At 37.1% G+C, this 70,971-nt stretch overlaps 8 protein-coding genes across 12 annotated transcripts in view; 2 read left to right on the top strand and 6 right to left on the bottom strand.

Moving 5' to 3' along the window:
• LOC147859933 (deoxyhypusine synthase-like) overlaps window positions 1-1,700 on the top strand; it is a 3,661-nt gene extending 1,961 nt beyond the window's left edge. The window contains exons 5-8 of one of the 3 annotated variants that reach the window (XM_087324914.1): window positions 152-257; window positions 525-724; window positions 1,085-1,156; window positions 1,285-1,700. In XM_087324914.1, coding sequence (XP_087181040.1) covers window positions 152-257; window positions 525-724; window positions 1,085-1,156; window positions 1,285-1,290 — 384 coding nt within the window. In that variant the 3' untranslated portion in view covers window positions 1,291-1,700. Of the gene's footprint in view, window positions 1-151; window positions 258-488; window positions 725-1,084; window positions 1,157-1,246 lie in introns of all 3 variants that reach the window. The other 2 variants (XM_087324912.1, XM_087324913.1) reach the window with 2 other exon arrangements.
• Window positions 1,701-14,503: 12,803 nt separating this feature from the next.
• Window positions 14,504-23,939, top strand: LOC147859932 (subtilisin-like serine-protease S). Of its 2 annotated transcripts, XM_087324358.1 has the most exons (12): window positions 14,505-14,663; window positions 14,818-14,912; window positions 15,778-15,875; window positions 16,566-16,721; window positions 17,109-17,220; window positions 17,565-17,711; window positions 18,464-18,863; window positions 18,977-19,074; window positions 19,227-19,469; window positions 20,078-20,192; window positions 21,376-21,568; window positions 23,076-23,939. In XM_087324358.1, the coding sequence occupies exons 1-12, from the start codon at window positions 14,574-14,576 to the stop codon at window positions 23,624-23,626; spliced, it is 2,298 nt and encodes a 765-aa protein (XP_087180484.1). In that variant the 5' UTR covers window positions 14,505-14,573; the 3' UTR covers window positions 23,627-23,939. The 2 variants fall into 2 exon arrangements, with proteins under 2 accessions (XP_087180485.1, XP_087180484.1); XM_087324359.1 differs by lacking the exon at window positions 23,076-23,939 and having other exon boundaries at window positions 14,504-14,663; window positions 21,380-21,523.
• Window positions 23,940-27,102: 3,163 nt separating this feature from the next.
• LOC147859931 (putative glycerol-3-phosphate dehydrogenase [NAD(+)] 1, cytosolic) lies at window positions 27,103-30,560 on the bottom strand. Its single transcript, XM_087324380.1, has 6 exons — window positions 30,466-30,560; window positions 29,498-30,152; window positions 28,847-29,068; window positions 28,415-28,662; window positions 28,075-28,214; window positions 27,103-27,443 (listed from the first exon to the last, which is right to left on the bottom strand). The coding sequence occupies exons 2-6, from the start codon at window positions 30,135-30,137 to the stop codon at window positions 27,281-27,283; spliced, it is 1,413 nt and encodes a 470-aa protein (XP_087180506.1). The 5' UTR covers window positions 30,138-30,152; window positions 30,466-30,560; the 3' UTR covers window positions 27,103-27,280.
• Window positions 30,561-32,843: 2,283 nt separating this feature from the next.
• LOC147859930 (uncharacterized) lies at window positions 32,844-35,275 on the bottom strand. The gene has a single exon (XM_087324379.1). The coding sequence runs from the start codon at window positions 35,083-35,085 to the stop codon at window positions 33,277-33,279; it is 1,809 nt and encodes a 602-aa protein (XP_087180505.1). The 5' UTR covers window positions 35,086-35,275; the 3' UTR covers window positions 32,844-33,276.
• Window positions 35,276-37,122: 1,847 nt separating this feature from the next.
• LOC147859929 (putative magnesium transporter NIPA4) lies at window positions 37,123-44,195 on the bottom strand. The gene is made up of 9 exons (XM_087324381.1): window positions 43,751-44,195; window positions 41,181-41,237; window positions 41,003-41,093; window positions 40,754-40,914; window positions 40,520-40,647; window positions 38,820-38,957; window positions 38,639-38,731; window positions 38,275-38,398; window positions 37,123-37,698 (listed from the first exon to the last, which is right to left on the bottom strand). The coding sequence occupies exons 1-9, from the start codon at window positions 43,914-43,916 to the stop codon at window positions 37,580-37,582; spliced, it is 1,077 nt and encodes a 358-aa protein (XP_087180507.1). The 5' UTR covers window positions 43,917-44,195; the 3' UTR covers window positions 37,123-37,579.
• Window positions 44,196-48,968: 4,773 nt separating this feature from the next.
• LOC147859928 (uncharacterized) lies at window positions 48,969-52,471 on the bottom strand. Of its 2 annotated transcripts, none has more exons than XM_087324490.1 (2): window positions 52,399-52,471; window positions 48,969-51,541 (listed from the first exon to the last, which is right to left on the bottom strand). In XM_087324490.1, exon 2 carries the CDS (start codon window positions 51,475-51,477, stop codon window positions 49,888-49,890), a length of 1,590 nt encoding a protein of 529 aa, XP_087180616.1. In that variant the 5' UTR covers window positions 51,478-51,541; window positions 52,399-52,471; the 3' UTR covers window positions 48,969-49,887. The 2 variants fall into 2 exon arrangements, with proteins under 2 accessions (XP_087180616.1, XP_087180615.1); XM_087324489.1 differs by having other exon boundaries at window positions 48,969-51,595; window positions 52,399-52,468.
• Window positions 52,472-55,066: 2,595 nt separating this feature from the next.
• Window positions 55,067-60,821, bottom strand: LOC147859927 (polyadenylation and cleavage factor homolog 4-like). Its single transcript, XM_087324427.1, has 6 exons — window positions 60,159-60,821; window positions 59,299-59,400; window positions 58,577-58,834; window positions 57,519-58,100; window positions 55,809-57,428; window positions 55,067-55,480 (listed from the first exon to the last, which is right to left on the bottom strand). The coding sequence occupies exons 1-6, from the start codon at window positions 60,753-60,755 to the stop codon at window positions 55,433-55,435; spliced, it is 3,207 nt and encodes a 1,068-aa protein (XP_087180553.1). The 5' UTR covers window positions 60,756-60,821; the 3' UTR covers window positions 55,067-55,432.
• Window positions 60,822-62,503: 1,682 nt separating this feature from the next.
• Window positions 62,504-69,743, bottom strand: LOC147859926 (hexosyltransferase GAUT11-like). Its single transcript, XM_087324428.1, has 3 exons — window positions 69,570-69,743; window positions 69,162-69,456; window positions 62,504-64,467 (listed from the first exon to the last, which is right to left on the bottom strand). Exons 2-3 carry the CDS (start codon window positions 69,315-69,317, stop codon window positions 63,031-63,033), a joined length of 1,593 nt encoding a protein of 530 aa, XP_087180554.1. The 5' UTR covers window positions 69,318-69,456; window positions 69,570-69,743; the 3' UTR covers window positions 62,504-63,030.
• Window positions 69,744-70,971: the final 1,228 nt, after the last annotated feature.

Genomic DNA, 70,971 nt, shown 5'->3' with positions numbered 1-70,971 from the left:
TTCTTTGATTCTTTTTGTTCGACATAATTCTGAATGGTCATCTTCTCATTAGAATTGTGTCGACATAAATAGTCATATTCTCATTTTCATGAAAAGATGATAGAGGTAGATCTAGAAGGTAATAATACCAATAATTTGTCCTTTTTTACAGCATGGCATACCTGTATTTTGCCCTGCTTTGACAGATGGTTCCCTTGGAGACATGCTTTATTTCCACTCTTTCAAGAATCCAGGACTTGTACTCGACATCATTCAAGGTGTGTTTGATTGATAATAAATATTGCTTTGCTACTAATGAAATCATCTAAACGTTACTGATCAAATAATCAAAATGTTTACTCAGAGCATAAAACTGTTGTGCTATCAACTTATCAAAATGCTTCCTCATCATACTATTATAATGCTTGGTCATCAACTTATAAAAATGTTTACTGTTAAAACACCAAAATGCTTGCTTATTTTCTTCATTTTGTTTTGTGCATTCCAAGATATAAGAGCCATAAATGGAGAGGCTGTTCATGCAGCTCCTCGGAAAACTGGTATGATTGTTTTAGGAGGGGGTCTTCCAAAGCACCATATTTGTAATGCTAATATGATGAGAAATGGTGCCGATTATGCTGTGTTCATCAATACTGGTCAAGAGTTTGACGGTAGTGATTCAGGAGCTCAGCCAGATGAAGCTATTTCATGGGGCAAAATCCATGGTAGTGCAAGTCCTGTGAAGGTATGTGTTTGGTTTATTATTTTGGGGAGGGAGGGATATAAAAAATTCCATTAAAATATTTTTGACATTTAACAGAGTACAAGATTTCTCTCAATGTAATGCAAAGTTTACTGCTCTATGGGGTTTTATGTGGGCTAATTTTGAGTTTGTCTTCTGGTAAAGGCTCAGAAATTAATTATTGTAAGCTATCAGGATACTCCTATTTATTACACAACCATGACTGCTGCAGATGGCAAAATTTTGAAAATTTACGTGTAATTTAAGTATCCCCAAAAAACATTTGATGTATTTTGCCTTTATAATTATTTACCTAAAGTATGCAACATGATTCATTGCTGACTGCCCCTATCATGATTTTAGGTTCATTGTGATGCAACTATTGCATTTCCATTGTTAGTAGCTCAAACATTTGCTCAGCGAATTCATAAAGAGGTATGGTGTTCTGAAGTAATTTTATTGTTGTTTTTTGTTGATGTTCTAAAACAAACTAATTTATCTCTTTCTCGATGTTGGGAATAAAAGGGATGACTACATCTGGATGTTGAATGTTCCTATGCCAGATTTGATTATGCCATAACTGGCGCATTTGAAAACTATTACCAAAGATTTGGAAGGTTCATGATGGTTTAGGGTTTAAAAGCAATTGAACTGTTTCCAAGTATAGGATAGATATGAACTAATGAATGACTTACAGTCGGGGGCCGACGAAGTTTGTTGCATACAATCACCTGAGGATTGCCTACTAATATATTTTTACATTTGGACGTGAGCTATGTTGTGAGCATCTCTTCAAACTCACTGTTGGTTTTATTTTAACAGAGTTAAATTCTTCATTGATTGGTGTTGAGAGATGAAATGTGTTCATGATGACAGAGCCAATTAATGTTGCCTCATTTTTGTACAATTGCTCCATCTTTGGTGCTGACACTGGGTAGTTTCCGATGGTGAAGATTGAGCTAATGTTTTATTTCCATTATATTTGTCTTTGTTGCACTAGATGAATTGAAGCTAAAAAAAGACACTTCCACAACATATCAAATGCATATTTTTTTAACTCAAAAGAATAAACTCATCATCGAGTAATTTTACGATTGGATGTCTGTCAATGCAGCACTGCTGTACCATTTTGGGGTATCTTTTGGAATATTGCAGTATAGTTCAAAATGTGATATGAACTACACATTATACACATGTAGGTCATCTGTAGGTTGGCTAGCGCTATCATTCTGTAATAAACTGTCTATGTAATGATTTTATCTTTGTCCAATTTAAAACACATAATGTACACATGGGTTTGAGATGATTGAAAGCATAATGTACTCATGGGTTTCTACAAGTTATATATGCCCTTATGATTTCATTAAAGTGCAGTGCATGCTCGTTAATTTAGGAAGAAAAAAGAGACAAGAAAAGCTCACTACTTGTCAATCATCAGGGCTGAGTACACTCTCTTGAAGGTGTCTTTATAGATTGAATGGAAACGGTGAACCCATTAATCTAAGCCTTTTCACAATCTGATCTCACTTAATCATTGATTGTACTTTCAGCCTTGTGGTTTTCTTTCATGATATCTTTTGGTTCTCTTTCTCATTGAAATCAAGTACACCCCCTTGAAGGTGACCTTACAAACTAATGAGCCATTTTCATACACTTATGCCTTGTGGCCCTCAATTGTACTTTCATGACATTTAATCCAATCTTTCAACGTGATATCTCATCAGCAGAATCTGGTCAGTGATAGACTATCTTTGTCCAAACGACTAGTTGTTCTTGGAACTTTGAATCCTAGAGTAGTGGACATTGATTCTTGCTGTAGTCCTTCTCTTGTAATTGAATATATTCTTGGATTTCCTAAGTCTCCCAAAGAGAATAAATAACTTTCAAATTGCAAAGTCAACAACGGGGGAAAGTAGGAAAAAATATTTCACGAGGTTGGTTGCAATCATATTGATTTGATATTTTTCATTGAAAGTGATGAGAAGCCAGGGTTTTTGCCACAGATGCCCTCATATATTATATCATACTTGGCCATACTTCCCCATGAGGCCATTAACGTAATTAATTATGATAAACTATGGGTACCCATACAATAGTTTTCAGAGCAAAAATTAAAAACCCTCCAAAACTACCCCTAACTTCTTTTTTAATTTCCCGAAATGGTCACTTAAAGTTTTGGTTATCATGCATCTTTGATTACATCCTGAATGATTTTGGTCAAGCTTTTGGTTATTTTCCCGGTTCTCCTTCTCCAAAGAGCACATATAATTGATATTTTACCATGGAATGACTCAATTAATACATAAATTGCGTACTTATCAGGATTAGGGAAGGCATTTCCAAAATACGAAGTTTTGGCTAGGGCTTTGGGGAATTAATAATAACCTTCAGGAATATTATTATTTACAGATTGAATTGGGTCAATTTTGATCAATTATGCACTTATTGGGGTTGGGCATTTCAAGAAATAAAGAGTTTTAGCAAGGGTAATTGGGGAAATAAAGAAACCCACAAGGCTAAGTTGGGTTAGATTTGATTATTTTTTTCCCCCAAAAAAACTCCTTCCATTAGTTATAAAATTTTACATATGAGATTGTTATATACTAATCCCTATAGGGATGCGATAGTTCTATCTTATGTGGATGCCCACTGACTCAAGAAAGGGAGAGGACGACGGCCATTGTTGGATGAAGGTTAGAACAGTCTTTCAACTCCATCAGATCCGCCCGTGAGGCCATCGTATTGGCTCTTTAGAGTAGCTATAACCTCACTCCATGTCTCTTGCATTAACATTGTTGGATGCACGGTTTGGTTGGAAAAGACATGTCTACATCGTTGTTTCCATAGAATCCAAAAGATTTGATCGAATTTTGATAACTCAATTCTACATAATCTCAAAATACCCACTAGTGGCTAAGGTTGTCAATTTAGGATAGGAATTGAGTAAAAACACAAATGAAAATCACATGATAGAAAAGCAAAGACAAAAGGAAACGAAAAGACGTGTTGCTTGTAAAGATGTTATTTCATACTATCTACTTGCTTCCACAATTTCTTATAATTCCCAACTCTTTTTGCTACAACATATCTACGCTATATATATTAAGCTACAATTTCTTTACGCAAAAGGAGGCTATGCCCGTTCAAATTGTGCATTACTTAAATGACCCATTCACGTCCCTATTTAGTTAAATAGCTCAATGAGATTTGTTGATCTTCAACCATGCACTAGAGAATACCAAAAGAAAATGGTGTTACCCTTGTCTTGTCGAACAATGATGCTTTGCTAGTTGAAATCTTGATCAGACAAAATAATGGCTACAATTGACACCTAATGTAATGAAGGCATTGAAAAGGAAGCTAGCATGGGTTTCATTAGGAATATGATTCCCCTTATAGGGAGAGGGAGTGTCATGCCCAATAACCATGCACTATATAGCTCTTAGCCATATGTATTTATTTTAGCCTACTAGCCACAACCCTCAAAATTATTGTATATGTCATTGACCTCTTTATTGGTTGGCCAAATCTCCAATCGATATTGGTAGGCCAACTCGAGTCACGTGATATTCATTGATTTCATTGTCAAAATTACAAAAATATATTTATTGCAACACATTGGAAATCAAACATTAAAACACAAATATAGCTCCACAATATTAATGATTAGAGAACTATCCAAAGTAGGGTGTAAACCTTTAAGATATGCCTAGGGTTGCGAAGGTAATGGAATCACTAGATTAGCAAAATCTAGATAAGTGGGTCAAGATTTACAACAAATTAAAGGTTCATATAACCAACGCAACCTTAAACATAAATTATATGTTAGACGAGAGTTTGGAGATAAATCAAGCAAGATAGTGGGGTTTTGTAATATACACAATTAGCAATATTACATATGGAAGATATTATTGATACCAACACTTACACATGTGTAGTGTTAAGAATGAATAGATAAATATTGGTTTCTCTCTCAAAATTATTGAGTGCTCCATTTCATATCATAACATTTTGCTCACTTCCATCTATTATGTAGTTTCACAACATTATGGTGTTGTTGCTACTTGATTTTGCGATCAATCACAACAAGTCTACTTGAATTCAAATAATAATAATGTTTACGCGCGCGCACACACACACACATTGATTGATCACTATTGTTTCTTAAGCCAGACCATATTCTTCATCACATTGTACAATGTAGCACTTTGTTTTTTACCTTCTCCCCATTATTACAATCATTTTTACTCTCTTTTTTCATTTGTGTATCGGGGTTATACCTAAGGCGCAAGCCATACTTTAAATAAACTCGTACACATGAATTAAAAACTCGCCAAATTGTGACTTTGACAAAATAGGGTTTGAACACATAATCTTTTAATCTTCGTGTGTATACCTTTAGTTTTCCTCATGCATATATTCCTCCAATTTATAAACAAATTTCCTTGTCACACTAATGACTTTGTTGCCCACTATGGACTTGCCACTTTTAACAATCATCGTTAGTGGCACACAGTTCTTCTATCACATTCATGTACACTTGTCGCTCCCTTGTATGATACTTGTGTAAATATTGGTTTTCTATGTGTTAGAAATTATACATTTGCTAAGAAGACAACTATATTGCATGGGATATTCACCATCACGAACCACTAAGATGAAAGTTAGAGTTGTGATAGCATTTTTCTACTTATAAAGTAGAAAGTTATTCATTTATTCTCATTTCATGGAAATATGCTCAAGCATATTCCTAGTATCAACTTACTTTATGAGTATCCATGATACATAATATACTTCAAAGGCTAATCATGAATGCAAAGGTAATGACAATATGATAATTTTCTTAAAGATATAGGCAATAATGATTTGGTGGATGCTCTTTTGATAAGCCAAACTTATGAGATTTAGGAAAAGTTTTGAGTTCTTTTGGATGTGTATGCTATGTATATGGTTAACACCATTGGTTTTGTATCTCTCCTAACTAATGGGAAAGTAGCTTCGTTTTGGGGAAAAAAATCACCATTGGTTTTGTCTAGGCCTCACTTTTCTACTCCATAATTTCTAGTGAATTCCCAAAGTTGAGAACCCAAGAGAAATGCATGATTGTTGCATCGTGTAGGATGGAGGTTCCACAACATGTAGGAAGCTTTTGAGGACTCTGAAATCGAAGAAATACCTCTTACACTATTTTTGTGGACATTTCAATCACTTCAAAACATGCAATGTTTCAAGATCATGGTAATTATGTATGTTGTTGGGCATGAAAAATCCATACATACACACACCTATAATAAAATACAATTTGGGTATAAGGGGTATATAACTACAATTATTCAAGGACCCAATGTTAGTCAACTATTCAAGTTGTATGTAATATTGATGTATTGTAGCATTGAATATGGAAAAGAAAGCACAAAATAATTCTCAAGTTGGTTCTTGAATACATGGATAAAAGATGCGACAAAATTCAAGGGACATATGTGTACTCCAGGAACATACTACAAATTGCGAAATCTCATGGTTTTGTTAGTTAAACTTAGTTTTTGTATTTTCAATATTGCAATGAATGTTATGATGATGATAGAGGGAAGCCTTGTGTGGCACTATTAGGATTCAAACCATGTACCTCTAGTTCAACATCACCATCAAGTAAGAAAATGTCATTGAGCAAGTTCTATGGTTGTCCATGCTTAACAAGCAAAGCAAAGCAGATTGCCTCCAATTCTCACACTCTTTGTCCCATAAAACAATATCTATCTATATAAAACTTTGTGACTAGAGATATGGTTAATGCTCTTACACACTTTAAGAGGTCAATATGATGCAATAGCTGGTGAGCCTGAGGTTGTGATTCGTAAACAACAACAATTTCCCCTCTTCACCTCTTTTGGAGAAAGAAGAAAGTGGAGATATGCTCCACCAATATGGCTTCCCCCCCTATCTTGAAACAACCCTACGTGAGGGCTTTTGATACTTGACATATTGGTTGATGTGGATATGAGGGTTGTAATATATTGTATGAATTCGTTGTAGCCCTTCGGCATCTTTCCATTAATACCAAGGTGAGCCTTCTTTAAAATTAAAATAAATAAAAATAAAAATAAAAAACTTTGTGACTAGAGGCTCCTTAGAGTGAAATACCCGTCTCACACATTTGCACTCACACAAATGGCCAGACACACATCATCTCTTATGCACGGTGCAACAATCAACCTCCTATATATCTTGGTTCCAAAGTCCCATACACCATTCTCTCCGGCAACACTCTTTCCACACTTGATTTTGGACAATCCCAAAGGGTTATCTACTCCGCCGACCTAGCCCTAAACTTCTAGGCTTATGCTAAAAATTTTTATTGTCATGGGTTGTATGATATTCGCTGGCTCTAGATATGCATGATATATTGTCATAATATTGGGGTTTGCCTCTTTTCGTACAAGTCAACCTTCACTTATCATGGAATATTCTAGAGCCACTCAAGTGGAGCACATGCATGTCGATTTAATACTTGGCTCCATTTATGTAACGACTTACTTATAACATATACTTGGTCATTTAGGGAACTTGTTGTATTGAACATTAACTAAGATCTAGACAATTTTATCTACTAAATGGTCTTTTTTATAACATTATACTATTAGTGGTCACGTGTATTGAACCCCAAGAGTTAACATCACCAAGGTCTCATCAGTCAACATCAAGTCATGATGAGCGTAAGATAGATCTAACAATAGTCAAGGCTATAAATAAATAATGTCTCCTCAGAACAAAGATGTTGATTAGAGTCCACAAACCTTATTGGAAATTTGACTCTTCACAGTGGACATGTACACACATTTGCACCATTTGTTTTCATCGTACGTCTAAAGACCTAAACTACTTATTGTACTGTTATGTAATATTCAATTGCTAACCAACATTAGACACAATGTATGTATTATGCATTCACTTGTATTATGGGCGAATTCATATAATTTAATTATGTTATCATAATTTGTATGATAGGCAAATTTTATGACCATTGTAATCAATGGATTTAAATGCCAAGTTCAAGACTAAGAGTATATCATATACAAAAAGAGAATAGAATAGCAAATCCAATCCAATATATAATTACAAATGTGTTTCATCATCGTATTTGTGACCATCAATTCAATTCATTAGCAAACAAGTTACGTGGGTTTAACATAGCCAACTTGGTTGTAGTTAGCATGTAGTTTGTAACAAATTTGAAAGATGCTAGGCTTTTTAGGTAGGAGTAATACTTATTAAGCAATAATAATGGCGCCAAACGTCTAGGACATTTTAGGTGACAACTTTGTTGAATAGAAAGTAACGAGATTAATTACCTTCAAAGAGTGTAAAGAGTTAAACGAGCGAGAGTTGAAACACATACAAGATAAGAATAAGGTTTTAACTTTTTAAGATATTGTTGGTAATGAATCGTGATACATAGCCACTTTAGGATGCCATTCCTTCTTTTATGACAACTTTCACAAATATACATAAATACCCAAATAACTAGGACACGATTACCTATATGATCATAGATCAATTGAAAATTTTGATGGCAATCCACGTTTGATTGTATAATCTACATAAATTAATACCCCATGCCTATTTTGAAAGGGAAAAAAAACAATCAATTTTTGCAACTTTGCTCTTTTTGCAAATCTATTGGAATACATTAAAGATACATGTGACTTGTTTAATTGGTACGTCGTTTAGCTTTAAATAGTACAATTTAACAAAATTTAACTCGGAAAGGTGGAATACGGTTGTTACGACATCCCCTTATCACTCAACAACTATTAGTGTATCGGAAGGACAAAAATATATGAGAGCGAGAGAGGGTTACAGTCTCGATATAAAATATGTGAGCATATACAAAAAGATCAAGTTGGCTAGCAAATCTAGGTGCACATTGTGCATTGAGTAAACCATAGAATACATTCACATGAAGATAATTGTTTTATTAGATACATAAATTGTCTTGAATGTGCTGAAGTCTGAAAATGTTGTGTAGATTTTCTCTCTTTGATATTGCTTCGGTTTAATGAAGTGTTTTTGGGTTAGGGTTTGTGGTCTTATTAAAATATGCACAAATGTGTATATGAATGCATTGGTTCTTGTAAGATTTTGAATGTATGAATACAAACCATTTATCTCCGTTCAACAAATGTTGAACCAAAACTACTATAGGTTCTAGAGTAGATGTAAAGCTAGATTGCTTCGCGCACTTTGAAATATATAGTTGCAATCTCTACAGGCTTTTTGTGCCCTCTAAAGCCATATGCATGAGATAAGGCCTTGATTGGTTTTGCAATGAGAGTATACAATTTACTTTGCTTTCTTGACTTCACAAAGATAGGATTATTACTAGAACACAACATTAGATTGTCACCAAAATGCTAAAAGTTTGTATTCATGTAGAGAAAAATAAGCAAAACTAGTGTACCACACAAACATTGATTGGTCCAATGAAGAGTTTTTTGTCCCATTTACATATTTCACACGTAGGTCATGTTGCCTTCATACTCATGTGTGCCATAAGTGATTCCCTATATGGACTTGTTTTGTAATCAATAATGAGTGGCCAAGCGAGAGCCTCATTTGCAATGAAGTTTTCTTGTTATACCACAATCATTAATAACTTTTATCTTATAAACAATCCATTGATCTGATGTGTTTAGCCTTTAGGATTTGGACTAGAACCACGGATTTCATAGAGCTGTACATACATGTAGCAAATTCAAATACTACTCCATATAAATTTTACCAATCATACAATAACAAGTTGAATGAAAATGGAGCTTTAACATCCATCATATTTTCCACTTCCATTTATGTGTGCGCTATCATATTATTGATGACATTGATGTGGTTTAATGTTTTAGATTGTAATAATATACATATAGAGTTCTAGTTTGCAACAATTGAGAAACGAGTTATAATTATTTGGACAACTATGTATACATTTATAATATCATTTCAAATGGACAGTCTATTGCCATTCATTTAGTCAATGCAAAAGTGTGCAACTCAACTCAATAGTATATAAACGTTGTATACATCTAACCTTGATATAATCTCAACTTTACACAACACTTCTTTGATTGTATTATCAATGGAAAATAATATTGATGCTAGTAAAAAATGCCCTTTAAATGCTCTAATTTCTTGTTCCCTAACGAAAACATTTATTCTCCTTCCAGATCGATGAGCTTTGATCATCTCCCTACATGCAAATAATGACATTTATGGCGTTGCGGTTTTTGTACATGCTATCCTTTCAAAATGTTATCCTTGGACCAGATTATGCAATTAAAAGAAACCTAAAATATAAAATGACATTCAATGTTTAGTGATGAACGAATATGTTATGTTTGAAATCGTATGCCACTATTGAGGAGTGAAGACATTACATTTTAGTGTGTTACAATATGTTTTTAGCATGAATGTGATGTTACATTGACTAAAATGCTCTGCATGGATAGGAGTCCAAGGGCTAATAATACCAATGTGTAAGGTTTCATGTAGAAAATGTTATCGTCATATTTCTAGTAGTTTGACATTAAACACCCAATAATACATCAACATTGTGAGTGAAATCTGAATGGTGACACTTTCAGACAATTGTGTCAATATTTTCGTAAATGCAAAGCACAAATGTGATCTAGGAGAAAATTTCCAAGATCAAGAAATGCATGAGAGCAAAAAGTATACCACGTACTCATGGATAGAGTACAACTCAAACAACGTTAGTGAGAGCACTCATATTCCCCATCCTTCAAAGGTTTGGGAAATAATTTGACTTCACTTCTAACATTCATTGTTAAGTAAACGAATTCGAAACTTCTACTTGCCTAGCTTTTCATTGAAGACCTTGCGGGTCCAAAGGCTACTTCTTTGTTCACATTCCTCGGAGTCCACATTCTTTATACCCCTTGTCCAATTGAGAATGTCATGTAGACAGTTAGTTGTCTCCTAAAGACGTCGTGCTCCATAACGTTGGACTCTCTTTAGCTTTTTCTATGATGTACTTCAACTTCAAGAAAAGAAGTTATTCTTGTGATCCAAGATAAATAGAAAATGTTGCACTTTGAGTGCTTTTTATCCTTAGTTACTTCAGCATATTTATATTTGAATTGTTGTCCAAACCTTGTGTAAAATGTTTACCAACCAATGAGACAATTTGTTGATTCTTACAAAACATTAATATTTTTGAGAGTACAAATAAGATGCTTTGCACGAAGGAGATATTGGGTTGAAGTTCTATTATATCATGTCTTTATAGAGCTAACTAAACTTGTTAGTTGTTGGGATTAACACAATTGATCATGCAAACTTTTCCAATAAAGAGTATACATTAATCTTTCTTGAGCTAAAGCAATGTGCCTATGTGGAACACTAGTAGCCATTGTGCTCAGTACTATTAGTGGCCTAAATAATTGCACTATGCACTATGCTCACACCATCATTATTATAATGGGTTTCCTCATTCATAAGCAATGTTGCTCTCACCCATGTTTTTTTTGTGATCAACAAGATCCTCTAGGTTGGCTTTGCATTATCAAATCTATGTTGCCTTGCATAGTCACCCAACCAATTTTTTCTCTTCAAAAATTGAAGGAAATAGTCAATAAGGCATATGCCTGGTTTACTATAAGCTCATAGAGCAATAATGAATGCGTAATATCATGTCATTTTTCACATGTCACTAAAGCCGTAAGGAACCTTATGAGATGTTATGGTTGCAAAGTCGAATCAAGACCTCAAATTCCATTGTTGAAGCAAGAATTACATGCTCATTAATGTGTACATTTGTGGCACAATTGAGTAAGTATTTATAATTACTCAAACTTAATGTTTTGCAATGGTAAGTGCAATTGATTACACATAATAAACCCTTAATGAAATGATACACTTTGAAACATGGCTGCTAGAAAGAATATTGGAAGAAAGTACCTTTCAATGTATGCATTGGAGGGACCTAACCAAGCAACATAGGAACACACATTAACATTAGCTCATTCGTAAATGAGGGTGACTTCTCCGGGCTAAACAATTGTCTGTGTAAGAAAGGCCATAGTGCACACCTTCAATATTGCAACCAACAAGTGTTGAATAGTGTGTAATATGCAAAGTTCATGATGCACAATAACAGAGAACTGTTTACACTAATCTAGAGTCCAAGCATAATAAACTACGTTGGTGATTTGATCATGAGTGCATGAGAACTAAATAAATGGTCAAATTAGTGGCATGCACGGGCGCGTGCGCACACACACACACACACACACACACACACACACACTCTCTCTCTCTCTCTCTCTCTCTCTCTCTCTCTCTCTCTCTCTTCAAATAATGGAATACAATTTTGCAAAAGATATCATGTTAGTCTTGGAAAGGCAATAACGTTGCGGCTATCCATCTGGTACAGGTACATGAGTATGCAATAGGTACCCAAATTGGCTTCTTGAATTGTGTTAAATCTACTGTCCTCCAATTTGTTCTTTAAAGACTACTATTGACGATGTTATTGCCCTTGCAAACTAGCAACACCTCTACGAATCCTTTAAGTGAAATGAACCCATATTAACCCCAAATTGTTTTGTAAAGTCTTGTAGTCATGGCAAGGAACTTGGTGCCATAGACAACTTCATATTTTTTTATGGGTATATCTCACCTCTAAAATAAAAATTCTAGTACATAAGATGGTGAATGTTTTGGTCATTGTAATTTACTTCTCATGCTTGCAATGTTGAGTGTTGTCCTAGACAACTTTTATGGGGCAAGGTATTGCTATAATGAGATTGTTACCCATCACCTTCTTGATTCCACCAATTTGATAATGTATTCTATATGTGATGGATATTGACATGGTGAATGAACTTTGGTGTTGTGTTTATGTTGGAAGGGTGATGTTGTGCATTTTCATATGCACCTTAACACAAACATATTTGACATTACCTTTAAAACCCTTAGAAGACCATAGTTGCCATTTTAAGATATACACCATTGCACCACATGTTGATAGGTATCACCGCTAATCGTTAAGATAAAGTGATGGGGCTAGACGTGAAGATTGTCGTTAGCTAAAAGTGTCAATTTGTAATTAACTATATGAATTTATGACAACCAAGAAAATTCCAAAAGGTTGGCCACGAATGATAGATTGACTGTTGACCATTGTGACAACTTCACCCCCGATAACGTGTTTGGGCAAGCTTTGTCAGTATCGGTTAATGCACTATTTTTGGGTGGTTGCCATCAAGAAATAGTGCCACTACTCAACGATGAGTTAGTGGAAGGGTGGATGAAATTGTTTGATGCTTCTACTTATACTCATGGTACTCTTTTACCACTTTAGGACAATTTGAGAAATCCTGTTTGAGAACCTTCCATGCATGTTGGTGTGGCTTCCCTTTATATTTCAAATTCTCTCATGTTATGAATGTGTACATTTAAGTGGGGTTGTGGCTTCCCTTTATATTTCAAATTCTCTCATGTTATGAATGTGTACATTTATGTGGGTTCTCTTTATAAATTATGCTTTCAAGGTCTAGAGCCTAATGTCTAAGAAAACTAGACTTGAGACATAGTTGAACAATGAAGTAAATGTGAATGTTGGGGTATAAACACCTCGGGTGTGCGTGCATTGAAAGACTAGGTACTAACCACAAGGAGGCCTAATGTGTCGATGAATGTCTAATATCAGAAGCCATTGACTCAAGAGAGAGAGAGAGAGAGTGTGTGTGTACATGTTTGAGAATCCAAACCCGAGGGGTTTGCAATAGAGACCAATGACCTCAACTATACAAAGAAGTGTTTTTTTTTCCTGTTAATGTCATAAGGAAGATCCTTACATCAAGCAAAAGCTCGACATAGTGGGGTTTTCGTTTTTGTGGAACAAAGAGAGCGATTGGTCGTGTTTCCCATCGTGGTGTGAGCAGGCAGGAAGGAGGATCTCGAAGTAGCACACTCTCCACTATTTGATGCGGGGAGGAATGACACCCGGAGTCGCTCTTTCATAGTATGGAAAGAAAGGTTTTCGCCTATAGAAGGGAGGGCACGATAAGGGGTTGGTGTCGGGGTTGTCAAGTCCCATCTCTCCCCAGGAAACCTGGGATGGGGGGGGGGATCCTATCTATCATACATACATACATATATATATATATATATAGGTACATATACATATACTATGTACATAGTACATATATATATGTCTATAAATGTGTGTGTGTGCATGTGCGTGTGTGTAAAGACCCTTGAGATGCCAAGCAATTGGTTTCCGTTAGTGCCAAAGCTCCCACTTTGAAGAATTTCACTCCCACTTCACTCACTTATTCCTCTTTTTTTTTGGTTATTGTATACACATATACACTATCTGTCTCTGCAATATACATACATACATAGCATACATACATACATACATACATACATACATACATACATACATACATACATACATACATACATACATACATACATAAACACATAGAGACACACACACATATACATACATAGATACATAAATACATAAATACATACATACATACATACATACATACATACATAAACACATAGAGACACACACACATATACATACATAGATACATAGATACATACATATGCATATAGATACGTATATATATTATATACATTTATGTATATATATGTATGTATATGCACATATATTATTATACATATGTATATGTTACATATATACATATATATATATCTACTATACTACTATGTATATATTTAGAGAGAGAGAGAGAGGAGAGAGGGATAGAGCATTCTTGATTACTCTGTTCCTCTGTCTCTCTCTGTTTCCTCTGAAGCTTCCATGGAAGCTATCTCCACCATTACCACCTTGTTGGTCTACATTTCCCTCTTCTTTTTGGGTTATTCAAGCTCCACTAGTTTAACCAGAGATGTGAGTTGAACTACTCCCCACCCCCAAATCTCTCTCCCCCATTTTGTATAGTCTTCATTAATTGTTTGTTCATAATCAGTCAAGACCTTTGAGGTTGATCACCTCTCATGATTAAAGAAAATCATATCAGTTTCTACCATTTTTCTTTTTGTAGGTTTACATTGTCTACTTGGGAAGCACGAAGCATAGTGACAGAGACATTATTTCATCTCAGAATCATGCCATCTTGGCCAGTGTTCATGATGGCAGGTAAATTCTGATTAAGGTTACACATAGCGTTTTAAATGAAGTGGAACTTAATGCCATTAAGGGACGGTATTTACGGTGGTTTATTTTTCAAGGGAATGCTAATTCAGGTGATTAATCTGCTTAAAACATTGTCCATGAAGGTCATTAATCTGGTCAATAGAGTGGTCATTAAAGTGGTTAGTCTGGTACAGAGAGTGTTCATTAAGGTGATTAATCTGGTATAGAGAGTGTTCATTAATGCAGTGAATCTGGTAAGCAGAGTGGTAATGAAGGTAAGGTAAATCACCTAGTTATTGTCACTTAAAAGAAGGCATTAACATGATTCATATCAGTAATTAAGTGGCAATTGAGCTAATTAATCCGTGGATTTCTGTCACTTAACAGGAGGTATTTTAAAAAGGATTTAATGCTCTAAGAAAGCAACGAATTATATAATACATTTAGTGGGTTGTCAGTTGAGCAAGGTAAGTGTGGTGACAGAGAGCACTAATCAAGGTGATTAAGTAGTGGGTTCTCCACTTAACGAAGTATTAATGGGCCCTAATCAGGGTATTGAGGTGGTTAATCAGTCAAGCAAGTGCCATTTAAGCTGCTTAATGTTGTAATTATGCTCATTAAGAAGGTGTTTAATGCTCTAAGCAAGTGACTTGAAGTGTTTAATTAGCTGGCAATGAGTTGGGTAGACAAGATTGGCCGTGAACGCTAATTGGAGGTATTAATTTACTGTAATGGATAGGGGATTAATGCTAATGAAAATTGATTAGTATCGAGTTTGACTAATGCTAATGGACGCTGATTAATACTACTTCAGGGTGATTAGGGTTAATTAATGATTTAATTTGAGATCATTGTAATTTTTAAACAGTGAAGAATTAGGCAGACAATCAATGATATACAACTATGTGAACGGATTCAGAGGATTCTCAGCTAAAATGACAGCAGATCAAGCCGCGTTATTAGCAAGTAAAGTTACTCTGTTTTCCCTATACTGTTGTTTTTTCTAGGATTTACGTTTTTCTTTAGTTAAATGAAAAAATGTTTAGAAAGTAATTTTGTATTTCGGACGAAACAGAAAGAAACAACACAAAAATCTGTTTTGTTTTTCTTTATGTTTTTGGCTTTTTGTGTTTAATGCTTGGCCAAGTGGGTCAAATCAGTAAAGATTTTTGAGTTAGTTATTAAAACTCCATAGTAAAACTTCATGGATTAATGAGAAATTTGAAGGAATTAATTTAAATATCGTGGGTTAATTAGTAAGATTCAACGGTTAACTGGTAAATTTTACTTGGATTAATTAGACTTTAGGAATTAATTTCAATACATGGATTAATGTACGGAAATTCACGGATAATTTAAAATTTCACGGGTACTACATCATGGATTAATTAGCAAAATTCTTGATAGTGAATAAAACATCGTGGATTAATTAGTAAAATTCTTGAGCTAAAAATCAGTCAACATTCCTTGGGTTAACCTGAAACCTTCTTGGGTTAGTGAAAAGAAATCACACGAATTATTTAAAGAACTACTTAGAATTCCTCGATTGATTAAGCTTTTAATTAATACAAGGACCAAACGAAGAGAGAAAAAACTGATTTGGAGGATTGATTAATTAATTCATTGCGTTTTTTCTATGATTTGTTGGACTTGCAGAGAGATCAGATGTGGTGAAAGTGTTCAAGAGTGAGATGAGGCGTGTTCACACCACGCGGACATGGGAATTCCTTGGTCTCCCACAAGATTCTGAGATGGGCGGTATCCCACACAGTGCCGCCCATCACAACTTAGTGCTGGGCATTCTCGACACAGGTAATTAATTAATTAATTAACCAACTGATATACATATGGACTTCTATAATCAGCTAATGAATTAAGTTTTGGGCGATTAAAGAATTGAAGCTAATTTGCAGCCTGAGGGAAGGATGATTGATTATTGTTCCTTTGGAGAAAAAATAAAGAAGAATTGAATAGATTTTTGGAAGCAGAGAATTTGTAGTAAATTAATCATAATTGAAGTGGAATGAATGGATTGATAAGAAATATGAATTAAGGTCACTGGAATGGTGTGCCAGGAGAGCAGTTAAGTTAAAGAGCATTCAATTCATGTGTATGTGATTACTTGTTTTTTTTTTGTTTTCCTGCTTTTTGTGCGTAAATTTGAAGGTCTATACATATCTCTGTGTGTGTAATGTGCAGGAATCTGGCCAGAATCAGAGAGTTTTAGTGATCACAACATGCCACCGATTCCTGCACGATGGAAAGGACGGTGTGTTAATGGAGAGAATTTCACCGCCCAAATGTGTAACAGGTTATTTCTGTCTGTCTGTCTGTCTGTCTGTCTTCGTTGCCGCAATAAACGTAAAAAAGGACAAAAAAGCTTTCATAATCATAGTAATAATGGCGATGGCGATGATGGCGATGGTAATGATGCCTCCATTCTCTGCGAAAACAGAAATCCCCTTCCCCCAAACAAAAAAGAAAAAGAAAACAGACTCTTTCCTAACGGTCAGATTATATGGTGCTACCACATCATGTCTCTCCACCATAGCTCAAAAACACTCAGAAAAACACTACCAGAAATGCAGTAAAAACAAATGGAATGATGTCCGAGATGCAGTAAAAAAACAAAATTTCGAATGTATGTCCCTGCAGGAAAGTAATCGGTGCCAAATATTACCTGAAAGGCATGGAGGAGCAGATCGGGCCTCTAGTACCTTACAAGAATGGCGGTAGCGATGTCCTGTCGGCACGTGATTCTGTTGGCCATGGCAGCCATACGGCATCGACTGCAGCAGGAAGGTGAATCACACTCAGTCTCTCTCTCTCTCTCTCCTTTCTGCCAATTTAGGTCAGACTCTCTCTCTCTTTCTGTCAATTTAGGTCAGACTCTCTATCCTTTCTGTCAATTTAGGTCAGTCTCTCTTTCTATCAATTTAGGTCAGTCTCTCTTTCTACCAATTTAGGTCAGTCTCCTTTTCTGTCAATTTAGGTCAGTCCCTCTTTCTACCAATTTAGGTCAGTCTCCTTTTCTGTCAATTTAGGTCAGTCTGTCTCTCTCTCTTTGTGAAGAATGTTGCGAATGTATGTGTGCATTTCCCTGTCACAATGTGGCCAATGCAGGTGCTATCTCCATTTCTTCGAGAGAGAGAGAGAGCCAATTTGCTCGTGAATGTGTGTGTATCTATGTGTGTTTTGTCTGCAATATCTCCATCTCCATCTGTATCTCCATCTCCATCATCACCATAACCATCATCTGTGTGTTGTGAGCATATATATATGCACATATATATATATATATATATATCCAATCGTTCTGCTTTATTTTGCCATTGGATGAGACATTAAGTCATGGACTGTCCATGGCCTGAAGCTGAGTGAGTCCCTTTGGGGGATCAAATCTGTGGCCTATTGTCTCCAAATATACGGAATCTGCCACACGATTTCTTTGGCTAGTGTGTCTCTACATTCCGATCAATCCGAGTGAAATCGAAGCGTTATATCGAGAGAACAAGATCAAACTGATCCTTCTTGTATATATATATGCCACTCAGATTGGTGAAGAATGTTACATTCCAAGGCTTAGCCAATGGAGTGGCGAGGGGGGGAGCTCCGCGAGCGAGAATCGCGGCATACAAAGTCTGCTGGAGCCCGGGATGCTTCGATGCCGACATTCTCGCAGCATTCGATGAAGCCATAGAGGATGGAGTGGATGTCCTTACATTGTCTCTTGGCCCCGACACCCCACAGAATGACTACTTCATGGATGCCATCTCCATTGGCTCTTTCCATGCGGTCCGGGCCGGTATCACTGTCATCGGATCGGTCGGCAACAATGGGCCTTCTTCGTCTGCCGCTACCAATGTCGCCCCGTGGCTTCTCACTGTAGGCTCTACTTCGATCGATCGCGACTTCTCGTCCTCGATTGTCCTCGGAAATAATGTGACATTGAAGGTATAACCAGGATTCCCCACTAGCCCACACATGCCTGCCCTAGGGTTTTGTTTGTTTGTTTGTTTGTTTGTTTGCTTGTTGTGTTTTTTAAGATTCATGTGCATGCATTTCAGGGAGAGTCATTGTCTGTAAAGAGATTGGGAAGGGGCGGCGCGGACCTTATATATGCCGCGGATGCAAGAGCCAGCATCTTCAATCCTGAACAAGCAAGGTAGCAAAAATTGGAGTGATAATTATTAGCATGAATGAAGAGCATCATCCATCACATTGGAGACAAAAGATAAAAAAAAGTTAATGAAGGGAAGGAAGGTTAATGGAGGGTTTTGGTTCCTTTTCCATGTGTTGTTGCTTGTATGATTGTAGATACTGTCTCAACAACTCGCTAGATCCTAGCAAAGTGGGCGGCCGAATCGTGGTGTGCCGACACCCGCAAGATGTCTCGGAGTCGAAGCTCGCGAAGAGCCGGGTGGTAAAGGCCGCGGGTGGAGTCGGGATGGTACTCATCTCAGAACTAGACAAAGCCATGGGTGTCAACTTTGTCATTCCAGGAGCCATTGTGGGGAACAAAGTTGGAAGCAGAATACTTTCCTACATGAACTCCACAAGGTATTCTTTGCCTCATCATGCCATTGCTACTTAACCATCCAGACAGTAGGAGTCTGGGTGGCTCAAGCCTAAACCGAGCCGTTAAACGGTTTGACGGGTTTGGTTAGGTTCAGGCTTGACCTTCCCAAATCGGTTGGAGCTCAGTTTAGTAAGGCTCAAGCCCTACCCAACCGTTTTGGGCCAAACCGATTAAGGCTAAAAAATGGTTTGGCGGTCTGGCGGTTTGAGCTTCCCAAACCGGTTTGAGCTCAGTTTGGCAAGGCTCAAGCCCTACCCAACCGTCTTGGGCCAAACCGATTAAGGCTAAAACGGCTTGGCCGTTTGCTTCGGTTCAGGCTTGAGCTTCCCAAACCGGTTTGAGCTCAGTTTGGCAAGGCTCAAGCCCATCCGAACCGTTTTGGGCCAAACCTGTTTAGGAACCAGCGAGGTTCCAAAGTTTGAAAACTTCCAAACTGGTTAAGGCTTAACAGGTTTGGTTTGGACAAGACCAAACCGGTTAAGCCAAAACCAAACCGTTGCCGAACGAGTGTGTGAGGCTGGACACTCTCGTGTGTGAGCACTGCTTGTCGGTGTGAAATCTAACTCTTGTTACATAATATATTTGACAGGAAAGCTAGGGCCACCATTACGCCTGCGGTGACCCGGTTACACATCCGGCCATCACCTCAAGTTTCCGTCTTCTCATCTCGTGGTCCCAATTCCATCAGTCCCAACATTCTCAAGGTACCCTCTTGCTCTAATGTAGAGAGAAGCAAATGATTGAACGAAAAACAAATATAGAATATACAATAACCTTGGGTGTGGAGTGTGAGAAATGATTGAACTTATGTCTCTATATCACAAGGGGGGTGGGGGAAGAGCTCTTAAGCTTTTGGAGGTTGGTTTTAGTGTCAGAGAAATGATTGACCTTTACTCTTTAATGGACAGCAAATTTTTTGTAGAAACTTATAGAGCTTGGTTTCACATTACTTTGATGGAAGTGCCTTTTTTCGGGTGTCCGCAAGCTACCGTACCCATCATGCACATTCATGTATGAAGTGGGGCGCGTGCAAGCACATGCGCACACACACACACATTCTCTCTCTCTCTCTCTCTCTCATATTCCCATTTGCTTTGTTACCCATGTCTTTCTTCTGTCTCGCTTTATTTCTACGTAAATGAGCAATCAAACTCGGAAAGCGATGCCTCTTCCACCTAGGAGGTCTTTTACACTATATGCACACAAACTTTTTCGGTGCTCGATGCAAAGAAAGAAAATCTTGTCTCTTCCGTCTCGCGGTCCTTTGGGAACAACTTTGTTATCTCCTTCCTCAGACGCGTAAAAGTTTCAATTGTCCCTTTACACATACAAACACTTGTCATGTTAGTTTATGGTCCATGGACTGGTTCCTGACTCGTTCCCTAGTCAGATTAGAACCCACCATTACAGCATTTTCTCTATGACATTGATTTTGATTATTATATATTATATACCAATATTCTAACTCATCATTTATGAAGATAGTATTGGGATAGCTTTGGAGCTCATTGAGGATACCAGATGTAACTTTCTATTTGTTCACACCTTTACTTTCTTTCCTAGTAGATATTAAACACTATACTTTGTGTGCCATTTTTAATAAGCAAGAAGGAACCTCGAGAATCGAGAACCTTTATATAAGTTTAAAGTTTATGTTGAGTTGGCATTCTCGAATAGACCGACCGATGGGGAAAAGTTCAGTTCATGGAGATGTTTTGGGTGTTTAAAATTTATATATTGGGTTGGCATTCTTGAGAGAAAACCATATGTGGAGATTATTCACATCTTCTCATTGAAATTTTTGGGATAAGTTGGCAATAGATCTAATTATGTCTTTGAGGCTTTTCCTCTTATTTTGATTGCTTTGTGCATGTGTCGTGTGGACAGCCAGATGTGGTAGCACCAGGTTTGAACATACTAGCAGCATGGTCTCCAATGGGCGGAGGTATGGGTCTTAATTACAATATCGTGTCTGGAACTTCAATGTCTTGTCCACATGTGGCCGGCATCGCCCTTCTATTGAAGGCGTCCCATCCTTCGTGGACACCTGCGGCCATAAAGTCAGCACTTGTCACCACTGGTATGAACACGCTTGTATATTCTTATTATCGTTAATTAAAATGTCGAAGATTACGAAATTATCAAAATTATGAGAGAAGAATTAATAAACATACCCATAGGTCTTTTGTGAGCAAGGGCGCCCTCTACACAATCACACTCTCTTTTAAAAAGTGGTTGTCATTATCAACTTTCACTATATTCAAGACGGGCCACGCAACTTCATGTTATATTTGACATAATGGTTGAGTGCATATAACAAATCTCTAGCTACCTCCCATCTCCCATACAAACATATCTCTAGGTAGACATTGACGTGTAACGTTAACTCTGCTACACTTCATGAATCGATCTAAAACCTAAAAAACCAAGTTTTGAGTTTCCCTAAACTTTGTGTGCAATTTCAAATGTGTTTAGTTGCTAGATCAAACAAACAAACAAGCCTTTCTTAACAATGTTATATTGTAAAGCTAATAGTGGTCTTGGATGCACACCAACTGACACGTATGCTTATTTTGTTTTAATCTTTCTTTGACTCTGTGCATGGAAGAAGCATAAAAAGAAAAAACGTGTCGTTGCTTACCTTCCCATACTAAAGTGTAATACGCACCCATTGGAAGGGACAAGGGACACATTATATTTGTTCTTGTTGGAATGTCAAGGTGGCTCAATTTGAAAACACAAGTGCCTCGGTAAAAAGAAAAGAAATGAATGATTGACATAATGGCGGTATGATAGCTCATAGTGCAGAAAACAATTAAATATTTAAGAAAAATTGTAGATCTTAGAATTGGGTAGTACTATTGGGGTATATCTTAAACACCCCACATGTAAAAAATATCAAATGTCACGTGTAACTAGGATTTACGAGGTTGACAAGGTGAGTGCTTGAAAGAAAAAACACAAGCCAGCTTGGAATGGAGAAGCGTGTAGCTTGATTCCACAAAGATTGTCCGTAATTTGACATTGTGGGAAACACTAGTGTCTAGTCAGTGTTTTGTCCAAGATTTTGCCATGCCTTGATGCAACTTTTTATCCTTTTGCAATAAAATCAGTAGACGTTGATATTGGCTGTCTTAGGTACATATTGTGAAATGCACATAGAGAGAATCAAAACCAGCATGCTTAGCTTCTTACTACCAAAGGGGACACCACAATATATATATATATGTATATATTTTCTTCGATGAGCTTAATATCCCTTTTAAAATGATGTCACTTTCTCCATGTTGTATCAAAGGAACCACTTTGTCTTGCAATTCGTCCTATTTGGACTACAAGCGGACACAAAGTTGTCAAACATACTTTTATTGAAGAAGTGTTGTGTGCATGTCAAGTGACGGATTTTTGCAAATATATAGCCACAAATGCATGTTTTGTTCCCTTCTTGGCCAATATTTTTTAGATGGCCAGAATTATTATGTTTAATATTGATATAACCTTTTGCTACATTTGAATATTAAATTTTCATTATTGGAATGGGTGATGTTCTTAAAATGCCACTAACAATTTTTGCTTCTTCTTTGTAGCATCAATGAGAAGTAATGAAGGTAAGGCTATCATAGCAACACCGAGTGGGAACAATGCGAATGCGTTTGATTTGGGTGGAGGACAAGTGCAACCTCGTAAGGCCCAAAACCCAGGCCTTATCTACAATTCTGGCATAGATGATGTGGTGGCATTTTTGTGCAATAGTGGCTATGATACATCTATGTTACGGTTAGTGACCGGAGATAATAGTTCGAGTTGCCCAATGGATGATGCCTCCCACTTAACTTCGAAAGAGCTCAACTACCCTGCCATTACACTTCCTACCATTCTTACTAATCAAACAGTTCGTCGAACACTCACCAATGTGGGGCCATCTGTCAGTGTATATAAATCCATTCTTAGGGCACCCATCGGAGTCAATGCGTATGTAGTGCCTAACACGCTAACGTTCTCATCATATGGTGAATCTTTATCCTACACCATCCACTTAGTGGTTTATAAGCCCATGAATGGTTATGTCTTTGGTTCACTCACGTGGACAGATGGTCATCACAAGGTTCGCACTCCCTTGGTTGTCAACACGGTGTAAAGCTACAAAGATTGGGGAATCATCGGAAAGTTTTTGAAGAGTATTTAGCAACACCTACCTATAATTCCCCTTGTTCTTATAGAGTTAATTTTTTGACGATATAAAACGTTTGACAAGCCCATACTACAAAATATTACTATTCCTTTCAAACATTGAAAGCCAAATGCACATTGAGTGCAACATAGCAAGTTTGAAACACTTTCAAAATTCAACAAATTGGAATTGTACAATCACATACGTAATGACCTTTTTTTCAAGGGATATTAAAATCATGTTTGTGGGTGGAAGGGATAAAAATGTGTTTCTGCTTTTTTGTTTTAAATATTAGTGATTGTGAATAGAGTGAAAATAAATGGTTTGCTTTTGCTAGTAGACAAACATTTACTCAACAAACTTGTCAGTGTGTCATCCTTTAATGTTGTAGTGAAGTTCAAACTTATGTTTTCAATGTAATGGCACTTAACTACCTTACTCCAATTCACTTTCATAACCACCATCAATTTCATCTCTGAAGTTTATAGCCAATCACTTAGTAGCATTTTTTCCCATGCATTCTCGCTTGTGTACTTACTCAAAGGCAATGCATGTTCATTTGCATTTTTATTGGGTATACGTCTATATACGTTTTGTTTTCACGTACTTACATATAAAAAGAGCTTTGAATCTATTTACATCCTTGGTTATTGATAAGTGAGAAGTTGTTGTCTTTACTCGTTTCCCACAACATGGATATTGTTAGAGAAGAAAAATTGCAAGACGTTCTCTTTGTGCATAAGTTCTATCTTTATATATTGTTGTCCTATCTTTTTGTGACTATGTATTTAAAGACCATAAATATTGTAATATAAAACTAATACGTATTTCTTTTCTCATTTCAAAAGTTCAAGCACTAAAGTTTAGAAAATCCTAACACACTTGGCATTGATGAATTATGTACAATTGTGGCATCGTGAGTTTTTATAAGAAATTGTATGATTTGAACTTCTAAGGCACGTGTTATCTACAAGATTTGAACCTTGATCTCCATTTCGCATTCCTTACAAGCTAATATGCACACCATACAAACTCCAACCACCTTAGAAAACTCACTCCAACAATCTATTCACAATTTGCTTTCACCAGTTGATGACACATTTATGCATTGTAATGGTTATGATGATGAATCGATTGATCGTATGATCTTGATGAAAATATATTGATAAGAATGGGCAAAGTGGACACAACACTTCTTTTCTCTTTACTCTCTCTTTTTTATTTTTGGTGAAAAAACCCAATTATATTAATAAATGTGCGTGAAAAACACTCCTTACAATAGGTGCAAATTGGAGTATGGTCACCCACTAAATACATGGGTAGTGGAACATGTTGAATTGCTAATAGGGAAGAGAAACACTCCACCAAGAAAAGAATTCCCAATTGCTCCAATCAAGAAATTGCCACATTAGTACTCCCTTCAACTTTTGTAGATATGCTTTCACTCCATGCCTACAGGCTACCATCAAATACAAAAGCATTGCGCACATCCCAATTATGACGTAATCCCCAATAGCTTAAAAATAGGAAAACAATCCCCATCTCTAACTTTGGGTCAACCTGTGTGAATTGTACAAACACCCATTGTCTATACGTCAAATAACATTGTGATAAAACTTGCCAATTTGAGAAATGTAACTCGAAATCTGACAAGCAATCGAACATTGTATGAAATGATGAATATTATCTTCCATTTGAATAGTGGAAAAGAAGCAATTGCCCATTCCTAGTCCACATCGTTTTAGAGCTAATCCCAAAGGCAAACCCCCCAATCAGAACTCTCCAAATGTGGACCTTTGTTACAAGTGGCAATTTAGAATGCCAACTACGTTTTAAGATCTGCTAGCATCCATGATCTAAGTTACGTATTTTCCATTCTTCTTCAGCCTTACATGATAGCCATCAAAGAGACTCAACGGAACAATGATACAAAAGATTAGTAGTCACTTGTAAAAACAACATCTAACCCCATAAACACCAATTAAACTACGGTTGCTCTTTTATTTGTAAATCTCTCTACTCTCTCTCTCTCTCTCACACACACACACACACACACACACACACACACATAAAGGTCCCAATTTTTTTAACGTAATAGTAAATGCATTAGAATCGATATCTAGCTTTTGGTTTTTACTTTTCTTTTAATGTGTATCATGGGTAACATGTCATATATCTTTATGGCGTGTCATTTGTGACTTTTTTTCTTATGTGTTTTTTTTGTTGGGTTTCATTTAGAAACTAATAATATGTTTTTATAAAGTTTCATTGTAGACTTTGTATAGAACACAATTTGTTTCTCCTAAGAGGTATGGGGACACGTTGAACATGTATAGACACATCCAATAGTAAATGCATAAGAAAATGTTGAACTTAAATTGCATTTTCTAAATCTTTTGAATCGAAGTGTTATTTTGAATCCATGAACATCATCTAAGACCGGTCAACAATGTGCCTTCAATCGAAGTCAACTGTATGAAAATATAACTAGAGCAGATTGAGTACACTTTTTGTTGACAATTGATTTTATTATAGTGTATATACCCTATGAAAGGTTATGGAAATTAATAAGATGCTCTCAATGGATTTAATTGAATGTAGAAAGATCGGATCATTCACTTTGTCACAATAAAACAGATTTGTTAGATTTGGATGCAAATTGGGTACATTACAAGGACTAATAACTGTAGCATTATAGTTTTTGTTTTATTTTTTCCTTTGTTGAGATCTTCATTTATTTCTTGAAGCAACAAGGAAGGAAAACACTTCTCTTACCATCTTTTAAAGAGTAAAATGAAAATTTAAAGAGTACACCATGTCAAAGCGGTTTACAATCGGCTTATTTATGCTAATCATAGTCCCATTCGAAACTCTCAAACCAGACTAATGGAAAATTACAATGCAGGCAGATAAAATTTGAGAAAAACCCCATTTTCTCAAATCTAATTAAATGTATCAATATAGGATATTTGATACAAGCCTTTTATGCTCAACATTCTAATGTTGATAAGAAAACGATTCTAATATTCTAATGTTGATCATTTTCCCTAAATATCACACGGAAATCTGCATTTTAACACCTGTCTATTGTTTTCCTATGGCTCATTTTAATTTATCATGCTATTTAGTTCAGTAAGCTAGAAGAAAATTCACATATCATAGAAACACTAGGGATATTTATGAAGGGTTTATCCTTTGTAGTATTAAGGCGCTTGATTTGTTTAGATATCAGGGTGCAAGGTATAAGAAATAAGCTCCCTGTTTGCCAGTCCCCACATACCCACAAACCTTGACGGAAATTGGTTTGACGATTCTTGCTGCAGAGCTCTTTAATAAACCATACCCCCTATGGACACAAGCACTATCCATTGCTTACCCTCTTTAGCACATAAATCAATAGTATCTCTCACATAACAAGGTACACAAACATTTACAATTAGCTTCAATTCTTTTAATCCGATATTATGCCAATATGGGAAGGAATAAATTTGAATAGCCTCATGTTTCAAAATCCATTACAGATTATTTAGTAATTGCTATTTGACACTTGCTTCTTGAAATGAGATTAAAATTTTAAATATGATATCTACACCTAGAAAGGAATCTAGTTCTTTTAGCTCATTAATTAGGGTCGGAAACATCTTCAGTTTTGGATCCAAGTTTTGAGGTTCCCAATAATGATGGTTTATATATGGAGACATTCCGTGTTACTTCGATTCTTTCACGAGGATCATACAAAGTTTCATCTCTCAATGCTTGCAAGATAACTTCCGGTCCCAACTCCCTGCCACACAATTCACATGAATTCAATTATTAGTGACATTTTTAACTAAAAACATCATATATAGAACAGGTTATTCATCAAGAATTCATAAGGAATGAAATGGTACATACTGATACATGAGAGTCTCAAGAAGACTGCTTTTGATTACACTAAACCTTGACCTTGGGAATGATAAGATGGGAGCACTAAAGGTGTCAAGATACGGAGATACATGTGACAATCGGTAAGAAAAGCATGTAGAAGAAAAACTATCTGCAGGAAAAAAATATGGAGAAGAAATGGGAAAACTCGATTGAGAAATTCTGTCGTAAGAAAATACCTATATTGAGGAGAGAGATTTGATCCTTATATTAACCATCTTAAAAAATTACATGGATATCTAACAATGCCTCCACGTTTGAACTGAACTGAACGATAATCTTCAGTATATGCAACTATCTAGATCATTAAATTCTAAACTACATAGGCTTCAAATATAGCGGAATATCAAAATATATTCCAAACCACCAAAACCAAAACAGCATGATTGCAATTAGCATACAGGCCATGCATGATTGTTTGGCTTTAAACCTTGTAAAAAAAAGTTTGATTTATTTAAAATAAGATGAGAGAGCGTCAAGAGGGACAATACTGTTGAATAAGGAATTTGTGAAGTGCTTGCAAAATAGGGCACAGCTCCACAGGAAGCACAAGCTTCTCTTCATCAGGGTGCATTACACTTAAGCTGGGTTGACTTAACAGCTCGAAAAAAGCTTCAACGGCAGAAACACCCTGGAGAAACAACATAGGGATGCATTATAACCATAACCATTAACTTCTATTTATCGGATATTTACATACGATCTGACAAGTCGGATATCCATACCAAATATTAGAATCTTATTTCTCCTTAATTCCTAAGGATAACACGAACACACCACCTCCTACATGATAAAGCATACAAGTAAAACTTGTGGTTATATGTTCTTCACCTGTATCATTCCCTTTCCTTGTATATTCACTCCCATATCTGGTCTTAGTTCGCCCTTAGCCAACATCTGACCATACCATGAATTACGCCCCTTCAATAACGTGACATATGTATCAGCCAGCAGAGGCCCCGCTAATTTCTCAGGCTCTTCAGATAACAAATTCGTGATGAATATCATCTCTGAGGTGCAATGAGCAAAATACACTGCTTTACTTGTCGCGCTTTCATTGGTCAAGGCTGCAACCATCCCTGTAGAAACACAAAACAAAAATTCTCGAATTTTAAAAAAAATACACATAGAGTAAAATAGCTTAATATCACAACATTTTCTGATTCAAGCCACCAGCATTAGATCTCCTAATGAAGCTTTGCGATGCAACGAAAATATGTATCTTCTATTTATTTTGTGTTATTTTTGTTATTACGATCTTACCTGCACCAATAGCATAGACATTTTTCAGCCCACCCATAACTTCATGAGTAACGAGATCACTGTTATCCCAGACAATGAAATGAGATTGGCGAAGAAACTTAGCAAGGGGCTTTCTCCACTTATCTGACCCACAAATGCGTGCATTAGCATATTCCCGATTATAGATTTCTGAAGCAATGTTTGGCCCCCCTAGGTAGAGGATGTTCTCCAGTGGGACGTTAGCTGTAGCACACCTCTAGCAATCATCAGTACAAAATTATACATCTCTAGGAAATACACTTTTACATAGAAGAAGCAGAATGTATACAAATGATATATTTTCACATAAAGAAAAGCAGAATGTGTACAACTGATGCATTCCTAGAAAAGAAAAATGTGCCCAAATAAAAGATTATTATACAAAACCAGACTGCCTATGAGATGACATGGTTTAAAAAAGCAGATTGCATACAAATGAGACTAACTTTTAGGAAAACAGAATGTGTGCAACTGAAACATCTTTTTAGAAAAGCAAAATGAGTAGTAAACATGATGCATTACTAAAAAAAATTATACATTGCAAGGAAAAAAAAGCAGAATGTGTGCAGGTGATACATTTTTGGGAGAGCAGAAATGAGAACGGAGAATCGGACAAAAAAAGAAGTGACTTACTGGCCTCGTGAATCATTTGTGTGGGGGTAGTGATGTGCGGAACCGGGATCAACGATGTCTCCACACCTTTGGCGAGGGATATGATGACTGGCACCGAACGCCTCTCTTTCCAGTAGCGACCGATTTCCTCGAAAACTGGGCGCGTCTCTGTGGATGGCAACCCATTGATAACAATGTCTGCATCCCAAACTGCCTCTTGCAGGTTCGTGACAACCTTGAGAGGGCAGAGAGGGGTATCGAGCATATTTATACAAAACCCATCTCTGAGAATTTCGTCGGCGTAAAGGGTTCTATCACCGAGGCGAGCTTCGACGTACTTCAGGTAAGCACATTTCCGTATTAAGCGACGCAACACGTCTTCGCGGCTATTGATAACCTCGAACAGATTCTCAGCAGAGGCTCGGTCAAGGGTTTTACCTGGCCTTCTCCAGATTCGGACATGGAAACTCTCTCTTAGGGAGCCAAATGCATCATGCAAGAGAGCGATGAATACACTACCCCATGCACCCGCCCCAATCCCAACTATTCGCAGCGGGTCACCCTCCGATTTGTGGAAAAGTTTCCGGATTTCTTCTAGCCTTTCTTCTGCTGAAGGACTGATATAACCATTGTTACTCTTCACAAATTCAGGAGAGACCATACTATGTTTGGTACCCTCGAACCTACACAAACTGGTCATGATTATGATGGAATAAATCAAGAAATACTGTGCATACCTACACACTAAACACGCAGATGAAAACAACAGTCAAAAAAATCTCAGATCTGATGTTGCATGTTCTCTCTTCCTCTGGCCACTATAGCATCAAAAGTCATAAAATTGAGAGAATCCGAGAAGCTCAATCCTCACCATGGCCTCAGACCCATCATCCCATGTATCATATTTGGTCGTTAAGTGGAAGTCAACAATCTACCTATATAGATCTCTCTCTCTCTCTCTCTCTGTGGTTTTAGAAGAATCGACATACCTGAGATCAATGCAAGTATTCTGAGAGGGAACAAAAGCAGGGAGAGAAGTGGGCGATGCTCTCTGTCTCTGTCTCTCTGTTTTCTGTCTGTGTCTCACATATGTATATGATTATTGAGACGAGAGAGATGTATGTATATGTATATCATACATATATGTATTGAGATGAGATTTGAAAACAGGGCAGCTAAACTCATGAAGAGCTCTAATGCATTTATTTGTATACACACACACACACACACAAGAGAGAGAGAGAGAGAGAGAGAGAGATTCTAGTACATATATATGTATGTATATACATATATATTTCCCAGCTTACCATTATGCATACACATATGTATGTATGTACATACGTATACGTATACGCAACCTTATACGTATACGTAATGCCTACTATGTTTCTATAAAGGGAAAAGTACCAGGATACCCTGGAAGTTCGTCTATTTACCAGAATGCCCCTGGAAGTTCCAAATTTATCAAACTACCCCTATGTCCAAAAAATTACACTTTATAAAATAATTATACACTTAAATCTACAAGCCCTATTTACTAAAGATCGAAGAAATGGACCCGAACTATAGCCCTATTTACCAATTATTTTGAGTGTTTAATTACTTTATAAAGTGTAATTTTTGGGACATAGGGGTAGTTTGGTAAATTTGGAACTTCCAGGGGCATTCTGGTAAATAGACGAACTTCCAGGGGTATCCTGGTACTTTTCCCTTCTATAAACCTGTTGTGATGATAAGATAAGTGTGGGACAGACATGTTGTCCCTCCCCCCCCCTTCCCCTTTCTTTCTTTTCCGGACTGAATAGACTACCATCGCTTTCACTTTTACAACCATACCGCTCATTAATTTCGTCGACCAACTACCCCTACCAGCTTGTATAATCATCATGTGTTCTCTTACTTGTCTTCTTTGGGTGTATCCATACTATGTATACGTAGTATGCAATAGCATAAACGAAATATCGTCGTCTTCTTCTTCTTCTTAAGAATCGGTGCCCCCGATTTCCCTAGCCTTCATCAATGATTGTGCTTGTCCTACGATCGTAGTCTAGTCATCCTTGTTCTTATCGTGTCTAGATATCCACATTTTCTTCTTGCATACATATCTCTTCCAAGCATGGTGATTGTGAGCTTTTAAAAGCGAAGACTTTAATATTATTGGGGTGATTGCATGTGTAGGGTATTATTGCATATAAACTATTGAATCGGGGATCTATCAAAGATTGTATATCACAAACCCACATTTCCGAAAATGTTTCTTGGTGTTTTTATCTTAAAACATAATGATCTCAGATATTATCAAACATTTTATGATTAAAGATCACATCACTAATTAGGTGCACAAAGTGCAAATGTGAAAAGCATTTCCATAAGATGGTCCATTGATGATGTACATACAATCAGGAACACTTTCACAAAAGTATATCATTACACGCTTTTTCTCCTCAAGGTTAGAGCCAAGAAAACAAATTGGCTTGACCATATCTTCTATTTCCATTTTCCTTCTCAATTTTATAAAGAGTTGAGGATGAAACCTTTTTTGGAGTTTTCATTTATGAGAAAGGGTCAGGGCATATGGGCCCTTTCTAGATATAAAAACAACATGTTAATGTACCGTATTAAGGTTCAACATGCATGTATAAGTTGTTTTTGTATGTACAGGTTTAGGTGTACATACATTGTCTTTTATTCTACGTTGTAAGCCTACGGGCAGATAACTTTTACTTGTACTTTTTCGATGTTTTTAATACTATTGAAGAAAATCTTACAAGGAAAAAGAAAGAAAGAAAAAAGAAGTAGGGTCAGGGCATATGGGCTTAGGGAGGAGAGTCATGGATGGAATTGGAAGGTCAAGTCTTTTGGTCAAGTGGCATGAAGAAGTCAAGCTGATCGCAACTGTCTATGGCCGACATATGAGAGAGGCTGTACTATCAAGAAGACATTGATGCTGAACGGAGTAACAGCATGTGTGTCTGGAGAATGCTAAGCTGATTAATGTTGATGGTAATGCTGCTTAATGTTAATCTTAATGTTAATGTTAATCCGCAATGTCAAAAGTGTTCCTTGATTGGTATAACTAGGGAATTGGTGGATCCGTTGCGGCAAATGTCACAATGCAGGCACATTGATTTCCTGATTCTAGAGACAGAGACATTGTTAGTTCAGACAATCCATTTGGATTTGCAGCTTCAATGGACATAACAGGCGTGTAATGTAGAGGTCTACTATATAATAGGGTTATGGGAAAACAGAGTTCTCTTTTGGTGGAATCCATGGACTAGTACAAACCACAACAGGCAGGCACTCAGGTAGAACAGAAAGATTCATACACAGAGAAAGACAGAGAGAGTCCGAACAAATTCTAGGAAAAAAATCGACTGATTACTCACAAAGATCTGGATTACATTATTTGAATGCTTATATACTTATGTATGTCCGTCGTAAATTACATTCGGGAGAGGTGTTTACTAAAAGGATTTTACATGAGCAATGGATATGGGTATTACGCATAAGAGACATTTGATCAGGAAAAACTAGCTGTCTTTTTTTGCTTTTGCTTCTTTCAAAAGCTATGTATATGTGGATCAGGAGCAGAGAATGAATGGAATGGAATGGGTGATGAAGGAAGGCCCTCCTCCAACTGAGCAATCATGATTATGTAAACAGATTTCAAAAACTCTGTGTGGGATCAAATAACCACCATGAATCATGTTCTTAGATTGGATAAGAGCATTGGAATCATAAGCTTTGAATCATAATAGCCAAATCAATCAATCCACCAATCAATCTCAAGCTTGCCTTTAATCATTCAGATCTTGGCCACCATTATCAGAACTACTCGATCCATACTGAGAAAAGCTGAGATGTGGACAAATCCAAGACAAGAAATTCCTGCTATGGGATCTGGATAAGCCATGGTTAGGTCTTCCGTTATTGTTATGAATCATCATCCCATTGCTATGATTGGTAATTCTTCCACTGCTATAATTAGCAATCCTTCCATTATTGTCAGCGAGTACCCCATCACTAGAAGAGCATTCTAATGAAGATTCCTGAGGTAATGTATTTCCATTAGCATTAACTCCTTTGCTGCTCTCAAAATGCCCATTGCTGAGATTGATCAGATTCATTTCTTCTCCTGCCTTCTCATCAGATTCATTTTTCTGCACAGACGACATGTTGTTGCCATATTTACTCCTTTCGGATCTCATAATTTCCTCTTGGGTTGATCCCACTACTATTAAGGGCTGATCCATCACTACTTCTTGGCCATGTGAAACTTCTGCTAAATCTGTAGCAGAATTATGACCGCTACCACTACTACTCTCTTCAAGAATTTGCATGGAATCTTCTGAATCATTATTGATTATATGGTTTAAACCATTATTCAGAAATAGAAAAGAAACTTGCACTCTAAAGCCATCGCCAGATAGCAATTCAAAGATAGCTTGCATACCCTGACCATGAGGTTCATGAGTATCCATATCCATACCTCGATCTTCCCTTTCAGTATTCTGCAGAGGTTCACTCGAGTCTTCTTCTTGCGAAGAAGAAGACAGATCGACTGTTTCAAAATCTGTGACAGATGGAATCTCTTTACGACATAAGGGACAAGAACTGTGTAGTTTTAGCCATGGAAGTATGCAATTCGAATGGAAGAAATGCTTGCAAGGCATCTCTTTTACTTCATTCCCATAGTCAAATTCATCTTTACATATTGCACAACATACAACTTCATCATCTTCCTGGTCTGTGTTTTCATCATTATTACAGACTAAGCCTGAGTTATACATTGATCCTTTTCCTTTAGTGCTGAATTTATAAGTCTGCAAAGCAGCAATGGAAGCTTTGGAAGCAGGTGGAGATCCATTATACATGAAACTTTCATTATCTCCTGGATTAGAATTGGTTTGTTGTAATATAATCAATTCAAGAGCTGAGCCAAGAATGGCAAGATGGCGAACTACATCGCCATAGCTATACTGTTCTCCTTCACCATCAACTATTTGATCATCTAAAGTAACAGGATTATTGCTATCAAAGTTCATTGAATTTCCTTCCGCAATTGTGGCAAACTCATTAGATTCTTCTGCAGAGTTCTCATATAATCCAAGGCTAAAATAGGTTTCAAGGAAATCCTCAAGAATGGCATGGATTCTGTTATCAAAAGCGATCAGATCATCAATACTGATCTGATCATGTATAGGATCTTCCTCCTCCTCCTCCTCCTCTTCAGATTCTTCATCTAATTGCAGAAATGAATTGTTCCGTCCCAAAAATAAGGGCAAGTCATGATTCCCAGAAGAACTAGTGATTTCCCGGGAATTCACATCATTGGTAGGTATGCCAGTCTGGTGATCCTCTGAATTAATTAGCCTAGAAATGAAAGAAACTAACCGATTGAAGGGGTTAAGCGATGTGGATGTACTCATAGAAGAATTCGGCAGGATATCTTCTTCCAAATCGTGACTGGGGGCGTTCTGCGAGGGGACGCCATTCAAGCTGAGAGGGTAATGAAGGGAGGAGGGGAAGGTATTATCATCCATGGCGAGGTCATAATCAGTGGAGGGAAGACGAGAGGGGAGGGCGGAGTCATTATCATCCGACATGTGGAGGTTATTATTATGCTTAGCGATGGCGGTAGCAGTAGCAGTAGCAGTAGTAGTATGAGGGAGAATCGAGGAGCTGAGGAGGAGGGGATTACTTAAGCGATGGGATTTATGCAGAGGTGGAGGAGTGGATGGACGGGGAGTAAAAGCGTCAACAGATCACAGAGACAGAGACAGAGACAGGGGGGGGGGAGGGCACGGGAGACACAGACAGACAGACAGACAGACAGACAGACAGACAGACAGACAGACAGAGAGATTGATTGATTGAAGCTATATATATGTATGGTTATGGCGATGAAAGCTTACACAGACAGACGGAGAGATTGATTGATTGAAGCTATATATATGTATGGTTATGGCGATGAAAGCGTACACAGACAGACAGAAAGAGAGATTGATTGAAGCTATATATATGTATGTATGTATGTATGTATGGCTATGGCGATGAAAGCTTAGAGACAGACAGAGCAGAGAGAGAGAGAGAGCAGAAAGGAGGAGAGGAAGAATATGTATATAAAAGAAGAAGAAGAAAGAAAGAAAGAAAGAAAGAAAGAAAGAAGAGGAGGAAGACGCGCTTTCTCTTTCAGAAATTTCTCGGCAGAAGAGAGAGAGAGAGAGAGAGAGAGAGAGAGAGAGAGAGAGAGAGAGAGAGAGAGAGAAAGAGAGAGAGAGACTCAAAATATTCTGTTTGTGTGTGTGTGTGGGGGGGGGGGGGGGGGGGGGGGGGTCACACGCACACACATTAAGTGAGAGAGACTCAAAATATTCCGTGTGTGTGTGTGTGTGTGTGAGTGTGTGTGTTTGTAAATGTCATGGGTGAGGATCGAACTTGGGTTCTCTCAATTTCATGACTTTTTTTATGCCACCATGTTTTAAACCACACAAACCAACCAAAAGAGTATAGACACAAAACAAGCGGGGTCATTTCCGGACTTTTCGGAGAGAGAGAGAGAGAGAGAGCTCTCCAGGTTGGGCAAGGCTACGCCATTTGATCCAATGTGTAAGCTATTCCAGAATCTAAGAGGGGGGGGGGGGGGGCACATTAGCTCACACAACTTCTTGATTGTAAGTGTCCGCATTCCTCATGGCTTGGGGGCTGTTCTTTTCAAGCTAGTGTGGAGTGTGTCTTCTATGTGTAGGATCCCCGACTCCAGTAATCACTTGTTCAATAGTGTGCCTCCAAGGAGCATGAACGGCTATTTCAACTCTCCTAGGAGGCTCTCACCCATAAACACCAAAAGTTTGTGCTTGACTGATACAGCTCATCACCATCTAGCAATCGCAAATTATATTTATCATTGTTGGTCACATGCACAAAACTAATTTTCATATTGGACATAGCATGAAAGAGATTCTGGAAGCCCATACCCTTCAAGGAGGCAAGTTGGGTCATGGGCACAAGGGTTTTCACAATACAATCAATAATTTTCTTCATTTCCAATTAGGATTAACCATAACAACATTAGGCGTTGTCACCTCCCTAGTTGCACAACACATGTATTCCTTACCAACTTATGCATTTATAACACAAGATTCCATGACTCAAGCTGCATCATATACCCATCACCAACATGTTTATTGTTGGGTTTATTATAACAAGAGACTATCTAGCAATGTTAGTGCCAAGAAGTGTGGGCAATGTTGAAGTTGATCAATAATAATCAAGCAAGTGAGTGTACAACGGCCAACAAAGCAAACACCATCAAGGACGAGGACAAGTCAGCTTTAGCTCCTTAGAGCCGCTATCAAAGATCGAAGTGGGGGTTCAATTTTCATAGCTTAAACATTTTATGTATCAAAATTGACAATAAAACCATTCGTAGTTTGAAAACTTGTTAAGAAAATTATCTTCTTCACAACACGAGAAGCCATGTTGAGTGTGACTTTAGACTACAGATATCCATGGAAAGATATATCAATTGGCTATGAACAAAAAATTAGCAATGCTGATTATAGATAGACAAGCACGAGAGAAATAAAGAAACAACTATGACAATCAAGATCGATAAAGCATAAAATAATGCACAAGCCCAATAGAAGAAAGCCAATGAAATTTCGAAGAGAAAATGTTGCAAGTAATCGTTACAGCTATGTTGCCATGCCAAAACAAAGACCCCTTACGAGGTAATAACATTGGCTCATATGATATGATGCCATGTCTTGCCAATGCCCCCTTTATATTGAGCAAGTTCTGCTGTCTTTTTGCATCTTTTCTCAATAGGCTGGAATAAATTACAATAGGCTGCAAAAAACAAAATGTTACATGTATGATGAAGTAAGCTGCAACCCGATGCTGCATCATGGGTGTGGAGATACAGAACCAACATAAATACATACATACATGCAATGAAACCTCAATTGTGGCAATGCCCAGTATGGAAGTGCATTATAGCCTCAAATGCAAGACAATTAGATGCCTCTGGTCGTTGAGGAACTAACGTGGCTTCCATATAAGATTTTAGTAGAAGGATAGTGTAACAAGAGCTCAAGGCTAAGATGCACGAAGTGATTCAACTCGTCGAAGAGCAATTCCTTCTTCTGGGTCGCTTTCTGGTCGTTTGATTGAATTCAAACGAGTGGAGTGAGGTGAGGATAAACCCGCATAGCCATCTGAGAGAAAAGAGTAAAAAACTATATTGTAGGTAAAACTTCACATCAAATTTATAATGGCATATATTGCTAATTTTCCCTTGTGTACGAAATAAACACAAGCCAAAAAACATGTGCAAGAAGAACCCAGAATTAAAGAACAGGATAGATACCTATTAACTTTTTCACAATTGCAAGAAACCCAAACATTGAAATTAACTCGATAATGTTATTATAAGTGGTATTGAGATTATTATGAGGGTTAACTAGAGCACATAATATCCACTTATAAACAGATTATGGGAAGATTATGTGTGATATTATGGGCTCTAACCAACCCTCATAATAATCTGATTCTGAGAGTAATTAGGCCCCATGATACCACTTCTAAACTAGGGTTAACTTGATTAGATTAGTATTTCTCGTTAAATAGAAACTAGGGGTATTCTCATAACAAATGTAAATACTAAGGGGTAATCTGGTAGTTTTAGGGGAAAACAAAGGGCATCCACATCACGTGTGAAAATGTTTAGGGGTATTTTTGCGTTGTTTGAGACAAAACAATTGAACAAGAAAAAGAATAGCGCTGACACTGACTTAATCCTGATGTCATGTTATCGCCCATATCCTTTGTTGTATGCAACAAAAAGGTGCCCGACAATATTGTTATAAATCCACAAAGCTCTGTTATTATTTGTGATGGATTTTGTCTGTCCCAATCCTGCATCAAAATCTCATTCCATAATTAGTGCATTCAATAGTCAAGAGAAACAGCAGCAAAAACAAGTATTAATATGTAGAGAAAAAAATTGAGATACCCTTTGTATTTTTCCTTTATTTCTTTAAATGCCTCTTTCTCAACTATATGGTCAATTCATCGCCTTAGTTCTCTTTCAGAGGTCGACTAATCGTGTTTTGGGAATTAATGGAAGAACTCAAAGAGTTATTTCAGAATACACACCTTGAACATAATCACACTCGCCAGTATAGTCAATGATGTGAACATCACATAATAAATTGGCGAGACTACAGCTGTATTGAAGGTGTCCAGAGCCTGTAAACAAACAAACTAGGATAAGTAACTTTTGCCCCAATCTGCTTTTAAAAATAAAGCATTTATGCATTTCCTTGAAAACCTTTACCTTGTTCAAGTAATTCATTTGCATCAGGATGCATGATATCACTACTACAGCAAAGACCCATGTTTGCGAATAAACAAGCTGATTTGTTCCCTCAACCGTAAGCTTAAGAGCAATTCCCAGAGCCTTGACACTCATCACCTATTATTGGCACAAAAAAAGCAAATTGTTGGTTACAGTCCTCCAATTACCATAAAGGCAATTAACTCAAGATTTTACAAGCTCATAGAAACAGAAAAAGAAATTCCTCTGTTGTACATTTCGTGCTCAATGTGTCAAACAGCCAGGTTATGGATTCAAGGCTCACAAATGTCGCTTGATATAATATTTGAGTTTGTTTTTATATCGTGAAGCAATTGCTTCACGACGCCATGGCATCTTTAACCCGAAAAATTAAAAATGAAATTCTCTCTCATGCTGTATTAAATAGAAAAATAAAGGGGCAAAGACTGCTCCAGCCATTGGATCAGAAACATTTCAAGTGGTATTATGTCTCTTATGCTGTATTAGACAGAAAAAGAAAGGGGCAAGGACTGCATCAACCATCGGATCGTAGAATGGAGTCTAACAACAATAGCTACTTATTGCAGATGCTTAAATTATCACAAACCATCACCATAGATCACTTCAGAAAATGCCTCCATTCTGACCACAAGTTTATGAAGGTTGCTAAAAGATCTCATGTTAATATTGAGAAGAATCAAAGGAGATAATAGGTCCAATTAACAAGAATGGATGCACATTTCCTCTAAAAGTTAGTCAAATCAACTCAGTTAATTCATGTCCTCGTGTTAATCAAATCAGTCAATGATTGATTAGCTACCTAGTCAAATTGAATCAGCTAACCAAATGTCCAAATGATCTATTCTTGTGAAATGGGGAATATATAATACCTAAATATACAAATAACCAATTAAAAGTTAATAAAAGCTCTGAAATTCTAACGTGCAATGGAAAATAATATTTCTAGAACTCGCAGGGCAACTATTCTTTCAGATCGATATTTTAAGCCACTTTGGAAATATACAAGGTGAGATGAAAGGCTGGGAAAAAACCTGGCTCTTCAATATAATGAGTTAAAAGAATTTGAATCTGGACATAATAATTCTAGAAGTTACCTAAAACAATTCTAGAAGTGATTTTCCCAGGCGTATTAGCCAGTCTTAGAATACTCACACAGGACAGTTGTCAATTTTTGGGACAGACAGAACTAAACGGTCAGTTCCCACCGTGACCAGAAACTGTTGAAATGGCCCACAATCCTATACAACACAAACGAAATAGGAAAGATTTTTCGATGAGATTGCCACTAATGCTCTCTTCAATGTGACAAATACTAGTGCAAGGATGCATAAAAGAGCCCTTACGTAATTGAGTCTCATAGAAAATAGAGAAACAAGAACGCATTTCTATACTGGAAAATGTGCAAATTCTAGAGGTTGGTGAGGCTAACATATTTTAGGCCAGAGGAATTATTTTGGGGAGGATTCTGCAGAAATTTTTCCAGCACAATTTAGGTCATATTGGCTATCATGATCCCTACTATCTTGACAAAAAGAAAGAACTTTAAACTATGATCAACAATGACAAGAAAGCTGTTCAGAAATACATTTCAAATAGACTTCTCAAACAGAGTCCATTGGTAAATAGCATGCATCCTTGAAAAAATACTTGAACTAGAGTAAAAAGATATAGCATCGTACCGAGAGAGAACCCATCAGGGAGCAAATACCAATATATACCATCACGTGTGTGTTGCCATAGAGAGGTACAAAATGGAAAATCAAGAATAATGCCAATACCACCACAGCAATCGAATATATCAGAAATGCTGTGAATATTGTCGGAAGGTGTAAGAATATAATCAATAGTTCAAAAGACAAAAAGGTTGGCATTTAAATAACTCACAAAGAGGTTCTATGATTAGAGATGCGTACCAGGTTCAGTAGCAAGTGTCCACACTTCCTTTACAGATTCAATCTGACGCTCTGGAGGTGCATGTAAGACAATTGTGGTTGACCCAACCACACAAAGAATACAACCTAGGATTCCTAGAATATGTAATCTCTCCTTCAACATTATATGTGCAAGCACTGCACTGCATAAAATGACTCTCACGTGGATTAGTTAAGCCAATAGAATAATTATACATTAGAATTTCGAAATGACCAAAACCTACATCTTACCTCACAATTATGCTTAATGCGCCAAGCGGAGTAACAAGGATTGCAGGCGCAAATGCATATGCAACAAAGTTTGCTACTTCTCCAACAACCACTGTCACATTAGACTACTCCAGTGAATAATGTAAGTTAATAAAAGACATATACACAAAATAAAACCTGAAAGGATGCAAATACGTACTTGTTGTCATGCCAACCCACCAAAGTGGTTCATACAAATAAGAATACCCTCCAAGTCCTGCCAAAAATACAAGTTGCCTTAATAAGTCCACAAGACATGGGGCTTATGAGAAAAAGTATTAAGAACAGAATGATCAACCTTCAAAGTTCAACACATACTTTTTCCTAAGAATTTCCCTAGGACATTATAAAAGCTCTGTACAATGGGCAGGCAAAAAAACAATACTTCTTTCATGTCCCTCTGTGCAGGAAATAAAGTTAGATTAGATCTTAGAAAGGACAAATTTTGCTTATCCTCCGCACAACAGTAAAGAGAGTTCCTAATCCAAGCTTTAACTGAAATGGTAATAACTGATTGAAAACTCACCAAACATAGAAAGTGACCATGATAACACAAGTATGATGAGCATAAATCAGACAACCAATACTGTGGTACATCCATATAAAGCAAGAGAACAATAGAAAAAGGAAGAAACAAGAGATATTTTACTCTTATAAAAGCCACTAAAATCTCTAGGTCTTTTCTTAATTAATTAATTAATCTCCAAAATATGAAACAATACTAATAAAAGTAACAACTGGGGAGCCAAGGCAGTTCCCGGATTGACTAAAAAGTAGCCTTGAATCAAGAAGGCGGTGGTAAAGTTTGAGTATGTTGCACAAATAATGCATCTTTTAATTCAATTAAAAGTATGGATTATGTCAATTACTAAAATGATAAATAGAGCTATTACTGAGTTACTCAACCACTGAATTTTTTTGTCACTGGCACAAAAGTTACATAGGTCTTGCATCAAAAAACTACTATACTGTTACCATAGTGGAGCTAATCAACATATCACGTGTTCTAGGAGTTTATTTCAAAACCTGAAAGTATCAGGAGCATCTAGACCATCATGGGAACTGATCAGCAAGGTCTTGACAGATTGCATATATCTAACCAAAGGTAGGGGAGGAAATGTTTCTTGTGGAACTGCTACTCCCGAAAAAGCAGATAGCATGTGTCACAGAACGATATCATGAAAAGTCCATCAAAGAACATTGGAACAATTTTCATCTAAAAAGGAGGGCATAAACCAGAAGTCACAGTGGCCCAAACAAAATGGAGGGATATCCTATTTGCAAAAAAGCAAGAGCCATCTGTGTCTCGAATAGAATGAACAAAAAATGACATTGTGGAACAATTTCCATCCAAACCAATGGACAGGATGAAAAACCTATTACACCGTATTGGCCCCAAAAACCAAGTCGAAGTGCCAGTTTAAAGCCAACAAAATCTTGTTAAGAACAATTTTCACTGAAGAAAGAGTGCACAATTCAAGAATGACCTACCCCCGTCTACAAGAATGTAGACATGGTGAGTTTATAGGTTATAGTGTTTATGAGACATCGTCATGCTGTTGCTGGACAAAGTTCATCATAGCAGTGCAACATTTGTATGCATTTTGTCTTGCTTTTCCTGTATTATCAGTATTCCTCCTCCAACAGAAACTATAGCTGCTTCATCTTCTCCAATGTTTCAGCACCTTGATTACATATCCTCTATTTTTACATCTATGAATCATCCCCTTTGCCCTGCACTCTATGGTGGTCAGTCTCCATCTACTATCCCATATGCTTCTTTGTTCTCCTCGTACTTCAGCCCTCCTTGGTATCATGCTATCTACTACATGTATCAAATCAAACTAGACTAGTTTGTCTTGATGGAAAGCCACAAACAGTTCAAGAATATATATGAGTACCAAGAGCAAAGTGAAGGTTTGTCAATCTAGAATAACACCAGAATCCTGAGATGTGGTATTGTAGGTAGGAAAACCTTTGGATTAAGTTCATACACAATCTACAAAATGAGATTCTTTCAGAATGAGTCGTCTTCTTAAACTTTGAGCAAATGTCCGTAAATTCTATTTGTCTCTAAAATGTCCAAAAAGTACAAAAAGCCATGGAAATGCTGATGTATAGTGAAGTTACATCATGGAAATGTTATATCGATGATTTGGACATCAGAATTTCACACATAGTGTGATTTAATTTGTTTGAAAGAAATTTCTTCTATAATATAAAGTCATTGCCACTGGCAACATTGCATAGAACATCTATCATCTTGCCATTTGTTGTGACAACTGTAATAGCAGGATGCACGTGTTAAATTTTACTTTTTAGGACTGTAATTCAGCACAAGAATTTTGAAACAAGTTGAACCAATTGCTATAATTACAATGCTCTTCCTCTTTGCAATCTTCCACGCACTTTTGTGATCAAAGAGGGTGGGCAAAACATGATTAATCTCTTGCACTGAGCAATTTACACAGTGATCCTTTTCGGGAAGTTAGAACTAGCCGGAAGCTTAACAGCTACTCACCATGTGTAATTAACGAAGTGATCCTTTTTACAAGTTAAGAACTTTCAATGAATCCTAAGCTTAATACCTATTTCTCAATATTAATGCCAAAAAAAAAATTTAAAATATATATCGTTTCAATTCAAGAATAATAATAAGAAGAAGAAGAAGAAGAAGAAAAGCAGAAAGAACATCAATTAAGAAATTGAAAAAAAGGAGAAAATGTGTACCCGCTCTGAGGTTGGAAGAACCAGCTTTCTTGAGACCCTTTTTCTTCACAATGAAGCTAGCCCCGATAAAGAGGCTAGATGAGATGGCAAGGATGAGGCCTTTGACATTGTCTGATGAGATATATTCAAATGAAGAAGAAGGATATCCTTGTGAAGATTCAGCCATATTTCAACAAGTACAAAAATCCGATCCTTACTAATATAACTCGAAATCCAAACTTAGCTCTAACCCTAACCCCGATGAGGCAGAAACTGCATCAAAGTTTCAAATCTGGCATCGCCCATTCGCAAGAGAGAAACGAATTCATAGGTTCTCTGATCGCTACAGTCGATTGAAGCATGTGGGCGATTTGGTTCCAGATCTTTACCTTCCAATTTCCTCTGCTTTCAGAACAACATCTCACACACACACACACACACACACACAGCCTGCCTACAAAACAAACACAAACCTTGCAAAATAATAATTGCGTTTTAATTTATATTTTATCAATACCTTTTTAAATTTTTATTTATTTATTTTTAAATTGATTTATTTTGTCGCTTTTATTTATTTTATTGGTTGCTTTTATTTATTTTATTGGTTGCTTTTATTTATTTATTTGCTTTTTTCTTTATTTCTTTATTTATTTGCTTTTTTCTTTATTTCTTTATTTATTTGCTTTTTTCTTTATTTCTTTATTTATCTGCTTTTCTTTTCTTTTCTTTGTTTATTTTTGTTGCTTTTTTTCTCTTTTAATTGCCAATAAAATAAATGGGAATTGTTGTAACCATATCTATAGACTACACCTAAATGAATGGCATTCTTCTTATGTAACCAATGTCTCATATCTTTTTTCTTCTCTTCTCTCTCTCTCTCTCTCTCTCTCTCTCTCTAACTTTCTCTAACTCTCTCTCACTCACACATGGAACAACTCGGGATGACTCGACATCACGAGAGCACACCGAACAACTAAACCTCAAATTTCTCTAGAGAGACATATCGAGACCTCTCACTTCATGAACATTACCACGGTGCTCATATTGCGACTTGTATCAATCACTCTGTTCTAATAAGTGATCAGAGTGACGCGGACAAAATGTCAGCCCAGACTGACTGAGCCTCTTCCCCATCACAATGTAGGTGGTTTTTTTGTTTTGCATGTGTGTGTGTGTGTGTGTGTGTTGTGCATTCTTGACTTTCTCGTGGGTTATGATCAATTGAAAAGAGACAACTCTGATGTGCGCATAGAATAACAATTTTGTTGACCATTTTCCGAAGCTTCGGTAATCATGTCAAGATACGTAGTTCCATTCGAGAATACCAAAGAGAAACATAGTTTTAACCATTGGACCAAGTGGCTCTAGGTGAATAAGTTGAGTATAGTGCTACTATAACCTAGCTTCATCATGGTACAAATTGAGGTTGTTCATCATTGCGTTCTCTCTCTCTCTCTCTCTCTCTCTCTCTCTCTCTCTCTATATATATATATATATATATATATACACACACACACACACACACACACATATGTATGTGTACATGTATATACCTATACATATATTACTCTAGTCACATATTTTAATATTCGTCAATTGAGTCGTTAATAGTCTTTCATTCACTTTGTGGATTATGATGTTCTAGCAATAGTTCTTATATACATGTGGATATCATTACATTAATGAAACTACATTTTTAGTAAGCTTTCTTTTGGAAATAGATATTACCCCCCCCCCCCCCCCCCCCCCCATTTATGAATATTTGAAAGTTTGGTGGTTTAGACTTCACTTTAAGTTAAGAAACCAAAATTGGGTGATGGGTGACAATTTCTTAAGGTATAGAAGGTAGTTCTTGTATGGTGTTGATATGGTTTGCAAAATAAGTTGGAGTTTTGGCTAAGGCTTCTAAATTTTGGCATCTGAATCTAAACTTTTGCATGTGGACACATTAAGACTAGTCACAACTACGGTTGGAACTAATTCCCAATCAACCAAAAACTACAACTTCATCTACCCAACCACTTTGCTTATCATCTATTGTTTCTTTCGCAATTGAATTGTTCTTAATTGCTTAAATTCTATTGTCTTTAAGTTTTAACCATGAAAAGGTGTTCAACCATGGACATTGAAGACAATACAAAATGTCTTGAGAATGATCAATTGGCTTTCCATCTTGATCTTTACTTCTGTATTTGTCGTTCATATATACATATATATACATACATACATACATACATAGCAAGCCATTCTCAAATAAGAGCTCTTTCAATTTTCATTTAAATTACATATTCGAAAGAAGATTCAACTAGACTATATGATTGAGCACATTTTAAAAAGAAAGAAAGCGAATGCATGTAAAGGAAGTATATCCTTATGATCATTTTTATACAACATGCATCCAATACCAATAGATCTCTTTTTTATATTTTTGGAGCCACAACATATTCATTGTGATAAAGTCTAAGGTGCACATAAATAAAGGATAGAAGTCCTTTTGCCTAGCGGTATTGACATGGAATGCTCACATTTTTTTAGCAAATTCAAATGTAAAATCCTACAATTGTTGCTCCTCACAAATTTGAGTCATATCAATGATATTTCTTGTTCAACGTCGTGTAAAGGTTGCATCACATTAAACTCAAAACACAAACTTTGTTCAAGTAGAAAGAGAAGTTTGATATAAAATTCCCCCACACTTAACCCTCAATCCCCTCATCTATAAAATTATAGAGCAAAGTTCAATCAGATTGCATGTCATTTTCAACTTTGTTATGGCCCCTTACATATTCTCTAATTAAGTAGTATATGAGTATTGCTCGCATACCTTTTGTTTCTTGTGCATGGGCTATCGATAAAGAATGGCCTAGAAATCTCTCATTAGAATGTCAAACTTTTATAAAATATATCGCAAGGTATAAGCCGCATACTTAATACTGAGTCACTAAAGAATGCCATATGACTATTACTCTCATACCTTCGTTTCTTGTGCATGGGCCATCGATAAAGAATGGCCTAGAAATCTCTCATTAAATTGTCAAACTTTTATAAAATATAGGGAAAAGTACTAGGATACCCCTGGAAGTTCCAAATTTACCAAACTACCCCTATGTCCAAAACATTACGCTTTATAAAGTAATTATACACTCAAATCTACAAGCCCTATTTACCAAAGATGGAAGAAATGGACCCGAACTAGCCCTATTTACCAAAGATTTGAGTGTATAATTACTTTATAAGTGTAATTTTTTGGACATAGGGGTAGTTTGGTAAATTTGGAACTTCCAAGGGCATTTTGGTAAATAGACGAACTTCTAGGGGTATCTTGGTACTTTTCCCTAAAATATATCGTAAGGTATAAGCCTCTTAGAGTCACTAATACATTTTCCAATATTGATCACATAGCAAGTCCGTTAATATTTTTTATCTAGTTCATCCTTCGTGTAATGTTCTCGATGTTTTAATTCATTTAATACACATATTTAATCACCCTTGTTTCACGATTTTGTTTCCCATTTGATTTGTGATGTCTTCTTTTCTTCTTACCTTCTATTCATCCACGTCAATGATAAAGTTTCATCTATTCAATGGTGCCTGTATTCTCTTCTAATATCTAAATAATAATCACTCTAAAGTTGTCATGCTTAGATGGGTAATCTAAAACAAGGATGAAAATCAAAGTCACGCTATTTGAAATCCTTATAACTTTTTCTTATTACTACCCCACACAAAATGAACGTGCACAAAGAGGATGGTGTTTGAAAAAGATAGGGTCATCAATGAATAGACATGCCAAGAGCAAGATTAATAAGTCTAGGGTAACCTTGTTGCCGTTTTGACACCCAACTTGCCGACTCCTTCCAATATAAAAAAGTGAAGTCTCACGCAATTCTCACATTCGCATTAAAAAGAATTGGAGGAATAGTGTTAGTATTATCTTTTATATCTTTTCCATATCATCACCTTCTCCAAACAAAGAAATGCATTGATACATGCTAGAGCCCATCCTTCTTCTATGCATCATTGTTCCATATGGCTTAGCCCACATACTCTTCAATGTGAGACATGAAATTGGAGCACCAATGAGGAGACTCATTGATTATGTATGCCTTCTCTTGAACAAGTTCATGACTGCAAGCATATACACACATACTAAATGATCCACCTTCAATCGTGTGCGTAATTGAAACACATTTTACTTGAGGGAAATGTTCAACATCATATTATTATGGCTGTAAGAACAACATTCTTATGAAAGTTTTATCTAAATTGTAGAATCTGCAAGTAACAATGACATATAAACTATTTTATTACATTTCCAACCACAAGGATATTTAATTGATGAATAAATTGACAATTTTTAATATCATTGAGTGCATTTCAACATCACATTTTCCTCTTCCATGATCTAAATGGAATTCACAACAAAATAAACGAACAATGAGTGGATAAAGAAACTTGAAGATTTTTAATGTCATTGAGTGCATTTCAACATCATATTTACTTTTTCCATGATCTAAATGGAATTCACAACAAAATAACTGGACAATGAGTGGATAAATAAACTTGTTACGTAACATTACATTATCCCTTCTTGTGCATGATGTCACCTCCTAAACATTTAAAGTAGAAATGAATGTGACATTTCCCAATGAAGATACATATGCTCACCATTGACCAAGTCCCTAGATCTAAGCAAATTGCTCAATTCGTAAACATGCTTATACATATATTTTTCAAGTAGAATGAATTCCTTACCATCGATAACCCGTAGAGTCGGTTACACGGAACCAAATTGACATGCCATAAATGCGGCATAATCCTATGCTTGTCATGCGGGGATTGTAAAGTCTTCTCTCCAAAGTTTATATAGCATTAAATATAAAGAACTCGAGCGTTTCACGATTCCTAATCATTTTAAAATTTGCAATCTCTCAGGACACATATACACAATTTATATAATCATGATGTATGACCACTAATCATATTGGGGAGGATTATTCTCACAATTCCATTCCCATATTGGGTTAAGATCTCAAATTAATTTACGATGCGCATAATGATCCACCTAATCTACATATTGTTTTCTGTATGTCAACATATGAAACACAATCTAAAGTTAAGTGTCTAAACCTTCAAACGAAGCATAAACAAGGATCAGATTTGTACATTACTACACCATGGAATAGTAAGCCCCAACTTTGTACATATCCCTCATCTTACATGAGAGAAAGCAAGCAAAGAAAGAATAAATATAGTGAACTAGAAATTAACTGCAACCTGTATAAGCATACTTACCATCATAAGATCTTGATCTCCTTGATATTCCTCCTGATCTCATCGTTCACAAGAAAAGACTTTACAATGTGCACAGTTTTAGAATGCTTTGCCAAAATAATTTCCCATGTAATCTTTTCCAAGAGATTTGGGAAACCAATGATAAAAGGGCAAAAGACAACGTACTATAATGGAAAATCACAACAATCCATTTTAGGGAAGGAAATGGTGGGGGGGGGGGATTAATAATGAATAGGGTTGACATGTACATTTCTCACCAATCAAGACATGTGCAATAAAAGCATATCTCATTATTACTGTTTGTGCAACGAAACAGGATCTCAAGATACATGCCATTTGGCATCAACCCACCCATTATGCCGTATTAAAATCTTAAGTTATTGAGCAGTATCACCAAAGGAATCTGATATAAAGTTACAAACATTCACATAAAGTTACAATATCAAACAAATGGAGGTAGAGTAATCCCCTGAAGAATATTCTTCGGGCCGCTGTTCACCGACATCATGATCAATCACACAAATGCATCTTCCTAAATCCATGTCATTCAAGGGCTCCCTAACTTGGGAAAGATCAGAAAACCACTCTCCCTAACTTGGGAGAGAACAAACTCATGCACGAATCCTTGCATCTTTTAGTTGTTACCTCTATTCAAGTCAAGCCCTCTCCTGCAGTACATAATTTTCTTTATTATCCAAGGGTTCCTTGTCTTGTCATTGAGGAACAAATTGCATTTATGCCATGGTTGGTTTTACTTTTACCCATCAGAGGAAGAGCTTTGGAGCTGGTTTAGTTGCACCATGGCTCATACCTACACTGCTCAATATGTCTTCCAAACTATCTCCATATCTGCCCAGATGATTCTATATTTCCACTTCATACATCGGAATATGCCCCACAAATAGACTCATGTGGCCAACAAGCTTATCTTTCCGTGAAAATGTTGTTCCGCAAGAACACTGCCACTTGTCCCTACCACAGTGCTTTTCGTGGGTTTTTAAATCTGCAACAACGGAAAATTTCTTTGTTTTGCATTTAGTGCAAGCAAGCAACTTTGGACAGTGACTTCGCTTATAGTGATTCTTCACACAGAGCATGGTCTTCAATGGGTTGAATTTCCGGTGATTCTTATTCCTTTTGCACCCGATATATGGACACGAGTATCTTCGAAATTTTATTGCCAACGAATCATAAATAGCCTTATCAGGCCTAGCAAGTGCCGCCGGAGTCTTATACTCATCACCATGACCACGCATATGCATGCGCAGATTTGCATCCCTCTTGAATCCTTTCCCACATATGTCACAGAAATGAGTGTGTTCAGCAAGGATCTCAGTCGCTGCCATCTCAATTAGTTCATAGGATTCCGGAGGCAAGCTCTCGCCTTCACCTTCCTCATCCTCTTCTTTGAACAAATTAGCCATATTACAATCTTCTCCAAGCATTGGAGCTTTATTTCTAAGTATATCCACACCATGAATATTGGTAGCTTCAACCCCATTATGAGGGCTTTGTTTGGGTGTATTATTTTGAAACAAGTTGCCATTTTGATGATCTTCTGCAGACATCAGACCTTGACTTCCAATCCTAGCCATAACACAAATGTTGTGAGATTCAATTGCATTATTAGGACTTTCCTTTGGTGAACTATTTTCAATAACAATACCCTTCTGAATGATACCATTTTGAGCAGCATTATTTATGGCATCCTCAGAATAAAGGTTGTTTTTTGTCTCAGCCAATGCACAAGCCTTTCCCTGCTCTTTTGGTTCCATGTCTACTATTCCAACACGACTTGCTTCAACAATGTCTCGGATGGGTATATCTGTTTCCAAATCAGTAGGGGCGAAGAAGCTCTCATGTGTGAAAGCTCCAAATGGTGTGAAAAGAGAAGAATTGGACATTCCATTATCGTGGAAAGTATCCACCCTTATATCAAATGCTTGGTTCGGTTGAGGTAACGATAAATGGGCATGTGGTGGCAATGTTGGGGGTGGGATTTGATGTTCTAATAAACTGGACGTGGCTGCAAATAGTTGAGACATAATTGAGGTGACGCTTCCCACCACAGATTGTAGTTGGCCATTTTGCTCTCCTTCCTCATCCGTGAGTTGCACTACATCTATTAATTTCTGAATCTTTTCTTGAACCACAAATAGTACATCCAATAAAACTTTTGCTGTACCACGTCTATCTTGAGAACCAAGTTTTGGCAAGTTTCCATAGCTCACCTGAACTTGATTGGATCCCAGACTCTGGTTTATAATAGGGGGAATAAAATCCTTGTATGTGTTCAATCCTGGCAAGTGCATGTTGACATGATGTCCTTCAGGAGATTTGGAGGGTGATATAGTTTCTTGTGCATGTGTTAATGCATGATTATGTACTCCAGAGAGACTACCACCAAGTTGATCTATAGAAAAAATATTTGTTGGTCGGACATAGAAGGGCATGTCTTCATCATTATTACTTTGGCCAAACTGATGTTGTTCAAGGACAACATGTCTAGATATACCACTGTGGATAGAATTTATCGGTCCAAACATTTTTGTTCAGCTATTGTTGTGATACCTTAACTCAACAAAATAATGAGAGTATTACACTTATTTTACATTAGCTTTAGATGCTTCAAAGTACAGTTTCATAGACCTTTCACTTTTTAGATTATATCCTCCATGATTTATCCAAAATGAGATTTTGATGCTTCATCAGTCCACTGCTCTTCAGCTATGATCCATCACGACATATAAGCTTAATAAGCTTTAGATAGGCTCCAATACATGTTGGGCTTATGCCAAAGAAAAACTATCTTTCCAAAATATATTCTACAACCCTCTGAACTTGGTTCATTTGAGTTTCAGATGTCCAAATATACTGTTTTCTTAGAACCTGTTGTTTTTGGACTGTAATCTTGATGACATACCATTAATGAAATTTAGATTACTCCAATACATTATGAGCTTACGTGAAAAAACCCTTTGTTTTAGAATTATAACCCTTTAGGCTTAGTTGATGTGAGCTTTGGATGTTCCAAACTATTATTTTAATAAATCCCAGGATCTTGGTTATGATAATCTATCCTCTATGATCAATGGCTCTGATACATGATGAATCTATGATAAAAAAAAGTTTCTTTACCTCTGAATTATATATGCTTGGTTCTCTAAAATAATATTTTCATAGATCTTTCTACTTTGAATTGTAATCACCTATCCTACATCATTAATGAGCTTTAGAAGGCTCTCACAAAATGATGCGCTTATGGCATCTGAGCTATATATGATGAAAATTTTCTCTATTTCTTAGGATTACTTGATTTAAATGATACCCAGAAGGTGGAAACATTCAGAGAGCAAGATTCAAGCTTTTCATACCTTGATTAGCAATCAGAGAGCTTCGGTAGGTCTGCTCTCTGATCTCTGATGTGTCAGTGAATGAACATCTTCCCTATTACAGGGGGAATCCTCGGATGATAGAATGATAAAGAGGAAACTTGAAGCTTGTAATGACAGGAAGCAAAAAGGAGACAATTAAAGAAGATGAGGAAGAAGAAGAAGAAAGAACCATGGCAGATCAATCCAAGACCAAAAAAGGTGTTCACACTATGCAGACTATTTTGAACTTTGGTCAAATCGGCGGGTATGAAAAGACTTCATCAGGACACCGAAAGCTTTTTATGTACATTATTTCCTAGTCATTTTTGGATCGCATCATTAGGCATCCCGCGAGTGCCCTCGAATTTTAACTCCCAATGCATATCTTTTACAAGAACATATGTCCTCTCTTTTTTACGCACACTATTCGTATGTGCCTGTAGCTTACTTCCCCCCCCACACTTTCTTCACATCTATGTTATGATCGAGAGAGAGAGAACGATGAAACACTCTACCATTTCAAGAAGAAACCATCGGCTCGATTCCGAGTAGGCTATCACAATGGAAATGTTCTCCATTTTTTTCGAGCTCGGTCTCATGACCGCCTCTGAATTGATGAATAGCCCGATGAGAAATGTTGATCGGTGACCCTATTCGAAAGTGTCGCTTATCTTAGTGGGGTATGCTTATCGATTGCATCGACAAATGCTAGTCTGGTCAATCAAATAAAGATGAGGCAATTCTCATCCTTTCACATCCTTTCACATCCGCTCCGATTCTAACCAGCATCTCTTTATAATGTTCGCATAAAATCTAAGATTCTCCATGATATGCATAGCTTACTCCTAGATTTTCTCTCTTTAATTTGGTTCTAGAAGTATATTTATCACTATGTGTGCAAAGAAGAGGCAATGCATTACATTGTGGATTGTTATTTTCACCACCATATATTATCTAAGAAACACTTGGTGATGGATAAGAAATGGTCACGAAGATCACGAGCCTTCTTGAAAATCGAAATATCTGAATCAATAAGTCAATTCTTTGGAGACTTCACAAAGACAAACTAGAGCATGAAATTACACAAACCTCGTCGCAACCAATTTAAACTCCATAAATATGTTTACTTGCAACCACCAACGTTGAGGTGGACACTGGAAAATTCTCCTTTCAACCATTGCATTTTAAAGATCTAGGTCAATATTGTAAAGCCATTTCCATTGAGAAAACCACTTGTCTCATGAACACAAACTGAAGATAAATTTCTAACGGCCACAACATGGAAACCATCATCACTTAACAAAGAATGTTGTAATGTACACGCTTTACCACAACAATATAAATAATGCAACCTTGTGAATCTAGATATGATGTATAAAGGTAAGACCTTCAAAATTTACCCACTAATATCTCGCTACCTCTACCAAGATTTCTTAACAAACAATATACCAACACATTATTTAATAAACTAACCTAAAACAACCAATGCATACATTATTATGCATAATGTAATTATATCTTAGAGATATGCTTAGTTGGCTTGCATGATTATCACATTATTGTGGTAACCACTGTTTGAACTTAGACACATGTGACCATTAACTAAGAAGAGTATCATATTCTTCAACAAAAGTCAAAGCATGCATAAAGTTGTTACATTATTTCGTGTAGTTAGGATATGACGAGCGAAAGTACATCAATAACAACAGAATGTATTCAATCATAATGCCAAATGCCAATTTTCTTCATGTCAAAAAATTCCAATGCCAAACTGTGTACCAACTCATTAAGAGCAACAATCGTGAAGAGAAAAATGGTGAGACAGTCATGAAGATCAAAGCTACTTCTACAACATTAATATTGACCCTTCATTACAAGTGAATGTGTACTTGCTGAAAAGTGCTGGTACTTGTGAAGGTAGGGTATGACCAACAAAACAAAGGAGATCATGTTTAACATCTTTAAGGGGTGAAATTGATTTAGGAAACCTAGAAAATGCAAAAGAAAGAGCTAACAAAACTTGTCCACGACATAGAACTTCCACCACAGAAATTTTAAGAGATTATATGTATGCTAGGATCCACCAAAAAATCATCCCCAATGTATCTCACCGACAACTGGGGCATGGATCTTCTCACTAAGATATTGAATAGGTCCCATTACAAGTGATAGCCTCGATCCATCCAATACATTATGATGGGACAGAGACACTTATAATAGCATGATTGGTGAGCCAACACAAATCCATGTTGAGAGAAAGGGGACCAGTCTACAATTTGCTGTAACATCATGTTCTCAGTGTGATACAGGATTGTGATCAGTACCACCCTTCTATTATTATCTTGTGTTGTATAATAATATAATACATTTGCCTGCCGAAAAAGAGAGAAAGATCTGTTGGCATCCTCGGTGATCAAGTTTAAAAAGTTATTATCAATGAGTGGGACATTGATAAATCATAATGATAAGGCTATGCTGCTACTTATTTAATGTCGAACACATGAATTTTCACCCAAGGAAACATTTTCGTTCATCCAAAGGAATCCATTCTAGCTGTAACTATTTTACCTACGATCATAGAAACATGCATTTTGATCTCATTATATTCATGTTCACATTAATAGATCCAAATTTCTGAAATGATGTGGTATTGACTTGACAGTTGATATAATCATGTGAAACCAATTAACTTAACCATTACTTCTGGTTCCAGCAATCAGAAGCCACAAATTCTGTCTCCGCTTCTTTCCTTTGTTGCAGATTGAATCTGCTATTTAGTAGGTCATTTTTGGTACAAGACTAATGCCACCTCTTCAGCCCTACGTCTTCAGTGTAAGTAGTATTACACAACTATTACATGTTCAGGCATCTGCACAGAAAACTCCCATATGGAACCAGTACAGGAGCCTATCATGCTTACCAAAGCATAGAGTTAAATATCACAAGGCATAAGATTTCAGAGCCTATTCTTTCAAATCCTTGTGCTATCACTTAGTAAATATGTTACACTTGCTGGATCTAGTCTGCAAAAGTTTCAGAACCGAACTTTTTTGTTGATATGCTCCAGATCATGTTCTGTTTCCTGCAGTCATTCATTGTTTATCAGTAGAGATGAATTGTGCTTCGTCAACTATGCTTGATTTAAAAGCCGAATGCCCAAAACCCAGTAACAAGACAACCTGCCTATAATCTCCATTTCTGGTCAGATATGACCAGAAAACAAAACCAGTAAATTATGGAAATGAAATTCGAGAAGCGAGAATGTAATGTGGCTGAATCCTATGCATGGTAGATGATGTATGTGGTATACATTCATATTTCAAAAACCAAAGATTTTCTATCTTTCTTCAAACAAAATACAATAACAAGGTTCGAGAAAATTTTATTCAGACATAATGCTTAGGACTTACCAGTAAGTTTGTACCGCTAATGTCTGAGTTGGAAAGGCATTTTGCATGAACAATTGAGCCTTTGTCCACGCTTGAATCTGTATTCATATAAACCGCACCCTTGTACATCCACTCCTCTTTTTCATCGCTATAAAAGTCCTCAAATGGTTCCCCACACAATGTACATGTAGGCTGATTTTCATTTGCAAGAACAGATGGTTCTTCTTCTTCAACTACCGAACAACTTTCATCAGCTAAGGCACCAGGCGGAAATCGATGGATAAATGCAGAGAAATCAGTTCCTTTGATCCACTCCTCCTTATCTTCATACCATCCTCTAGATAACATTTCTGAAACGCGATTATGGTCTCTTGAAGCATGCCAATCAGTATGCCTTACCAAATCACCCTGGGACTTGCAACGAAGCCCACATATTTTGCACTGTTCAAGCACATTTGGGTAAAGATCATGTAAAATAGAGTCGTGTCGTTCTCTTAGAACTTCAGGCTTGAATTCTAAACCGACTGACTCCTGTTTTCTCTGTTCCAAGGAAACATCAGTAACTGTGGCACTCTGAAAATTAAGTGAAGCTTTTCCAGATTCAGCTGCAACATTGAAATTCTGACTAGAAACAGTAGTAGTACTCGCTGCGACAACCTTTGGTTGTGATAAAGAATTAACAGGTGAAATGACACCCTGCGCCATTAACGAAGACAGGAGAGATGTGATGTTACTCATAGGCTGTAATGGGATGTTTACCACGTGGGATGATGGTGGGGGACCAGGTGGAAGAGGAGGTTGCTGAGATGGTTGTAATGGAGCAGAAACCGGTGTTATAACATTTTGGGTTGTTGGTAGAGATATAGTTGTGACAGGAAACCCAAATTGTGCATGTCCACTAGGCATTAATTGAGGTTGTAAACCCGTAATTCCACTACTGAGAAATGCTGTGAGAAGCTGGCTAGGTTGCTGACCTTGTGAGACTGGTTGGACAGATTCAGAAGCCTTTTTGACTTGTCCAAATTGGGAAGGCTGTAAATTATGTTCCAAAAGTGGTTGTGAGGTCTGCTTGACATAAACATGGTCAGGTTTAAGTATCTGGGTATGTTTCGCTGGATGGTTTTTCAAAGGTTGCAGACTAGCTTGCAACTGTTTTAACGAGTTTAACAAGTCAGCTGAAATGGGAAGGGCTGTTGAGCTCTGAGGTAATTGCTGAGGTTGCAACGCCTGATCTAAAGATGCAGTTCCTGCTTCACCCTTAGAAGGCTGAAAAGGAAGTCCAAACTGCTGTTCATGTAAAGGCTGATGCATTGATATTTTTTGTTCACCTGTTTGAGACATGCTTGTGACAATAACATGGCCTTGCCATTGTGATGGATTCATTGTTGGAGGTGGCACAGGCTGCTGAGTGCTTACTTGAGAAGTTACAATACTCTGAGGATGCAGCGGAGGTCTTGTTGACACTTGCATATGTAAACTTGGAGGAAGTGTGCCAGGCTGAATAAAGTGTGGCGAATGAAGCCTTTGCAATGGCGAACTTGCATGGGGAGACAAGGGATAAGGGGGAACTGGTCGAGCTTCCAAATTTGCACTGATGCCTATCCCAGCTTCTTGATGTATCAACGAATTTTCTTGCTGATCCTGTAAAACAGAGTAAATTGTCCTTATGTAACCAACCAAAATAATACGAAAACCAATGAAAACTAATGTAATGGATAAGAAAATTCATACTCTTTGAAAACTAATGTTGCTTTGTTGACTCATTGAATGCATGGCAGTATCATAGTGCCATTCAGTAGTCCCTGTTGCCTTTCCCAGTCCAACACGGGTTAAATCTTTGTCCACATCTCCAGGATACCAATTGCCTCTACGGGATGTCTCCCAGTTACGATCATTGTCCATGAGCCTTGGAACCTTTTCATCCCATATAGTGCTTTGCTCCTGCCATGGACCTCCTCTTCCTTGCCCACGGTCTCTCTGGATCACTGTAGATGCTGGAGGGTTCTTCAATGCTGGTGGCACTCTTATGTTACCGTACGCATCTATAAGAAGCCTTGGAGTAGATTGCCTCCCCTCATAGACATTCCCATGACCGTACTGTTGCTCTAGCTCATTGTTGCTTGGCCTCAAAGTGGTATCATCCTTGGGCCATCCCTTTTCCCAAGGTTCTTCTTCACTTCGCGACCTTTCCTTACCGATTTTGGCTCCTATGTCTGTGCAAACATAATCATAATCCAGAAAACTGTCTCCGAAACTTTTTCTTGCTCGGAATTCAGAAGCAAAGGAATCTTTTTCAGGACTTCTTGCAGGGGGCTGGAACATAAACCGAAACACACCCCATAAGAACTATGCTTATTCAATCTTCATAGTCATTAAAAGAGCATCTAAATGTAGTGTGTTTTTCTTAAAGTTTACAAACAGCATCAGCCAATTGCCTTTGAAAGAAAGATATTACGACATGCACAATAGAGTTATACTGTTTACTATTCATTCCCCCACAAATTCTAGAATTCTCTTCATACATATGATTACTATTTGACTATCATACACAAATACCCCTATGTGTTCTAGAGATTTTAATATACTCTTTCTTTCACATAATTGTTTGCTTCCTTTCGCACACAATCAAAGAAGGATCATCTCACTCTTTACCTTGACCCAAAAATACAACCAAATAAAAACAGTAGCCTGTATTTTCAAGACTAGCTACCCAAATTATCACATTACTTATAAACAAACCACTTTACAGATTACATTCTGTTTCATATAGATAATGAAGCTCTACTTACTTCGCTAGCCTGCTGAAGTCTTTGCCTCTGGGCTTCAAGATAACTAGGATTTACATGAATGCCATGGCCTGGACGTTGAGGAGGAGATTCGGTAGGTCTTGAAGCTGTCAAAGAAGTGGATGGAACTGAATTGAATTGCAATTTGGCCTCTATTCGGAACAGTGGATCTCCTGGGAATACCTCTCTCCATGTTTCAAACAATCGCTTCATCTTTGGATGCAGTGAAGGATCAACTTGTCTGTATGCTTCACCGAACACCTGTATGATCCACCAAAATTCAAAGTAAATACATGTTCATAGAAGTTAAAGACCTTCCTGATCAGATAACACCAGACATCAGCCCCAATCAGTGACAGCTCAGACTAACAAATGTACCTAAAACCTTCTACATACATGTAATCAATCATCAGGTAGACCATGACCCATCTTTGATGTTTGCTTCAAAATGTTTTTGTAGGAATTCAGAAAATGCAATATTTACAGACAATCCATTGCTAGTCTCTTGGTCCAGATCCAATGAAACCCTCACTTATTGTCATGGTTCTATTTGTAACATATATACTGCAACAAGATTTATTGCCCTTGTTTATTGAGGTATTGTGTAATGGATCTTATAAATCCTACAAGAAACTTGCATTAACTATAGCACAACTATGGAAAAAAACGATGAACGTCATTCTTCCAAGTAGCATTCTTTTCAAAGCTTTAATTTGTTGACTCACCTCAGGTAACCTTGCAGCAAAAAGGTCAATATACTCACGGCCAATATTCTTCACAATACTATCAAGAAGATAAAGACACGGTAACTTTTGATCACTTGGCACCTGCAAAATATAAGTGTAAAATTTCAATTCAAACAGGCAGTTGCTAAAATGTAGATCTAGATAAAAAAACATCGATTTCAGATATCCTGTAATGGCAGCAAATTTAAATGTCTTACATCATAGCTTTAAGCATATAAAATGGTAGAAACTCTAAACATTCATATAGCTTGACCCTTTACACACATAAAATGGCAGAAACATGTGATTTACCTCACGCATTTATGCACATAAAATGGCAGAAAATACACATGGCTTACCTCATACTCTTAGATAATACAATAGTTTACCTCAAGCATTTATGCACATAAAATAGCTAGAATTTCACATGGCTTACTGCATACATTTATGCACAAAAAATGGCAGAAATTTCACAGCTTGCATCACTCATTTCTGTACATAGAAGAGCAGAAAATTTATTCAGCTTATTTCATACATTTATTCATATAAAATGGCAGAAATTGACTTATACGTTTCTAAATATAGCATGACAAAGAATTCCTATACTTACTGCATATATTCAATGGCAGAAAATTCACAGATTTCCACATCCATTATGCACATATGATGGTAGAGAATCCATATGGCTACTACATACATTTAATGGAAGAAAAGTCATAGCTTGTACCATACACTTCCTCAAATAAAAGGTCGAATTCTGCATATCTTACCTCATACATTTATTCACAAAGAATGGCAGAAATTTTACATAGATCATGTTTAGTATCAGCATATAATGGAAGACATTTGACACAGCTTACCTCTAGAATGTGTGTACAAATAGCTGTCGCAATACCCTTGGCAGCATGAATATTGTCTCCAGCAATGATAGTAAGTCTAGTTATGATTATCTTCGAGTTCACAGTAAGTTCACACAAATCAGCCTTATACTGCGCCACGATTTCCTGTATGGCTTCAGGAGACGTATCCTTCTCTGTCTGTTCTACCATATCCTCTCCTAAATCTCTGATCTTCTCTTTCTCTTCTTCTTTCTCTCTTACGAGAGGTGCAGAAAGAACAGCAATCTTTCTTTCGAAACCTAAAGGAGAAACTTCGGCGGGCCGTTTCTTGGCAAGAAGAAATTCCGGCGAGTTGAAACTGAGAGGGGGACCATCACCATTTCCGTTCTCCTTGAAACGGCTCACCATTTCCATCTGATTCGTTTCTGTTTTTCTTCCTCCTTCGAGCAATTTTTCTTCTGCTAAAGGTGGAATAAGAGAAGGCGGGGGAGCTGCTGCTAGTCGGCTCTGCAGAGCGAGCTCGCGTTTCCTTTCAACAATGGTTCGTCTTTGCTGCTGCTGCTGCTGCTGCTGCTGTTGTTGTTGTTGCTGCTGCTGCTGCTCGACGGAGAAATTCATAGCGATGGCTTCCTTTATTTCACCTGCCGCGAGTCTTCTTCCTTCCCGTTCTCTCTTTACTTCTTTCTGTCTGCGTACCTCTGCTTCTACGTCTGCTGCTGTATCAGTTTCGGTGCCGTTGCTATCGCCGCAGCTGCTGCTGCGGAGGCGGAGGGGGAGACGGCGGCGGCTTCTCCTTCTTCTTCTTCTTCTTCTTCTTCTTCTTCTTCCTCCTCCTCTCCAACTTCGTCTCGCATCAGAAGGAACAAATGTTTTGCCATATACTGCAGAAACAAGAAGAAGAACAAAGAAGAAGAAGAAGAAGAAGAAGAAGAAGAAGAAAGAAAGAAAGAAGAAAGAAGAAGTAGAGGAGACTGTCAGAGAGTTGTCTTTGTGTTTTGGCCCATTTGTCCCTCCCAAAACCAACACCAACACCAACCATTTTCCTCTTCTTCTTCTTCTTCTTCTTGGCCCCTCCTCCTCCTCCTCCTCCTCCTCCTCCTGCCACCAACCAACCATCTTGTCTGCCCGACCGACACGGCCACCTCTACAAACCCCCGGGCCCCCGCCCACTCGTCTCGTGCCTACACAACTCATATGTGAGACTATCGTGGCCATGCCCACTGACCGACCGACGACAACCCCGCTTCACGCACTCGGGTTCGCGATCCTATCCCGTGTTTCGAAGGCCCCAACCCACAGCTCTGGGGCCCATCATCACTCCTGGCTTATCACAAGCCAATAACGGAACTCGTGGGATCCTTGATGACATGCTACCCAAAGAAAAGAAAAGAAAATCATCAAGGAGACACAGTCGTTGACACGTGCGTGTCTTCTTCTTGCTCATATTAGGGGGCAAGGTGCAACAGAAATTGTTAATAAATTCCAAAGACATTGATAATTGACACACACACACTCACTCATAGGCCCAATTGGAACAATATTCCTGTCCGCCGACGCTCGCTAATACATCCTATTGTAAGGAATTTCTTAATTCAATGTTTTTCTCTATCTTTTCTATAACAAATTGAGACATAGCTTCGATTCATGATTTCATAGTATTTCTCTCTCTCTCTCTCTCTCTCTCTCTCAATTGCATTCATAAAAATGTTTGATCATTTTGTTGATCCAAATACCACAGATTTCATCTCCTCAAATACATGAGAAAGAAGCTAACATCAAAGGTTCAATGAGTATGCAAGAATTCACCAACTAATCTATAAAACTTTATTTATGTCATAAGGAAATTTTTATTAGCAAGACATTCCACAAATTTGAGACACAAAACACCCCCAAAGCAATGGATCTACTTATAAAGGACAATGATTGGATTGTATGACAAAGATTTATAACGTTTGGCACACTTCTCAATGTCCTCTCCCTAAAGGCAATTATTATGGTACCTCCCCAAAGATTGTTGCATTGTTCTCCCATACTTCACAAAAAACTCTCAGTGAGTATGTTCTCTCCATTATACAAGAAATTCCTTAAATTCAATGTACATGTTTATATCTATACTCCCTTGGGTAGCTCTTGGGAAATTTTCATTTAAGACATGATTTAATTTTGCATTTCAAACTTTCTTTTCCCCGATGTAAATCAATTTTCTTGAAATTCCAAAAGTATGTCTTAAGAGAGCATTGATCAAGATGCTTATCTCTAAATATTCAAATTCCCTTATCCATAAAGTTCACTAGCCTAACAACCAAGGTTCCGATATGTAAGGCAACCAACCCATCAAGCATATGGACGCAGAGAGTGATAAAAAAGATGCAAACAAAGGAAAACAGTATTTTGCATATCAATGAGATACAAAGACGCTTGACAAGTTTTACATTTCATTTTTATGTCAAGACATGATTTCTTGCAGTCGAAACTGCCTCGTTAATGGTGGCTCTTAACCACCTAGAGTGCACCTTTTCGAAGCAGATGCAAAATAAAGAAGACAAATACAATAGTCATGCCCCAGAGAAAAGTATTACTCTAAATGATCATGGATGCACCCAAAGGCACTGCCAACATCTAGACTAAGAACTAAAATCACATCATTTCAGGCATATATTAGTCATCGGCTTCTTATATTGCATTGCTTTCCATTAAGGATCTCACCTCGTTAGTCCTGAAATGAAATAACAAATTTGATTTCTCTAAAAGAATGGAACTCTATAATATCTAAATGAAGAGAAAAAAATCTCATTTTCTTCACTTGGGCACTCTGTTTCAATTCACCAAGAATTGAGCATTACTCAAAGAGTGCCAGAAACAGTAAGGCCCAAAAAAAAGAATTGCTTCCCAATCAGTGTACATTGCATTCTTGTAGCAAAGGATGTAAGAAGTTCACATACTTCTCCCACAGAGGTCTATACCTACTCATGGCAAGCTTCAGCCATGGCTTGAGATTACCATTATAGTGCACAACTGCAGCTGTTTCGATCAGCTGATCATCCACATTGGGATCATATCCGAGACCTAACACATGCCACTTGCGGTCGAGAGGCTCGGTTAACCCATAAAAGGTTAGTAACCCCGGTGGTAATGTTCCAAGCTTCCATAAAGTTCTATCAACATTTTGTTCTTGCCAATAATGATACCGACTCGTTACGTTTGCCTCCCTCCAAGCCACAAGATCAAAAACATTCATTCCGAAGGCCCATCCACAAGCATCAGGATCGAAACTTGCTTGAATCTTTGGATGAGAGAAATTCAAGTATTTGTGGTATCGATGGAAAGACTCTAGGCAAGTCTCCACTGCTCCATTCACATTCCCATGAAGATCTATTGAGAATAAATTTGTCAAGTCCTTTTGAACCACCACATCATCATCAAGAAATACTACCTTCTTCAAAGAAGGATAGACTTCAGGAATGTAAAACCGCAAGTGGTTAAGCATGGATAAGTACTTTGGATTACGGAATTTCACAGCACTCTTGGGATCTTGGCCTCCTTTGAAGTAATAACTCTGAGTCTCTGCATCCTGAAGTTGCTTCAGCACAGGCACATAGGAAGCATTGAGCCATGAGAAATTGTCTACATTTTGCACTTCAATTGTTGCTCCTTTAAAATCATTTATGCTGAACCATGCCTGCATAGCGCCAAAATTAACTTGATCTGTCACAAGGTGAAAAACAAGATGGTCGGGCTGCACCGCATTTGTGACTGTTGAGTTCACCACTACAGAAGTTGCAAGTATATTGTCAGAGAAGATGCAAAAATGATAGAGTCTGGTATCTACTAGCTTTGTTGATCGCTTCTGCCTTGCAATGAAACTCCGAAGATCGGGATCAATTGCCCATTCCATAGTAAGCCTATTTCCAAGACAATACAAACCTTTTGGTACCGCTTCTGCTGCAAGTTGCCCAAAAGTTGTGCTCTGTACTGTAGCTGCATTAACCCTTTCCTCTAATCCCTGAATCTGGGCCTTGAGTTTCATTATCATTGTAGCACTATCATAATGAAGCTCTTTCGCCTGATAGATCAATATAGAAAGTGCTCGTATAATTGGTTCAGCCTCCTCCAGACTTGATGGGTAACCTCGTGCTGCTGATTTAGAAAGAAGTTGCTGGCATGCTCGAATCTGTGCACTTAATTCCCATGCCAGTTCTAAATTATTGTTTTCCTTTGCTATTACAACATAGGCCTTGGCTAGTGTCATCTGATCCCCCAATTGCCGAGTTAAAGACACAGAACTAAGAATCTCATTTGTCAAATTGAATGAGGATGGCTCATTCACATGCTGCAGAATAGAAACAAGCATGTAAGGACAGGAGTGGCACTCTTTAACACTATTACACAAGCATGGTGGTTTCCATGCCCAGATATACAAACCTATGATGAATAATATAAAACTTTTAGAAGAACTACAATTCAAATGTCATTATCCAGATCAGTTTTCCATTGGGGTGCCAGAGTTTAAATAAAATCATTCGCATCAAGTTCATTTTCAGAAAATTGACTTATCACAACCATCCAATCAATGTTGCTCAATTCCTCATAATTTGGAATACATTTTGGTATCTGAAAAATACTTTTATGAAAAATTCCTCATAAAAATTTATATATATTTTATTTGATGAATCCAGGTCAAGTAAGATCCTAAAAACATTGCTATTATTCTTAAAACTAGGACAGCCTGAAGGAAAAACATTTCTATGAAAACATTTTGACTCGCATTGCAGATCAAACATAATTAATAAATAGAAATGAGTACACCATTAAAACAAATGTGTTGCATAAACATTGTATTATGAGACCATTTTCTGGTTTAGTGAGGGATTTAATAGCCATTTGCGGCAACCAGGGGTATTTTATGGAGGAATTCCCAACCTGTAGCTTGCGCTGATATTGTATCTATGTATGAAATGCCAAATTATAGCTGTGATTTCAAAGCTCACAAACAAATTGGAACCATAATTAACATCATACATATTATCCCAAAAGTCTGAAATCTGATCTTGAAAATTGTCACTTAAAATGTGGTAGGTAAGACCAATGTTTTATGCATACAAAATGTTTCAAAAGTTTTAGTTTCAGATTGCAAGCACACATGAAATAATTGGCATCACGAAGTGGTCAGGCTTTTGCAAAATAAACAGCATTTCTTTGTGCCCTTCGTAACAAGTCCAGAAACTTTTGTCGATTTCCATGATCCACTCTCAAAAGTTTAGGGTTTCGTGTTTATACCAATTGTGGTTATGCCTGTATATACCCCCCTCTTTAAGACATCACATCTCTTGAAATGAGAAGTTAGGGAAGTTCGTCTTAATGGTGTCTTCTTGTTCCCATGTAGCATCTTCAATAGACTTATAAATACATTTAATTTTTAATTCTTGGATTGTTTTGTAAGAAAAATGTTTTATTTTAACATCGAGAAATCTCTAAAGTGCATGTGGCTTAGAAACTAAATCCTCGAAAATAAACAAAGTTTCGGTTGTAACTATATTATTGTGAGAACAAAGAAGTTCTTTCAAATGATTTACATCAAAACCGAATGGATTTTGATACCGTCAAGAAGAGCGAGGGAATAGACGGATGAACCAATGCATTTGAGGAATGTGAAAGGTCCACAAAACCATGGGGCTAATTTAGCACACTTACCAATAGATAATGGCTTAGAATCGTAAGGCACACATGGAAATACTTTTTGTCCAAGGTTGAAAACAAAAGGTTCTCAAATATGGTCAGCATAAAAATGTGCTCTATATTGAGTCGTTTTTATATTATATCATGCGATATCTAGCATATTTTGCGTATCTCTTGGAATGTTTTGTGTATTTCTCAACTCATCACGATGTATATTAACATCAATAAAGGTTCATGGTTGAAAGCCATAAGCAAACTCCAAAATTGGGAGATCCACTAGGGAAGAAGTGGAAAGATGCTAAAGGACAAAATTAGAATATTACATTGCAAACATCAATCCTGAATGTTGGGTCCTATTTAAGGCAAGAAGGCCCATTGATCATATTCAACCTTACCTCATTACTAACATGAGTATTAACTCTCGTAGAGCCCTAACACTCCTTCGCACTTGATCACACAACCTAAGTATTGAAGTTGCATTATGGAATCAAAATCAGCCAAAATAACTTGCTTTTTACATGCTCTGCGTATAGTGCAATTCATGAAAGCTATGACGATATATTAAGTGGGGATGATGACTTGAGTATCATACTAGAGAGAACACCTAGAAGGTTGAGCTCATATGTGTATGCCTTATTCGCACACCGAGACTTGGTGCTTCAAAGTATGAATATCCCTTCTTAGAAGGAGACACACATAAAGATAACTTTTGTACTTAGGTCCTATGGGTCAATATTGGCCTCTCTATGGACGCTAAAAAAATATCTATCTATCCATCTAGGGGACTTCAATACATTGCATGGTGAGTTTATCTCATGGTAATTCACCTCCTAAACAAAACAGATTTCCTAGAAGACGTCTTAAACAATCAAGAGCAATGCAGTGAGATCTGTGCTCTGATATTATCATGTAATACCAAGTTCTCGATGTGTATTAGGCATGTCATCATATATATCTGCAATCTCAATCTTTGTCCTAGAAGACGTCTTAAACAATCAAGAGCAATGCAGTGAGATCTGTGCTCTGATATTATCATGTAATACCAAGTTCTCGATGTGTATTAGGCATGTCATCATATATATCTGCAATCTCAATCTTTGTCCATGACATACGTGAGAGTTCAAGGGCCCACACCGTTGGTGCATACATCAAGCTGGATGAGACTATTGTGTCGTAACCTATCCTTACATAAAAGCTTTATTAAAATGTGCTTTCTGCTTTCTCATATCCAAGGTTGCATATCATCTAGGTAATTGCACCGTGTCAAGGTGAAAAGTCCTAGTGGGCTTGCAAAAGTAACTTCCATGTATGCCTAAGACTCCCCCACCTCCACCTAGCCTCCTGACGATGTCAATATTGCACCTTTCCTAACAAGTTTGCATATGTAAAACAACATAGTCTTGGTCTTCCCAGGGTTTATCGGAAGCCTTCTCTAGGTGCAAAACTCATCAAGAGCAATGAGATGGCCATGTGGACCCACCTAAGACTACAAAATCGAGTTGACATCAGCATTAATCATGATATAATAATGCATTGGCTACTTTTATAGTTCACAATCTCTCCCCCAGCTCGCAATATAGTAAAAGACTTCATCGAGGCAGATTCCAGAAACTGTGAGAGAGAGTGGGCACCCTTGCTTCACACCAATTGCACTGGCAATGGTTTCTAATAAGGCCCCAATGCAATGCACTCTACCTTTCACTTTCTTGTACATAGCACAAATGGCCCAAATTATCTCTGCAGTTAACCACAATCCTTGGTAGCCTTGGAAGAGCATCTTGCACAGAACTGTGTCAAAAACTTTGCCAAGTCCACAAAGCAACAATGTAGCATCTTATGACTATACCTTGTCCATTAATGAGCCAACATAGAACGAAAATGTGATTGATGGTAGTGAATGCCCATCTGAAGCTCACCTGGTCAAGGACGGAAAGCCCCTCTCCTCTCTCTGCATGAGCCATTGTTGTAGGATACTTAGCATACAATACGCATAGAATATGTATGCTAAGTATTCTAACTTCTTTTTTAAAACATTTAGAATACGTATTTTACAGATAAATACGTTAAATACTCAGAATACATCTAGAATACTTTAAATATGTAGAATACTCATAAAATATGTTAAATGCTTCTTAAAATTTAATGTTTTTTTCAAAAGAATAATAATTTTTAAAATTTTCAAAATGTTTACAATTTTTTGAAATGTTAAATACTTGTTAAATATGTAGAATACGTCAAATTTTTAGAATACATAGAATATGTGAAATTTTGAAAAATCACAGTTCTAAAACGTAGAATACGTGTAGAATACTTCAGAGTATTCTAAAACATAGAATAAATGTAGGATACACATTTTTTAACAACTATGGCATGAGCTAAACCCCACCTCAAGTATTGACCCACAATAGTATGGTCATGATATGACCAATCATGATGGTCTTGTAGTTCCTTAATTATAGGGAATTAACAATCTTTGAACCAGCACAATAGTGCATCTGGTCCTCTCCTGTGGGAAGCCCTCCACCATAACCCAATGAAATTGTGTGCAAAATGTGCCCACTTTGTAGCACTTTGCAAGTGGCAAATAGCTTTCACTATCATGCCTAGAGTGAACAAGACAAAGCTCGCATGTAGTGGCTCAGGTGGAAGAGCTACAGGAATTACCCCAAGTACCTTATATAACCTCTCTTCATAAACATACTATATGAGGCTCTACGAGGGAACTGGAAATCACAGTTATGAACGAACGTTATTTAGCACAAGGTAGCCTTGCTAAAACTTGCTCTTCATGTGTTGGCATAAAGAAATTGTTCTTTACATGATTTGGTTGTGAAGTGCAAAGACTAATTAAAAAATTCCTACAAACAAAGGAGAGATTTGATGAATTGGGTTCCAATTTCACTATGCAGTAACTTCATAACAAGTTTCAGCATGAAGCCAAATATAAAATTGGTGTAGTGATGCCAAAATGAGACAATTAAGCCTCCTTGATATTCTCTTTCCTATTTTTTTAGCTCCCCTGATGCTAAACTAAAATAAAGCTCCATTCTTAAGAGGACGTCTTCAATCTAAACAACTCCTGATCTTATATAAAGACGACATCTGATCTGATGTAAACATAAAACTCTTACCTTATTTAAATAAGGGCGAACACTTATCTTATTTAGACACGAATGTTGACATTATTTAAACAGGGGATTCGAACTTATTTAAACACAAAATGAGATTTTATGTAAACGCAAGATGTGTTCCTACTTAAACGCAAAATGAGATCTTATGCAATAATTTCGAATAAAAGAAATTATCTGAGAAGAAGAAGAAAAAAGACAAAAGAAAAGGATGGTAAACCTTGATTCGTGAAGGAGCAGATGGAATGGGGCGCCGTTGGTGTCCAAGAAGAGCAAATGTAAACAATGTGAAGAGACCCACAATAAGCAAAAAAAACGCAGAAGAAGAGAATTTCCTCCTCTGTTGTCTCCTGGGATCTAAAAGCCTACGTTTCATTTTCTGCAGATCTTCTATAGAAGAAGAGGAGGAGGAAAAGGAAACCAGGCAGATCTTAGCTTGTGAAGCAGCGGATCGGTAAGATCGCCATGAAAGCTTGAGCCCGACCCCTTCTTTTCTTCAGATTTGAGCGAGAGATCTAATATTCAGGTACAGAAGCTCAGGTTCGGGTTCAAATGCTAGTATGTATATTCAAATCCATTCATTATATATACAAAGACGTGCAAAGAAAACGAGATGAACAAAATATACCTCCGAAAGTCTTGTGTGAAGGCCCAAGATCGGTGGTGAGCTTGAAGATGAATCAGCAGAACAGGGGTAGAGAGAGAGAGAGAGAGAGAGAGAGAGAGAGAGAGAGAGAATGAATGAATGAATGAATTTGTAATTAAGGAAGGTCTCTGTTTTGAAAAAGGATCTTGTGTGTGTGTGTGTAATGGAGAGAGAGAGAGAGTGAGCGAATGAGTGAATTTATAGTCAAAAAAGAGTCTCTGTTTTGTTAAAAGGGTTTCCGTGTGTGTGTGTGTGTGTGTGTGTGTGTGTGTGTGAGAGAGAGAGAGAGAGAGAGAGAGAGAGAGAGAGAGAGAATGCGTGTGTGTGTGGAGGGGGAGGTGATAATGAATGAAAAGGGCTCTCTGTTTGGAAGGGGTCATGTGAATTGTTCTCCTGTCTTCCTTCGGAGAGCATTTATAAGTAATAAGTTCCACTAGTAAGATAGTAAGGCCTTGGCAGCTCAAAAACTTGTTTAGAGAGTCAAGGCTAGGGGCGGGACCGTCCCAAGAGTGTGCCCCACGAAGCTAGATGTATATATGGATCCTTGAATCGATATCAAGTGTTCCACTTTGGAATGGTGCTTCTGAGCATCCTGAGCATATATATATAATCTCGAGTCATATCATCCACGTCAAAGAGGACTTGGCATTACCATAAGCTGATGGTATCGTGAATCCATTTGCGAAGAGATTTAGTTAGACGTGTTTGGACGTGAGGATTGTTGATGAATTGGAATAAATTACGAGCTAGAGAAATCCTTATTGCTTAGGGGATGTTGATCCATTGAGATAACCATATGTTCTTGATCATGTTTATGATATTATATCACCAATAACTAGATATAATCTAATAAGGAGAGGTGTAGCTAGGAGCAAAAGTTAATAGTATGTCGTATCAATGAGTCCTCTTCAAAGAGATGTAATTAGGCACATCTACACATTATGCTCATCTATAAGTCGGATTAAATGATGACCAAGATCAATCCCTTGGAAAGTTTTCCAAGAAGTCACATATTATTAAGTACATTGATGATGAAGGACCGGTTAAGATACAAGAAAAATGACAAGGAAATAATGGATGCATGTGAAGCAGTGACTATTTTACTTGTAAGATATGGCTTGAAATTTTCAAGTAGGATGACAACAAAATAAGAACACAAAGAATGTTAGCATTTGACATGAAATAATTATATGAGAGAACAATTCAAGGGCAACATGTGTAGTTGAGCTAAGAAGATACTAAATATGGGTTGATTAGGTGGTGGCAATCAAGAGAGCATTGCATGATAAAGGTAAACCAGTAGAGGCAATAGCATGGATGAGTCACGGAGAAGAGTATATTAGTATTGGATAATGGTATCAACATCACGAAGCAACACAAACAA

Source organism: Azolla caroliniana, unplaced genomic scaffold (assembly GCF_043228905.1).
Source record: "Azolla caroliniana isolate FFs.n. ecotype wild unplaced genomic scaffold, voAzoCaro1.0.p SCAF_9, whole genome shotgun sequence".
NCBI classification, from domain to species: domain Eukaryota; kingdom Viridiplantae; phylum Streptophyta; class Polypodiopsida; order Salviniales; family Salviniaceae; genus Azolla; species Azolla caroliniana.
Note: the sequence above shows the minus strand (reverse complement) of the source record. Positions and strands in the feature narration are given on the sequence as shown.

What these genes read in the sequence shown, in the direction of transcription:
- LOC147859932 (XM_087324358.1), top strand. Translation starts at nt 14,574, where the DNA reads ATGGAAGCTATCTCCACCATTACCACCTTGTTGGTCTACATTTCCCTC. An exon ending in CCACTAGTTTAACCAGAGAT is followed by an intron (nt 14,664 to 14,817) that starts GTGAGTTGAACT and finishes TTCTTTTTGTAG; the next exon opens with GTTTACATTGTCTACTTGGG. An exon ending in GCTGGGCATTCTCGACACAG is followed by an intron (nt 16,722 to 17,108) that starts GTAATTAATTAA and finishes TGTAATGTGCAG; the next exon opens with GAATCTGGCCAGAATCAGAG.
- LOC147859931 (XM_087324380.1), bottom strand. Translation starts at nt 30,137, where the DNA reads ATGGTCTCTCCTGAATTTGTGAAGAGTAACAATGGTTATATCAGTCCT. An exon ending in ACAAATGATTCACGAGGCCA is followed by an intron (nt 29,069 to 29,497) that starts GTAAGTCACTTC and finishes GGTGTGCTACAG; the next exon opens with CTAACGTCCCACTGGAGAAC. An exon ending in TGTCTATGCTATTGGTGCAG is followed by an intron (nt 28,663 to 28,846) that starts GTAAGATCGTAA and finishes GTGTTTCTACAG; the next exon opens with GGATGGTTGCAGCCTTGACC.
- LOC147859930 (XM_087324379.1), bottom strand. Translation starts at nt 35,085, where the DNA reads ATGTCGGATGATAATGACTCCGCCCTCCCCTCTCGTCTTCCCTCCACT.
- LOC147859929 (XM_087324381.1), bottom strand. Translation starts at nt 43,916, where the DNA reads ATGGCTGAATCTTCACAAGGATATCCTTCTTCTTCATTTGAATATATC. An exon ending in TTCTTCCAACCTCAGAGCGG is followed by an intron (nt 41,238 to 43,750) that starts GTACACATTTTC and finishes TATTTTTGGCAG; the next exon opens with GACTTGGAGGGTATTCTTAT. An exon ending in CCCTGATGGGTTCTCTCTCG is followed by an intron (nt 38,958 to 40,519) that starts GTACGATGCTAT and finishes TGCCAATAATAG; the next exon opens with GTGATGAGTGTCAAGGCTCT.
- LOC147859928 (XM_087324489.1), bottom strand. Translation starts at nt 51,570, where the DNA reads ATGTTTGGACCGATAAATTCTATCCACAGTGGTATATCTAGACATGTT.
- LOC147859927 (XM_087324427.1), bottom strand. Translation starts at nt 60,755, where the DNA reads ATGAATTTCTCCGTCGAGCAGCAGCAGCAGCAACAACAACAACAGCAG. An exon ending in TTTGTACACACATTCTAGAG is followed by an intron (nt 59,401 to 60,158) that starts GTAAGCTGTGTC and finishes TATATTTTGCAG; the next exon opens with GTGCCAAGTGATCAAAAGTT. An exon ending in TTAGCGGTACAAACTTACTG is followed by an intron (nt 55,481 to 55,808) that starts GTAAGTCCTAAG and finishes GAATGACTGCAG; the next exon opens with GAAACAGAACATGATCTGGA.
- LOC147859926 (XM_087324428.1), bottom strand. Translation starts at nt 69,317, where the DNA reads ATGAAACGTAGGCTTTTAGATCCCAGGAGACAACAGAGGAGGAAATTC. An exon ending in CTGCTCCTTCACGAATCAAG is followed by an intron (nt 64,468 to 69,161) that starts GTTTACCATCCT and finishes TCTATTCTGCAG; the next exon opens with CATGTGAATGAGCCATCCTC.